The following is a 72,089-nucleotide window of genomic DNA, read 5'->3' on the forward strand; positions in this document are numbered from 1 at the left end:
GTGTTGTCTTTTGGTTTCCTGTAAAAGATCTTTGTAAACAAACTTGAGTGAATCTTGTTTTCGCAAGTTCGTTATTTTATCCTCCTGCTTATCAAAATTATTATGTACTAGGTGTTCTTTTTTTTTAATGGCATCTTTCCATGCTTTAGGAATTCTGGATATTAAGGAGAAGTATTTCAAGAAATCATCGCTTCCAGCTTTTTGTTTTATTATCTCAAAAGGTATTAAATTACCGTGATCATCTACTAGATCGTTCAGAATTTCAAAACCAGCTTCTGTCCAGGATTTGTATTGATAAATCATTTTAGGGGGGACAAAATTTAAACTACTCATGGATAGATACTCGTTAGGACTTTGCGGTTCTTCTTTCCATTTAGATACTGCCAAAATTACATCTTTCCAAAAACCGTTTTTAATGAACTTACTAAATTCTTCTAATTTCCTACTCCCTAAATTCCAAATATCCTTTTCATTTATGAGTATAGTTGTATTGACTAAGTTCTGCCACGTTCCATCCTCCTTTTCCAGCAATCTTTTAACCCATCTTATCTTAATATACCTAATGAATGAAAATATGTGTATCATATTTAGTCCTCCCTCGTTTCTGGGGGGAATTAGTATAACACGTTTTATTCTCTCTAATTTTCCACCCCATAAAAATTTAAATAACGTGCGATTTAGTTCTGCTTCAACTTTTGCTGATGGGTTAGGAAGTGCTGAATTCATTACGATCTTGTATTGGTGTATTTCTCTAGCGTTTCTAAAGTCTTTTCGACGGCTCTGCCAATTTCATCGCCGATGGCGCTGCTGTCTTTGCGGTTCAGGATCACGCAACTATTAATCCAAGGAATTGTAGTTTTGAATCTGTCTTTGTCACGTCTGAGTGGCATAACCAGATGAGCTCAGAGGAATCAGATTCAGCGGCAGTTGTCGAGCATCTTTGCCTGGTATGCAGGTGGGTAGAATAATGGCCACATGCTTTTCCAAATCGCCACTACGTTTCTGAAATTTTACTTCGTGCGCTTGTGGTTGTTGTGTTTTTGCACGAACGTACTCGGCTTCTTCAGTAACGATAGCAGAAGTTAGACGACGTTTTTCTTCTTCCTCAGCACGAAGACGAATTTGTTTATACGAGTCTACAGTCGCAAGGATGTCGGATTTTCTTGTGCTTCTGTGTCTTCGGATATGATGCTCTCGCGCAAATTGTCTTAGTTGTTTTAGCGTAGTTGTGTTGGTTTGTGCTGTTGTTGCTGCTGCCACAGTGACAGTGACAACCGGTGGTGGTCGCGGTTGCGGATTCAGGGCAATGATCAGTCAGAAATTCAAGCATTTCGGATTTTCTCATACGGCTTGGTATGCGTATGCCATGTTGCTGTACGAGCTGTCTTAGCTGAGGCACTGTAGGCATTGGTATATTAGGGGAAGGCGAATTTTGTCAATGATTTGTTTTATTTTGCCAGGATCAGAAACTGCGATCGCTTCAATTCTGGTGATTATTTCATCTATTTCTTTTGTTGTGGTCTGCGTGTGTTTGGCAGCCACATGCGTCTGTGTTGTCTCCGCAATTTATAGTACTCACGAAGAGATACACAAGACTGACAGAGCTGGTTACGTGATTTGACTCTGATGCCGCATTTCAGGAAAGGCCGTGCCCCGAGGACTTCACGTAATATCTGCGTGTGTGTTCTGGCAGTACTCGCAGTGGCATGGTCTGCTCAAGGGTTCGTATTTCCCAAGGCAGGTCCTTTTGCATTTGTTGCGTCACAGTGCCATGGGGCTTCTGCGTTCCAACGCCATGGAGCTTCCTATGTACATACGTTAGTTAATAAAAACAGTGCCACCTTTTTTCAGTTAGGAGCACTCCCACTCGTCCTCTTTGGCGAACACGAAGCTGTAAATCAATCCTTGTCAAATATTTGAACACGCCTATCCCAGAGTAGCTATAGAATAAACCTTCTGCGGTGTTAAGTAAAATATTTTTTTCTTTCTCGAAAGAAGTCCGCCTCAACAAGCGCAAAGGAGTCTTCATCGAGTACAATAGCAACGTAAACTGTGTCGTGTGTTTTACTGTTGCTGAGTGGAATGAAAAACTCAGAATTGTTCTCGCACTTCGTATGGATATAAAAAAAAAATTGGTCGGCTTCTAAACCGGCACGGTAAATACAAGGGCTGAAATATTCGTGCAGATGTTGCATGCATGTATTTAGCACTCAAGAACTACTCACCAGTCACGACTTTGACTATGGCGGCATCAGTGAAATATCATAGTGCATAATCAGGACGGAGCCTGTTAAAACACTGTAAAATGTACTGCAATGTAGAGAAAGATGAAAGTATATCATCTACGCAGATCTGAATGCCTGAATGTGGCTTCAGAAATCGGTTCTGCCGACAAAGACTTGAACGTGCCTGATATCGACCAGACAGTTGAAGTCGCATAGCAAATTCCATGTGGGTTTTGTTATGCTGTGGTTCGATGTGATGAGAAAACAGAGCTGCCAGTCCTTTATCATGCTCATGGTATTCCAGACACAGTGGAGGTACTCCTCCGATCGATCTAAGTCACAGCGAAACCGATTCGACAGCAGCTCGATTCACCATCACACACTATTGTGACGGGGGATAACATTCGTGTGTTCTTCGCAGCCACACGCTGCTGGATTTAGGGAAAAAAGCTTCACTGACAAAGAGCAAAGCCCGTCAGGCGATGAAAGTATAATTCGTAGTTCTAAAGTTCATGATCACTTCCACATCACTGGCGCGTACAGAGCTGCCGCACACAACGCGTGTAACCTGCAACTGAGAATTTTCCCCAACAAAACAAAATTCCATGTGGTGCTAGCAGTAACCACAGTATTAGACTCGCCGAAAAGCATGATCTCCAGCAACATGGAAAAAGTATATGACATTGTGACTGTGACAACTGCAGTTCGTAGATTCGATCCAGTTTATGAACTCGTCCCTGGAGAAGTCAGTGAGCAATCTGACGGCGGAGAACTTTAAAATCTCTCGTCGATACTGCTCCACCACTACGGAACTGATCACAAGGAATGACATGTATCCCGTTGAAGAAATTTTTTTTAATTCAATGTAAAATGATTGAAGTCATTGGCAAATCTCATAACATCTCTACCAGTTCACTGTTCTACCATTGCAGCATTGGTCTTCCAGATTACTGTTCTGTCACTGCAACATTGGTCTTCCACTTCAGTGTTCTGTAACTGCATCAAAGGTCTACCAATTCACTGGTCTGTCATTGCAACATTAAACTTCCAATTTATTATGTCACTGCATCTTTGGTCATCCAGATCACTGTTCTGTCACTGCATCATGGGTCTTCCTGTTCACTTTCTGTCACTGTCATTGCAACATAGATCTACCACTTCACTGGTCTGTCGCTGCAACATTGGTCTTTCAGTTGTATGGGGGAAGCCCTAACACAACCCATGTGAGATTTTGACTCTGTCAATGGAATCTTTGGGTTGGGAAGCAAATCATAATAAAGTCTGCACCAAGAAAAATGTTCACCTTGAACCAAGACATGAGCAGTGTTTACACCCATGTGCTGCAACATTGATGTGATCCCGGAAGCTTAACAGCGTTATTGCATGGTGTCTTTTGAAATCACCAATGCACCTTGACTAGGACTTGAACTCATTAGCGAGAATACGTGACAGCCTCAGCAGTGATAGTAGCTGTGATATTGGGGCAGTTTTCTTTATCAGTGACTGCACATGCAATTGCAGCCCACCTGACCCACGAAAGAATTTTGATACGTAACTGCTCTGCCATTGCATGAAACTGCCCCCCCCCCATCCCCCAGTCAGACTTGTGTCCTAGTAAACCAGCTTTTCTTGTACCTCTGGGTAATCTTATTCTATGGTTTTGTAATTTTTACTTTGCCAATCACTTCATCATTTTACATTGAATTAAAAAAAATTTCCTCAACATTTTTCACATTCACATTGACAAGTCTTTGCTTGTACTCATGTACAGATTCATGTAGTCTGCATAGCTGATTACATGATTTGACCCCAAAGCTGCATCACAGGCATGGTCGAGTGCCAGTGCCAATATGTATGTATTTCACTATATGTGCTGTCTTTCTTGGGTAGACTGTGTGTCTCATAAATGACTGAAATATTTTCTTGTGCAATACATTAACTTTTCACTCTTCCTTGCCAAGTTTTCACTGTGCTTGCTCTAACATAATCCCTAACTCTGTTAATATTTTTAATGTGCTCCGAATAAATGTTAGAAAAATCATGCTGTGCATTTTGAGCGCATGCAGTTTAATTTCTAAGTCAGCCACAGACTTAAATTCTTTCACAATACTGTATACATCAAACGTTAGTGATTTCAGTAACATTATATATACTTGCAGTGAATATTTAGTATTGTATTCTCACACAAAAGGATCTCCCCACCAGATTAGTGTTTCTTTGAGAACCAACCAAATGCTGCGATCTTAAGAGCAAGCACAATGCTGTCAGCTATTTACAGATTGAGCTGATTGATATAACTGCACCCTATTGGAGTTTTAGTCAGCTGGGGTTTCGTCACATGCTAGTTCATCTTGACAATGTTTATACGCACAGAGTCATATTTGTATGCATGGGGCATGCATTCTTGTGTGCAAAAAATGGTAAAAAAAGTAATGACCTAGATCAATAATCACCATCTTAATTTACTTCTACTTGTCTTCCAGCTGAACATAAATATTTTCACTGTATGGACCTATTTTAATGTCAAGTTTGCATCAAGTACCTATGCACAGATCAAAGTCGGCTTCCTTTGTGACATGTTCAGGACTGAAAACAAGTATCCAGTATACAAAAAACTAATCTATAATTGATATACGCTAGATGCTAAGTAATGTTGAACTTAACCACTTGTTAAGGGTATAAATGCATGAGGTGTTAATCTGCATCAAATGTACTTGGGGTCTAGTAAATACAAAAGTTTTTCTCAGCACAGACAATTTTTTTCTGGTCAGAATATGAGGACAGGTGGGCTTCCTGAACCCTGACTTTAATAACTGAAAGGAGTGAAATGACTAGGTAACTCTACTGGTGTTAGACTAGAAGTTTATGAGATAGTCTATTGTTCTTCATCTGTTTGTTAGCACAAGTTTATTATTGCTACTCCTCCTAAACTTCATTGCCATGAAAATCTACACTAACATTCAACCAATGGTCTACTTCTTCCTCAATAGTCTAGTTCTTCCTCAATGGTCTAATTCTTCCTCAATGGTCTAGTTCTTCCTCAGTGGTCTAGTTCTTCCTCAATGGTCTAGTTCTTCCTCAATGGTCTAGTTCTTCCTCAATGGTCTAGTTCTTCCTCAATGGTATAGCTCTTCCTCAATGAAATTAATGCTGCGATCGTGAAAATCTTATTATTGCTCCACAACAAAGGGAAAATTCCATTGGGCAAAAAAATATTTTATAAGGATAATATGAACCTTTTTAGCAAGGAATGATTTCCTGTCTGGTGCATAAGTGGGTTTCAGAAACAGTTTCTCTTCCGAGGACAATGTACTTACATTATACACTTTGTTATACACTGACAATAGATGAACAAGCAAACAAAAAGAAGACAAAAATACATAATGTACTTTGGTTTAACTTATTTTCCTCAGGCTTATCTGGGAAATGATTTAAAGTTATATGTGATCTTTGACAAAAAATATATAATCTTTTTTGTAATATTAAAGATGACCAGGTATGCTGCTTTGTTGTGATATACGAGTAGGAAAAGGAGACAATACTATATATATATATATATATATATATATATATATATATATATATATATATATATATATATATATATATATATATATATATATATATATATATATATATATATATATCCTTTAGTGCTGAATTTCATCACATTCGGCTGGATTCATGCATCAAATTTAAAAAAATAAAACCGGAAAAAAGAATTTTAGAGGGGGAAACAAATTGGGATACACATATTAAAATTTACTTGCATAAGAGTGAACTACTGAAAGCCTTAACATTTATACACAAATAAAGTCTGTTTTTGCATGTATAGTGTTGGAAATTGACTTTCTAGTCAAAAAAATTAATTTGGAAATAATAACTATTCCATCTGCAACATTTTTTGTTAATTAACTGTTAAAAAAATTTGACAGGAACTACACAGCATTAAGATGTCAACCATCTTATAGAAAGCGGGTCACATGTGTGAACGGTTTAATCAACAGAGATGTTGCCATTGTTGAGTCTACTGGACAGTATGTTACATTATGTACTAGGACCATTATATGATCGGTCTTTTCTTTCGGTCTACAATCTATATGATAGTAAGGTTGATGTAATGTTCATTTTTCTTCAATGCAATCACTAAAATCCTGAGACTTTTGATATTAAAAATTACGTCTTTGAGTGTACAGTGCAACCCTGCTATAACGCAAATTCAGATATAACGCGGTCATGGCATGGCTCCAGAACTTTTGTACATTCATTTGTACATGAAAAAATATATTTTGTTCAAAGTACATGAAATAGCGTATAAAAATGTATTAACATTATGGGGAAGAGATCGTGTATGAATTCAAAATTAAATATGATCGTGGCGTGGTTCCTGAAATTTTAAATACATCTATGTGTATTTTTCTCATACCAGGAAAGTAATGAGAAATAGTGTGTAAAACGTTTATTATCATTTTGGGGAAGAGTTCGCGTATGAATTTTAATATAATTTGATCGTGGCGTAGCTTCTGAAATTTAACAATATCACCAGGCTCTTGAAGTGTTACACCAAAATAAACATTATTGGAAATGTTACTTATTACTGGTCCATGAGTAAAGTCAGTAAGTCGTCTTTGTGATTGTCTTCAATTAATTGTATATACAATCGTTGCTCAAACAATAGCTAACATGTGTTTCTTCTTTAACTGCAGACACAACCAAGCAGCAGACAATGCAGTGGTTGATAAAAGATTCTTGCAGTTTAATAAACATTAAAAAAAAAGCCGCCAAGATGTTTGCTGGGCGTGGTGGTGCTATTAGACGCAATCAGTTGACCAGTAAATAATGTCCACTTTATTAGCTGGAAATTGAAAGGGTATGAAATTGTACATTCAACTGTAAATTGTTTAATAAAAATGACTTGTGACCATTGCAGGCCTACTGCACTTAGTTCTCAGGTTTTACATGTGTATGTGGTTTCCTTATGAACTCATTATTAATTTCCTATTTTTTTATAAAAAATATTTTACCATTATGGAAAAGCAAGTTCACAAATACAAGTCGTTCTCTGCAATTTGCGCAGTGATTAGTACAGTAGTTTTCACATGTTTTTTCTCGATATTCACAAAATCTGAAGTAAAAGTTATATGCACGCTGAAAGCATGTGTTGATTGTTAGTTATTCTTGCTGTAGTCGTTCAAATGAATAGGCACTACTCCGGTGGCCTAGTGGTTAGAGCATCCGCCTTGGATGCGGGAAGTCGTGTGTTCGATCCCTGGCCAAGTCATACCAAAGACTAATAAAAATGGTATTAACAGCTGCCCCGCTTGGCACTCAGCATTAAGAGGTTAGTGTTAGGAATGGTGGGCCTGGTGCCAGGATAATATGACTGGGTGGGACATCATGCTACATGTCTGCAGCATGATGCCTCAGTGCAAGATATCACTATAAACTGTCACACTGCAGACATCGTAGCCATATGACTGAAAAATTGTTAAAGCTAAGTTAAAAATCCAAATCACACACACACACTCAAACAAATAGGCATACAAGCGTTAATTATTGGAAATTTGCAATGGATAAATGCACATGGAAACGCATATGAGAAAAGTTTAGCAGTATGAAATTTGTTCATAGACACTGGAATGTAATGAACCGTACACATGCTTTGTCTTTCTCAACCTAATTTTGCTGTTAATTTTTCCCATTGAATTCAGACACATAATGATGTGTGATAAAATTATTGAATAGTTTAAATATGTATGCAATTTTGGCAATGGAATTACATATATTATGGATTATTTGCAAGCCCCGACGGTATGATATCAGACGGCAAGAAAATGGTGTTGACACTCTGTTCATGATGTATATTAGACATTGAATTTAGACACAATGATCTGGAAATTTTTTTTTAAATATTGTAAATATGTGTGCAATTTTTCAATGGAATTACATGCATTATAGATCTGCATGCCACGACGGCATGATAGTAAACGGTGTTGATACCCTATTCATCATACACATTAGACATGAATACACATATATGTGCCAATGAGTTGTTCTCTGAAAAAAGTAAAATACTATAAAACCCCGCATTAATGCGACCCCGATATTAACACAATCCAATTGTTTGGACCCCAATTATCGCGTTATAGCGGGGTTCCACTGTCAATATATTTGAGTGTATTTGATAAAAATACGCACACTGCCTCCTATACAGTATTAAAAAAGGTAATGAAAACGCATCAAAAGATAGTGTTATTATTTATGTTGATTGATTTTTTGTAAGAAACTAAGTATATAGTTCAATTTCGTTTATTACTTGGAATAAAGAAGCAGTTGTTACTGACTTAGTTGGAGGAAAATATTATCTTGTATACATGAAGACAATATTTTTTGATGCAAACTACATTCAAAATAGTTTGAACTTAACTTCATTGAAAACATTTACTAAAATGAAGACTAATAACATACTAAATACAACTATTTAAATCCTCTTACCTTGATAAAGCCGCTCCTGCATCATACTCATCACCTTCAAATGCACGGGATTTGCAGAGGAATTAGAGTTATTTTAATTTAAAACTTTCCCTAATCTAAAAAGATAGTTTTAAGGTACACACAGTGTCTATGTTTAAATTAATTTTTTTATTTATCTTTAGAATTGTTACATTTATTTTAATCTTAAAACACATCTAGAGATTCCTGTTGCCTCACGGCCCAGAGAGCCTCAGATGATTAGTAGTGATTTTAAAGACCAAGATTTTAGATCTTGCAGAGACATATCAATACATCTCCTATGGTACCATTGAAAACAATCTGAGTACTGAATGGTATTATGGTCATATTCCAGTTTACACTTGCCACAGGGATATTCAGCCATCTATCTTGATTCACTAATGAACATAGCCAACTGACCAAAGATTTGCAGAGTTTAAACAATTATACGAAGAAACATGCCATTGTCATCAATTCATATTCTGAAATAGCACATACATATGCCCCATTGGCAAAGTAAACATGCCAATACGACCATATTATCTGCCGCAATTGCATCTGGAGATGCCTTCATATCTGTACACTAAAAATGTGTATGGGAGAGGTGATTAGGGTAAAAATCGACCGGTACCAAAAAGGAAATAAGTTACTGAATGTGAGAAAGTTAAAAGAAGGCAAATACTAACTGTGAAAGAGAACATTTGAAGTAAAGTGAATCAATATCTCTGTTATAAATTTACAAAGACTATGGTTGAGCAGGCCAGCAGCAGAGGAGGGGAACAGACCACTTAAGGGAAGGGTCACCCTTGTTATACAAAAAAAATAGTGACCCTTCATAGAGGTCAAATACCATGTCTACGATTATTGTTTGTCCCCGACATAATTGTAGACGAGCCTCCTCTGCCGCTCAATCTTCATCTGAATCCTGGGAATCTTCATCTGAATCCTGGGATTTTGTTTTATGTTTCAAGTAATATTCAAGTTCTGATGGTGGTTTTTCTATTTTTGGATTTATGTTTTTTCTTTCTCTGTAATATATCATTAAACTTCTGTATCGATCTCCACCTCAATTTTTGCAAATCTGATATAATCCTCTAACGCCGTTGTTACATCCAACACATCTTCGTTGACCAGCATGAGGGTTTTTCTTTATAAGATAATTATGTTTTTTGCAATATTCTCCACGACATTTTTTATCACATTTGTTAGTGGTTCCTTGACGCAGCCACGCACAATTGTTCATTATATTAATGATATCAGTTTAATTTTATCATCACCCCTTCTGCTGTTATAATAATTAAATCATTATGTTATAATAAAATGGTACATCCGGAATCTCATACTGCAAGGATAGCTCGAGAACGATTAGAAGCAATTAAAAAATTTCTTCCTGTTAGAGATTCATTTAGAAAAAATCTACAAGCGCAGCAAGAAGCACAAGTTGAGTACGAAGAGGACACTAAAAAACTGTTTAAGCCCGTCACTGCAGCTACTGAACAAGTTGTAACAGTCATCAAAGAAGATCTTCTTCCGGTATCAAAACAAACTGCGGCGCAGACTGAAAAAATAGCAAGAAGAACTAAACAGACAAAAAAGATTTTACGAGATCTTCCAACTGATATAGCTGCAGCTCAACCTCCACCTGTTGGTGAAGAAATACTTGAAGGTATTGGAAAACTTCGTACTGAATTCGCCGACGTGAGAAAAAAACATGCATCTGAATCCAAACCAGTAGGAGAAAATTTAGAATTGATTGCAAGATTTAACGAAGGGGTTGTTGAAGATATTAGAAATACTGAAAAAGAAAAATTACCTGAAATGATATTATTTGGTATATTTAATAAATCTGGTATTTTAAAAACCAGTCATGAAAAAGTAAATGATGATAATGTTATTAAATGGATATATCGCATATATTACAACAAAAAACAAGCTAGAGGTCCAGAATACGAAAGTCTTCATGAAGAAGTAAAAAGACTTTATAAAGAGAGAATGAAACAACTAGAACAAGAACAACTCTCTCAGTATCAACTTCCTCCACCTCTGCAACAGATAGAACAACAACAGTCTTCTTCACCGCAGGAAGAGATGATGTTGAAATCACCTATCGAGAGAATAAAAAAGATGGCGAGAGAAGTAAAGCAAAGAATGAAGAAAGGATTGAGAAAAAAAACTAAACAGAGGGAGGAATTACGTTCACTGGGTGAAGAAAGAGATCCTGACGATGATCCTCCTGGCGCTGTAGGAAGTGGTTTTTTGACTGCATCAGGAGAAAATAATTTTGTTTGTCCTAATAATATCCTCAATGACGTGTCACGGTTAGAAGTTCTCATAGGGGGAAAACGTGCAGGAAATAACTCAACAGAAATAACCAATGAAATATCTGATATTTGTCGAAGATTATTTCAAGGTGGTATTATGGATCGCAGCATTTATCGTTCACTTATTGATGAAATTGCTGATGATTATCACAGTGACTAAACAATTAATCAATCAGTATATAAAAATGATTATACATACTGCTCAACGTGGACCGATCATGGTCAGGGTAGTAAACTCACGACTGCCAAATTACAAAGTAATTTACGGAGATGGACTTGGTGATGTTATTCAGGGTTTATTTAGAAGGATGGCTCCAAAAGCAATACCGATTGTAAAACAATTAGGTATGAAGGCTATTGAGGCTATTCGTGAAAAAGCTCCTGGTGCAATTGTCAATGTTGCTGGTAAGGCGTTCTCGGCGATCAAAGATAGACTAGCACGATTAATAAGACGAAAACAACCACCAGTGAAACTGACAAGTACTGAGGTTATGCCAGCAAATGTCAGTAAAATAATAAATCAGGCTGCAAATCAAAAACTAGCGGAATTATCTGAGGAAGCAGAAAAAAATATAACAGCGAATTTAATAGCGGGAGGCGGTCTTAGTCGACGATGATTATCATTTGGAAAAATGGTAATTACAATAAAATGTTTAAACGCATGTCCGACCCAGCATTTGACATGGATGCACCGGTCCTCAAAGATGAATCAGTGCGTGATTATCAATTTTATTCCTATGACGCAAGACAACCAAATCAGTGGGGGAGAATCGAATTACAGGTTCATGATACAAGTAGATATTTCTTGCCCGCTGAGGCGTTTATTGAAATAGAGGGTAGAATTGTAACAAATGTTGCAGCTAATACGCCATATGCTGCTAATTTGCGTGTTGGTTTTGTCAACAACGGGATTATGGCACTGTTTGATAGCGCCACATACATGATTGATGGAAAAAATATTGAATCAATTCAGAAGGATGTCGATGTTGCTACAACAATAATTGGTCTAGCCAGATATTCTGATGATTACACAAGATCAGCCGGTCCAACAATAATGTTTGCTAAGGATATCACTGACAGCGCTGATCATGTTCAGTATACTAAAATACGAACACCTCGAGATACTGCATCTGATCCACAACCAGTTGATTTTGAACACGCAGACAGACCAGGTGCTGCTTTTGATATTGTAGGAAGCGTTAATGCGACTTACAACCTGGGATTTGCAACACGCCGAGCAGCATTGTCAGGAAATGATAGAAATTTTTCATGTGCAATTCCATTATCTCACATCTTTGGATTTTGCAGAAATGTTAGAAAGGTCATCTTTGGAGCTAAACACACAATTGTGCTCGTAAGAAAAAATAATGATAATGATGCAATCTGGCGAGGTGCTGATGTCGCTGAGGGTAAAGTAAATATATCAAAGCTTTCATTGTGGATGCCAGTAATGATTCCATCTATTATTGAAGAACAAAAATTACTATCTTTTATGGATCAAGGCGGTAAATCATTGATATCGTGGTTAACAGCAACCACAGATGCTATTCAAAGTTCTGTTAATGGTTTATTTACATGGAATATAGCATCACAACAGGGTGTTTCTGCACCGAGACATATTTTTATTGCGCTGCAAGATAATGCTCGGACGAGTAATCAAGAACGTTCACATATGATATTTGACAACCTTGGAGTTAATGAAGTTTCCTTGCGGATAAATGGACATCAAGAACCGGCTGAGGATATATTGTTAAATTTTGATCAAAATCACGTAGCGCGTGCATATCATCGTTTGATGTCATTCATGGGACGTGATCAAAACGTAGATACTGGGCTGCAAATATCACAGTTAGATTTTACAAAACTATATCAGATTTATTACTTTTCGTTGGAACATCTTGATTTATCCAAACAATCTGTCGTTGATATACACTTTCGAGCTCGTGTTACTAACCCTCCTCCTGATATAGCTGGTCCACCACTTGTTCGCGGCGCATACAAAGCAATCGCGGTTATTCTTAGCGATAAAGCCATGTTACTTGAAGGTGGTAGTGGTCGAATGAGAGTCGTTGATGCACCAGTGGAAAATCTTTAATCGTGTTATTTAAAAACACGAGTATTGTCATAAAATGCCATATCAACACGTTAGTGTCAGTCTGACTCACGGTCAGATTAAAAACCTTCAATCAAATTCAGCAAAAAACTGCGGAATGAAAATATCACTAAAGCGTGATCAGATCACGGGTGGTCAAAATAAGCTATCATTATCAGAACGCCAGCTTAAACATTTCAACGACGCTAAACAATCAAAAACAGGCGTCAAACTCAATCTCTCTGCGGGTGCGGTTAAAGACTCAATTAAAACAGGCGGTATACTTCCACTTCTTGCGGCTATTCCAGCGTTAATAGCTGCTGCCGCGCCAGCCGTAGCAAAGGCAGCCGCGTTAGGTGCTGTTGGAACGGCTGCTGGAATGGCTCTAAAGAAAGCAACAGGGCAAGGATACAAAAAAAAGGGACGCGGCTTAAGATTGCCAGGATCTCGTTGGGGAAGAGGCCTAAGGCTTCCACGTTAGACGTTCCAGCATCAAATTTTGATTTACTTGATGCCGCTAAACGATTAAAAATATCTGCCTTTAGAGGTGTTTTCATGCGAGATCAATTACCAAAACAACCAAACAAACTCGAAACAGGTATTATTAATCTCGACGAACGTTCCGGACCTGGTACTCATTGGGTATCATACGCGGTTGATCCACGTGGAATCGTTTATTTTGATTCATACGGGTTAGCTCCGCCTGTTGAATTTATCAAGTATGTTGCACCACTTCACGCAACAACCAAAGTTTGGTATTCAACACTACCCACACAAACAATGACAGATCCGCCAATATGCGGCCGTGAAGTAATTAATGTACTCGATGCTATATCAAAATCATCCAGGCCGCCACATAAAGTCGTGCATGATTATACAAGCAACCGATTCGTTTTAAACAACAGGTCTTATTATAATGGTTGATATTTACGGAAGATCTTCCTCACGCGTTAAGAAAAAGCCCGGTGACGTTGATCTATCGAAGTACGCGACTAAGGATGACCTCGCTGATATTATGAACCTGGCTGGAGTTGACCCAGATGAGGTTGTTATTTTTCAGGATCGACATGGTAAACTAAAAAGCAGCAATATCAAATGGAATGATATAATTCGACGAGTATTTGGTGCAGTTACGGATAATATACCCGTGTTTACTGACAGCGGCAAAATCAGGGATTCAAGTATATCGTTTACAACCATTAGAGATGAAATTGGAAGAAGCGTTGCTAATCGCGTAAAAAATACCGGTGACACAATGACGGGTGAACTTAGCATGAACGGAAACAAAATAGTAGTTTTAAGAGATCCAACATCCGACGAAGATGCTGCAACGAAAAGGTATGTTGACACCGTAGATGGTAAATTATCCACGTTACGGGCTGAGTATGATGTTCACGTAGGCGCTTTTGGAAGATTTCGAAGAAATTTTCAAAAAACCGACGAATCCATAGATAAATTCTTCGGTACTCCGCGCGCCGTTGACATAAATCTCGTTGATATCAAAACTAACCTAGACACGATCAAACGAACACAGCAAGACATCGTAGCGGGAATTCCTGAAATCGTTAATAAAACCAGTCTGATTAAAATCCCAGCCGGAATAACTTCCGGGCATATTACCAACATCGTATGCACGGTATCATCGGGATTTGCAACATGGTCGCAGCAAAATAATACTATCAAATATACTGCAACAGTCACTGGCGTGTACAGGCTGTCTGTGTTTAGTGCTGCAAAATTTGAAATATTTACAACGTTTCCATGGCGTCATTCCACCGACAGGTTTTCCGGGGTTGTATCTGTTATATTAAATAGCGGAACCGAAGAAATATTTATTCTGGAAGCAGCTGATAAGAAATTAACCGCAACATCCTTCTGGTGGTGTTTGGAATTTGTAGCTGGAACACCTCAATTGGTTACGGCATAAAATATAATGAGTGCTATCGACGTTCAAGGATTTAGGTACAATCAAGCGCGTGAATGGCAGGCAGCGTTGAAAGATCGAGTCGAACAATATACAGTAAAAATAAAAAAGTATCAACGACGATTAGTTATCATCGACGTTGTTGTTTATTCGGTATCCGCTGTTGTTGCCGGAAGCGGAATAATATTATCCGCGGTAACAATGATGGCACCAGTAGCTGTGACTATTTGTGTTTGTGCAACTACGACAATTGCAGGTGTGCTTAATATCGTTGCAAAAAAAATATGTACTTGCACGAACGAAAAATTATCCGATTACAAGATAAAATTACACATAGCAACTGTCGCATACACGAGGTTATCCTCGTTGTTATCAGCGAGTCTTAATGATGGAATTATATCCGATTTTGAGTTTTCAATGATGATCAGCGTATACAATTGCGCTGGTATTAAAGGTACGAGTATCAATAATGACGGAATTACTACAGCAGATCGTGACAAACACAACCCCGCACAAGACCACGATGATCTCGCTAAGTTCGATTAATCCTGAATTTAACATCAATTTTCCAACAGCAATTCGCGCGAATGAAATTGCACTAGCACAATTACGAGTATATTACAGCTGGCCAAACATCAGATCGAGATCATTTAATGGTACACCAGCAAATAATTCGCTTGTATTTACTGATAAAAACAAACCCGATGGAACACCTGACTGGGTTGTTGTTGGAATACCAACTGGTAGTTATGAAGTCGAACAAATCAATGATGAATTTGCTCGTAGAATAAAATCAATAACAGGAAAAGAAGCAAAAATATCAATTAATGTTCATGAGCCGACGCTGTCCTCGACGATTGAAATAGACTCTCCTGATTACGTCGTTGATATTTATCAGTCCACGATAAGATCCGTACTAGGATGGCCTGATATTGTGCCAGTGCATGAAGGACCACCAGAACCAAAATTAATTGATTTTATCTCCTGGCAGTGCCGGGTTTATAACAACTCCAGAATACCGAAATTTGTATCCATGGACTGGTAGGGATTTTCGTATTATTAATGATGGAAAATATTATCCTATGACACCGTTTTCTATCATTGATTTTGATGCAAAAACATCAACTAATATTGTTTATGAAAGAAATTTCAGATCAAGGGCTAGCGAAATTAGAACTGAATACACAACTACATTAACGACACTAGCACAGTTGTTTAAAAACTATATCCTGGAATATCCTAATGACGATCTAAGACATCAGATCATTGCAACGATGCAACATTTAAATCAAATTGTATTAGATCTTAAATATTTTAATCAGACCATTATTGAGGTAATAAATGCTAATAATTATACAGATTCAGGAAGAAAAAGTATCAAACAAGCATACATTGATCATTATAAAATAACTGAAGCAGATTTATTAAATTTTACACTACCAGGATTTGAAACTGGCGAATTGATAAGATCACTCAATGATCTTGTCGCGAGAAACTTTTCTGAAATACTAGCTGTGTGGACAAAAATAACCCCACCAGCAACTGTTCTCAGACATAATAATGATCCACTCGGCGGCGGTAGGCACATATCTCCGGGAATCGTTAATATAACATCGACGATCGCGGTTAACCTAGTTTGTGACGTAATCGAAGGCAGTTATCAAATAGATCTTGGAAAATCAAATCAGGCTCAACAAGGATACATCCTATACACGTTCACACCACAAGTTCCCCCTGGCGATTTGATCGTGCAAGTACCAACCAATCCTGTCTATCTGCGCACACATAATCAGTATTTGTCACGAATAAATTTCAAACTCACGGACCACCTTAATCGCTTAATTGACCTACGTGGAGAAGAGCTTGTAATAAATCTGTATGTATAGTCGTAGAAAGACCCAGCACGTGAGGGTTTTTATACACTTGAAAACGCGCGTTTTCACAAAACATAGAACAATTTAGCCACGGAAACGAGGATTTCTTATTAACACAATGAACTCCGTCGAGAGAGCACATTCCTGCATTAAAGTCGATCAACTATTCCAGAATGAATAAAATAAGGAGTGGATTAAGAAATATTTTATTTTATTTCATCAGAAATATTTTATTTTCTGAATTTCAGTGAAAAATCAACAAATTTCGTGTTTTTGATGGGTATTTTAGTCGATTTGTCAGGGAAAATTTGTCAAATTACAGTTTTTCGTCAGGTCAAACCTCAAGCGGTTCTCTAATTGATTTATCGATAAATCGTCAAAAACCCTCATTTTTTTCGAAAACTACCAGAAAAATTAACAAAAATCGCATGAAAAATCTCATTTTTTGAGCTAATTTTACTGATTTTTGACGATTTATCGATAAATCAATTAGAGAACCGCTTGAGGTTTGACCCGAATGATAATGGAAAATTCATCAATTTTCACTGACAAATGTTGAAATATTTTTTTTTTTTTCTGAAAATTTGATCATTTTACATAAATCTGAGGACCAACCAACCCATCAATTTCAGAAATAAATAATAATTCAGAATAAATAAAATAATTCAGAAATAAATAAAATAATTCAGAAATAAATAAAATAATTCAGAAAAAAATAAATAATAAATCTGACTACCAACTAACCCATCAAAATTACAAAATTGATTGGTTTGCATGATTCAGAGTATTAACTAACCCATCAATTTCAGAAATAAATAAAATAATTCAGAAATAAATAATAATAATTCAGAATAAATAAAATAATAATTCAGAAATAAAATAATAATTCAGAATAAATAAAATAATAATTCAGAAATAAAATAATAATTCAGAAATAAAATAATAAATCTAAGTCCCAACTAACCCATCAAAGATCTCAGTCATCTTCAAAATTACTACTTTGGACGGGGTTACTCGCTAACATAATTTTTCTTAATAGTCTTATGCGAGTACTAATTGTTTTCTTTTCCTCGTACTCGTGGGATAACAGCGATCTAATTTTTTCAACTGCGGCGGAGAGAGGAACGAATTCCTTCACCTGATTATCTTCTACGGTAGCTAGCGACTGAAACATAGCTGCCTGAATCCGCTTTATGAACTTATATTGAGATGATAGAACGTACTTATTTTCATTCTTAAGCTCTTCTAACGTTTCAAAATCAGATATTATTTTTTCAGGATTTAGTTCATCAGATATATTAATTCTGTTTTCTTCTAGTTTTTTGATGGCAGAAATAATGTCTTCGATATTTTCATGGTTCATTATATAATATATAAATCTTTAAAATAAAAAAAAATATCCCTAGAACCCCTATCGAGTCTTTAGCGAGTTCGTCGGGATGTTTCAAGGACAGTACAAACATATAATGAAAGACAGTACAGCCAAGAACTCATAGCTTGCCATCGCATTCTATCAAGTTCACCAGGCACATGAAATATTCCTTCTACGAGAGCTTCTAACCCGTCAAACAACGGTCTAGAGGCCCAAGAAGGGGGACGGCACAAACATATATTATGAATGAACCTCTATTCGAGTCTTTTAGCAGGTTCAGTAAATATGTAATGAGATGTAATGAATGAATGAATGTAATGAGATGTAATGAATGAATGAATGTAATGAGATGTAATGAATGAATGGCCATTTTCTCCGCTCAACAGAACCACCTACCCCAATAATCAACCCGTGGGTGGTACAAAACATGTATCAACCACCGGTGATATGTGGTTTGGATGGTTTTGAGAGCGGAGAGAGGCTGGCGGTGCCCCAATTAATTATAAAAATCGCTAATATGCGTAACCACCGACCAATTGTCAGTCATGGGATTCGATCCTGGACCGCGAGCGTCACAGTCCAATTCGATACGGATTGAGCTATCAAATCTTATTACAAACATATGTTTCGGAAGTTAATATATAGCTACAGCATTTCTAAATTCAAGAAATACGTTTTCACCAAACAAGTTAGATTTATAAAGCTGGACCACGCCATATAACTGTTAGATGTTTTCATTCTTCCTATAATATAACTGTTAGATGTTTTCATTCTTCCTATAATATAACTGTTAGATGTTTTCATCCTTCCTATGACTATACGAGATTTTCAATCCTCTCTATGTCTGTTCTATGGAGAAATATATATTACGAGATTTCCCACTCGTAAATCTGTATCGTGGTCAAGGGAGTATTTAGTTGTTAATATTACTCGATAAAAAAAAAGTAACCACACAAATACATACGCACACACATACGTATTCAAATATATTTTGCTCTGAACAAGGAAAATGCAATTGATTTTTAATTCCAAACACTATATACATGTATTTCTGTAATTGAGTAAATACATGCAGGATCCCTGTACTGTTAACCCGCCACGATCGATACATACTAGACGCTGGATTCTACATTCAGTAAGCTGGCATATAAATGTCGGTTTTCTGTAGTTTGGATGTAATGTATATGCTGTGTTGTTCTAAATGTTTCACGAATAGAACAGAAAAATACACGAACTGCATATTTTTGTAAGTTAGAAACCGAAATAATTATGACCATAAAATTACCTCCCTTTCATGAGTCAAAAATAAGTAGTGTATGGGGGAAAATCTGTGACATAAATTAATTCAATGTGGTAATGATAATTATTGATATCGGAAGATAATTTTTTGCTTATATTTTTTCGAGAAAGCGGTTTTATATATATTTTCTGCTACTTTTTGTACTGAATGCGGGGTAATATCAAAATATTTCGCAGCTGAATGCATCGAACGAAATATAATTTCTTCGCCAGTTTCTCTGTCTGTAGCCTTGATCACCCTTCTAGAAACTGTCTTACATCTTCCTGTATTACCACGCGCAGAGTTCACGCTCTGCGTGACAACACAAAGGTTGGATAAATTATTGTTTTGAGGAACCCCGTCAAGATGATCAATAACAAGACCGTCATTGATCAATCCGTTATGACACTCATAGGTAAATCTATGACACAGATAATGTTTCTTTCCTCCCTCGTATGTGAACGCTAGATAACCAGAATTAATGACATGACCAACTGGTTTTTTTAACCTGCAGTGTCTGATGATACCATTAATATTTGATTCGTAGTTTGTCACGACAGGATGTGGGATAAATATATTTTGCTCCATATATGATAATATTATTTGTTTAAATTATTGTTTGTCCGAAAACTTAGTTAGATAATCCTCCACGGATTTTATAGCATTTTCACTATTATTATTTTTTTTGTCATAATATCTTTTAAGTTCTCTGAACCGTTTCCCCCCGCACTTTCCACATAATTTTGTTTTTCCTCGCACTCCAGTACCACATCGCAGACATGGTATTGGTCCTAAGCTTCCACGGTTAACGCACTGCATGTGTTGTCCGCAGAACTCCCTTTTACAGGATTTATTACAACGAGTCAATGAACCCACCATGAGCCATCTGCATTGAGACATTGTATACATAATATTTTAATTTAAATACTTGTCTGAAATATAGTATGAACGAATTCGATAGATTATCCCGAATAAAGCCCTGGAGCGTGGATAAATTCAACCTCGACAGAATATCTCCAGACTTACCAGTACGAGATCTGGTTGATCCGAAAAATAAAAGTTTGATCTCGAAAATTCACGACGCCAAGAAAGAATTTCACACAGATGGTGCATCTCATGTCTGGTCAACGTTCAAGATTATACGCAACGGCGCCATTAACGCTATGATGAACGACAAACGAGCAGCAATTATCATTAACTACCTCTTTGATATTCATCAAAGTAATCGCAAGTATCTTTTCAAAATAAAATTCGTCGTGTTGACAGAAACAAATGATTGGATTATCCGTGACAAATATGATCCTGTCCATGGTAATAAAAAAACTGTCGTACTAAGTAAAGATTCCAAACCAGGTCTATTGACAGGTATTGACAAACCGTATTATGAACGAGCATATCCTGTGACCGCGGTTATTTATGGAATCTATGTGATAAATGAAAAACCTAGCGTTGATAAACTAGCGCCGATGAAATTTTCAAAAATAAATTGTGTAGCTGAACGAGTAACAGAACATTTTACCGTTTTGACTCGTGGAAACGGTCTAACGGATAAGAGACGTAAAATAATAAACACGTGGGGAGAAATGGTTAAAGATACTGGTGCGTCTATGAAAGATGTCGCTGAGTTAGGAAAAAGATTAAAATTTCCAATAACCGTAGCGACGATAACTGGAGAAATTTTGTATGAATCAAAATATAGATCAAAAGGAGCTTCGATCGAAATTATTGATCATAACTCACACGCGTGGACTAACGCAGTAACAATATTTCCACGAGATCGAACTGTTAAATGTTATCCCGGAGACATGTTTGATTTTATTAACGAAATAAGTGAAAACGATCCTGTGTCAGTATGGTTATTTCATTCTTGCGTGGAAGAAAATAATCAATTTGATCAGTTTGTGAGGCCAAATGGTGTTATTTATCGAACAAATCATCTTCACGAGAAAATGAAAAATCTTGCACTGCAATACACTGATGACACTGACGAATTATTGACCAACTGCTTTACTGTTCCGTCCGTTGCGGCTCATTTTGCTAGAAAGAAAAATTCGTGGAAACCAACTCGGTTTGATTTTCTCAATGACATAGTATCCAGTTGTGTCGAATATGGACACGGCGGACTATGGAATACTAAATACGATCATAGAGATGTTATTTCAGTTGATATGGTTGCGTGTTATCCGGGAAGTTTTCTTGGATACGGAGATTGTTCTGTGTATTTTGAGCGATTCGGTCATCCCACGCACGAAATGACGCGAGTATCGATAAATGGACCATTACCGGATTTTGATCTGACTGGATTTGCTCGTATCGAGTCATTCGAAATGTCTAAAGGACTCCATGCAATTTATTATGTTTGGTTTGGAAAACATTTTTCAGAAAAAATGTGGACACCAATAGTACTATTATGGTATATGCTTGATTGCACGATGTTAATATCGCTGACGATCAGCGAAGCAATTATATCATATCGAAAACAAACCGAAGTTTGGTTACCACATTCGGATGAAACCAATTCGAAGGATCTTGGTAGAAAAATAATTGGCAAATTTACCCAAGGAGCAGCATATGATCACAGACAACATTGTACAAGATTGATCATGGACGACGCTGAGTTAGATTTTATAATCGCTGATACAACGAACAAGAACACGTTTGTAAGTCGAGAAACAGCTTTCTTGTCAAATGGAAATAAACTAGGTACCATTGTGAACTACATGGACGGTGAGTCACCTCAGTATACTCATTTAAGATCATCGATGCTCGCGTATGTTTCAATAAATCTATTATCGATGATAAATAAGGTTTCTACGCATGCCGTCAGAGTTGCTACCGATTCGTTTTATATAAGCAAAAAACATTCAATGCTGTTAGAAGGATTAAACATAGGCACTTATGCATCGTGGGGTTCGTGGAGAATAAAAAATGAATATATGCTCGATTATTCCGAATCCGCTGATGTTGCGGTTAAAGATATTTACTGTAAAAAATATCAAACGTTGACAACTTCGTTGTTACCATCGGTATACGATCCAATAACTAGACACAAAACGGTTTATCTAAACGGACCTGGCGGCAGTGGTAAAACCACTCGAGCTATCGAACTATTTCAGAACTCGGATATGATCGTGCTAACACCCACACATAGACTCGCGCGAGAGATGAAACAACGCGGTGTTAATTCCTGTACTTATCACAGCTTTTTTCGATGGAAGGGTGACACATGGACATCTTTAAGGATGGGAGAGAAATACATTCCAAGGATTATAATATGGGATGAAATATGCACTGTACCGCAAGAAACATTAAAAACATTTCTTGATTGGTTGTTAACAAGAAATACTGCTGTGATAATGTGCGGCGATCACGGTCAACCACCACCTGTAGCTGGACCATCTCCACATGATTGGCTGAAAAGTTTCGTTGATCACTACGAAGTAGTGGCTGATGATCATAGAGCACTTGATGCAGCATTAAAGGAATGTAAAAAATTAATCAGACTACAACCGAATAAAATACAGTGTGAAATAATGCGCGAGATAATTTCAGAAACACCCATGAAAGACTTTATGCAAAAGTGGCGACCAAACGATTTGATAGTTGCAAGTAGAAAGATAGTTCGTGATACACTTCAGCGGGAGTTGTTTCAGTTACAACGAGAAAAGTTTCCAACGTTGTCAGTTCCACTATGTTATCGACCAGCAGATACGCGACGGCAAAATATCGATGTTGATATACCAGGAGAGTCAAAGAGGAAACAGAATCTTGTATTGAATGATATTGTTGCCGTCGACGTTGATGTTGTTGAAGATGCTCTACGTGCTGATAAATCCCCGTGGACGCTCGGATACGCGATGACGATTCATTCATCTCAGGGATTAACTATTACTGATACAGTTGTTTGGATCGTTGATGATCACATCGAATGGTCGAACTTGGTTTATCTCGCAGTGTCTCGAGTTAGAAAAATATCTCAATTGAGACGAATCGTCATGGACTCGTCAGTGATCAATGATGATGTTGACGGTGATGTAATAAGAAAAAAATTATCCGGTTATAAACAGTGTGATAAAAAAAATAAACGCAATTTTGATCTTGATGTTGATTTTATTAATGCGCTAAAACAACAACAGAATAATCATTGTGCAAGTTGTAATTGTATAATGTTATGGCGGTATCTGAAAAATGATCCAAGACAATTTACCGTAGATAGAAAAAATAACAATCTTGGTCATACACGAGAAAATATCATGTTGACCTGTCTTGAATGTAATCGACGCAGAGGCGCCAGCGCCTTGGGTGCTAGCTAAGTGATTTTGGTGGTAATTGTGTATCCGTAGGGATTACTTGTAATTGTTCACGCACAAATCCGCGTTGAGGAGCAGCCGAATCTAGTCCGTAGATTGCGGGTCTACCTGGCGATCTTGTCACGGTGGATATCTTATGCGTGGTAACACTCCAAATAGGATCAGTCGCTCTCGCTTTACCGCCTTCAAGTTCGCCGGGCTCATATAAATATCTAACTGTAACATCACCCAATATTTTTTGTTTTTCAATATCTTTTCGTTGTGTTGGTATATTTTTTTGGTAATTGCATTAATGGGTTTCATGTTGGTTGTTCGTGTAATTTCATTATTTAATGCAGCTATCACGCTTGGTAATCTTGCCACCCATTCACGAGATCTTTTATCCTGAATCAATTCCTTCGCGTATTGATATCCAAATAACCGCTCAGCGAGTGTTCGATTAAATCGCTCAACAATCGCCTGATCACGATGAATTGCAGTATGCCCTCGTCGTATTTTGGTATTATGTTGTTTCATCAACGATGATGCTGGACCAAGAAATTCCTTGCCAGGATCAACCTGTAGCAGCTGTGGCCATCGCAGACCACCTCGTTGATAAATTCGTTTAAATGCGTCGGCTACTTCAGCAGATGTTTTAGTCGTTAACGGTTCTGCTTCTTTATATCTACTTGCAACGTCAATGACAGTTAACGCGTATTTGTACGTTTTTCTACGTACAGTATCATATGGTAAAAATAAAATATCAGCTTGATGAACTTCATTAGGAACACTGACACTGAAATACGCGTACTGAATTTGTTTAGGACGTGGTAGATAAATTTGCCATATTGCCTGCCTGGACAACCACGCGCTAGCGGCAGAATGTTTAACCGCTGCTGCATCAGCGAGTTTACTAATTGCTGATTTACCCTTCCAGTATCCAATTGGTGAATAATAAATCGATTCCATTATATATTACCAGCCCCTAGCGCTAATTTACTTTTCATCGCGGATCTTACTAACCAATTAGCTAATGATTCTCTGATATTTTTATTTTTTATGGAATTTAATGAATGAACTAATTTCACATCTGCAATATGCCTATCTTGTAGATTTTTACTCTTATAAGCTACATCATGAACATGACAAGCTCGATCAATGGCGTTTACTGGTTCCTCGCCTGGTTTTGGTTGATCCTGATTATCAAGCCTGATATCGAGTCGAGTACCAGGACCGCAATAATTATATCCTGGTAGATGTTTTTCTCCGCTGTATTTAGCCCATGGAGAACCTGGAAACTTTGACATCAAATTAGCAATATCACCACCGCGCCTATTAGGTAAAAACGAAAATTTCTTTCTACCGCATACAGAAAATTTTCCACCATACGCTATTTTTTATTTTTTGTTATAACCGTAGCTAAATCAGTGGTTGGAGTTTTAACTTTACAGCGTAAACAATATAAATTCATGTTATGATATATATAGATATAATTGATTTCTCAGCAACTCGGCAGCGAGAGCCAGTTAAGCACCATCCTGCACTACCGAATTCCATCAGAATGATTATCATAGGACCATCTGGATCGGGTAAGACGCAATTATTACTTAATCTGATAATGAGATGGTTGAAATGGGATAAGTTGTATTTGGTAGCACCATCCGCTGATGATCAACGATGTTATGAAGTACTTAAAGATTTTAACGAAAACGCGCGATTACTGGACGAAAATAATGATGTTATAGAGTTTATAACAGATATTGATGAAGCACCGTCCGTTGATGTTTTAAACGGATTTATTAATAATTTAGTTGTATACGACGATGTGATGCTAGATAAACAATCAAATCCAGCCAGAATATTTTCCCGTGGTAGACATAAAAATACCGATGTTATTTATGTTACTCAACGATACACACAAATACCAAAAGTGATCAGAGATAACTGTAATATTTTAGTTGTATTTAATGGCGTAGACGCACACACGTTGCGAAATATTCATCAAACCTGGTGCAGCGGTGACATGGATATAATTAAATTCAGAAACTTCTTTTCACGAGCGCAAACTACTCCGCACGGGTTTATAACAATAAATTTGCACTATCCTAGAACAAGATATCGTATTGGACTTGATAAAATATTTGGATAACGGGGGGTGATGATAAAATTAAACTGATATCATTAATATAATGAACAATTGTGCGTGGCTGCGTCAAGGAACCACTAACAAATGTGATAAAAAATGTCGTGGAGAATATTGCAAAAAACATAATTATCTTATAAAGAAAAACCCTCATGCTGGTCCACGAAGATGTGTTGGATGTAACAACGGCGTTAGAGGATTATATCAGATTTGCAAAAATTGCGGTGGAGATCGATACAGAAGTTTAATGATATATTACAGAAAAAGAAAAAACATAAATCCAAAAATAGAAAAACCACCATCAGAACTTGAATATTACTTGAAACATAAAACAAAATCCCAGGATTCAGATGACGATTCCCAGGATTCAGATGAAGATTGAGCAGCAGAGGAGGCTCGTCTACAATTATGTTGGGGACAAACAATAATCGTAGACATGGTATTTGACCTCTATGAAGGGTCACTATTTTTTTTGTATAACAAGGGTGACCCTTCCCTTAAGTGGTCTGTTCCCCTCCTCTGCTGCTAGGCCTTAATCATTTTGGTCTTTTGTGATTACGAATACCAAATGGTCATTAAATGCATTTATTAGGAGAATGTGTTGATTGATATGGTAACTATGAATTTCATAATCAAAACTTAATGAATAATGTAAATAATTCAATGATGTTCATTTTTACTGCATTATATACACAAACATTGATACTAATCTGCACACCTTTATTCATAATTTTCCAAGCCCGTGTTTCTCTAGTGTAGATCAAAAGATATACAAAAAAGCTGGGTAGTCAAGAAAACAGTGTTACAACTTGAGATTAAATATGTGGCTGTGAGAAAGTCTCATACAATCAGAAAATTTTATTGGATATTCAAAAAATAAAACAATCACATACAAATCTTAAATTACATGAATATAGACAAGTCCAATTATGGAATCGAAATTTGTTACAGAAATATAACAATGTCTCTAAGACAATGACATGAAAGCAATCAAACTTCTTTCTACTGTTGGTCCAAAAACCATTATGTGAGATCTGAATAAAGCGCATTCATTAAACAGCATACATTTTCTCTGTGCAAAACAAAAATCATTTTAATACAGGTGTAATGGCTTAAACACCAATTATTTATGCTGAAACAATATGGCAAAGTGTTCATTATATAAGTACATAATTAAAGGTATTTATTGTCAATATCTCCATCTTTAGATGACATGTGAAAATGTTTCAGTATGAACAGTAATTTGAAAGATAAATAAATTATCCATATAGAAGTTACTCAAAATATCAGAAAACAGAAAATAAGAATAGTTCATTAAAAGATATATGCATTTGAAATAAAAGTATAAATGATGATGGATAAAACGTTATGAGTGAAGGGAAGAAAGCAGCACAAGTATCATATATCTAAAGTTTACCAATAATCGCTTTGGGTAGTTAAGTCAGGAGTGTCTCAGTAATTGTTGAGACTGGATGCATAGGAAAGTGATGTGATTGCAGAGACTTGTATTCGCGTCTTAATTGGGATTATCAAAGTGTTGTGACGTATTAAATACTAATTATACAGAAAACATGTAAAGAAAGTTTGAAATGCACAATGTGATCGCTGAGTCTTTCCTGATACCGGCACTGCAATCTGTATAATCTGCAAAGGTCTGACATTTGCTGTCAGTGGTTCACTGGAATCTTGGTGTTAATCTTCAATGACCAGTGCTTAATTTTTTTGCAGCTTAATGTTTTAGCAATATAGGCAAATAATGCCATTTACAAAGAAGTGAATACATATGGGTATTGAAGAAAAGCTGTCATAAAAGGAAAACTGCGTGTACTTTTTTTTTTCTTATTATTAATATTATTATCATTGAACAATCGATATGGAAATTTTAACTACTCTGAATCACGGGCCCAAAATTTTGTTGGGATATATATCCAAAATAAATACAGAAATTATTTGACGTGCCATTTTTGCATGTATCTTTGTATTTAAATCATTAAAATAATTGTCCACGCATAATTCTTGATAGTTACAGTTACACTGTACGGTTATTTAAATTGCTGATTTTCACGAAGTTTATTCATCCTGGCATTATTAATAGATCAATACTAATATGAATTTATTAGTAACAGCTTAAGCATTAAACTCATATAAAAATTGTATTATACACTATTAATAGTAAATTTTCTTTTTTAAAAAATGTCGCAAATTTCACTATTTCCAGCTACGGTATATACTCCATACGATATTGCGTTTCGGTGTTTGTGTTGCGTTCCGGCGTTTCGTTGCGTTCCGTTGATTCTATGCACCGGCCTAAACAACAACAACAAAAAAATTAACAGCCGGAATGGGGTCACAATACATAGTTCCCACTACGTTCGCCTGTGACCGGAAGCAGTTTCCGGTCGCCATCATGTGGGTCAAGCTCATTGTGTTGAATACTTGCTGCCAAGCGTGACGATGAAACCTGATTTAATTTTCAAGGAATCAATTCAGAAGTACAAATGGCTTCAAAGTCAGTCAAGATGAAGTACAAAGATGGACTGGAAAAACTAGTGCTGGAAAGATACGAGTTAAAGTTAAGCTTAATCGGTGGAATTGATCCGTATGAAATGGACAAAAGAAAAATGACGACTAACGTCCAGTGCCTACCGGAGATAACTTATATTGACATTTTAAATTATTTGGTAAACACGAAAAGTACTTACACGTTAGATGATTTGAAAGCTTACAAATCACTTGAAGCTTACAACCAGTTTGTCAATGGTTGGGTCAAAGACGTCCTTGCCGTTGAAGTGAGCAACAAGGTGTTGGTTACTGCCAGGGTGAGTTCATTACATTTGTTACTTCATACCATTTCGTATAGAGCATTACAAAAGTAGTTAAGAGTTATACCGGTATATATTTTATGGGGTTAGTTTGTGAAGTATTAAATTACATTATACCACTGACACAATATTGTTGTCATCCTTGTATATCTGATAAATTTAATGGTATTTTTATAAACCATGGTAGAGTGGTGGTGCTAGGGTTGGCAAGGAAAAACAGGGATGGAGGGGAGATCGTAAACAAACGTATATTCGCTTTCGTATGCATATGTTGCAAAAGTTTACATATGCACATATTCCATTTAAAAATGCTCAAAATAAGTGAAGAACTAACTGGAAGTCTCTTTGCATTTTTAGGTATGACACTCACAGCGCATGAATTACACAGCATTAAAGCCATGGATAATTGCAGTAAAAACAGGAATTGTTGAGGCAGCCCATTGTAATTGTATGGCTGGCCTTGGGGAGGCATGCAGTCATATTGGTGCACTTCTTTTTTACATTGAGACAGCTGTGCGCATAGAAAATGCAAAGACAGTTACTCAAGAAAAGGCCTACTGGTTACAACCATCAAGCATTGACGAGGTCGACTATGCGGAAATTTCCCAAATTGATTTCACGTCAGCTGAAATTAAGAAAAGGAACCTGGAAAATGCCATCTGTGGAACCACCCAAAACAAGGAAAAGAAACCGAAGCCAACTCTCCCACATGTTCCTGCACCAACAGATGCTGAATTCGATGACTTCACATCAAAGTTATTTTTAACAAAAACCAAACCTGTGGTGCTTTCAATCATGCCTAAGTATGCGAAACACTTTATTCCAAGAATAATATCAAATGATCTTCCCAAGCCTCTCTGTGAACTCAGAGATGACAAATGTACTCTAATGTCTAAACATGAGCTTGTAAACTATTGTGAAAATCTGTTCAGTGCCATTAATGTTACTGCAGAACAGGCAAAACATGCAGAGAGGCTGACTCGTGGACAAGCTGAGTGTAAAGATTGGCACCGGTTAAGAACGGGAAGAATAACAGCATCAAGAATGAAAGCCGTGTGCACATCTTCCATTGATAAGCCATCGATTTCCACCATACGAGACATATGCTACCCAGTGAAGTTTTCTAATAAGGCAACAAGGTGGGGATGCCAGCATGAAAAAGATGCAGTGAATGCATACAGGAGAAAAATAGGGCCTCTCCATGACAATCTCATAGTTGATGAATGTGGTCTCATAATCAACCCTGAATTTCCCCATATTGGAGCATCTCCCGATGCTCTTGTTTCATGTAACTGTTGTGGAGAGGGAACAGTGGAAGTGAAGTGTCCATATTGTGTGAGAGATACACAGATTAAAAATGAAAGTATTTCATACCTGGACAAAGACAAACTATTAAAAACATGCCATCAGTATTATTATCAGGTGCAAACACAAATCTTTCTAAGCAAAAAGAAGTTTTGTGACTTTGTTATCTGGACAGAGAAGGACATATCTGTGGAAAGGATTCTGCCAAACCCCAAGCTATGGCAAGATATAGAAGCAAAGTCAGCATCATTCTTCGTTCATGTTATTCTGCCTGAACTGACAGGGAAATTATTCACCAGACCACAGTCCGCAAACACTGAACCTGTTGCACAAATGGAAAGGAAGCTGCATGCATCTGTGTTGCAACCCTCTCTCACCAACAATGATAGACAGACTGTGCCAGGAAATAACACTGACCTCATTTGTTTATGTCAAGTACCCCATGATGAAACATTTGATAATGTTGTTGGTTGTGACAATGAAAACTGTAGACTGATATGGCTTCACTTTAAGTGCATTAATATGACTAAAGCACCAAAAGGGTCATACTATTGTCCAGAATGTTGTCCAGTATATGGCAGTAAAGCAAAAAGGCCTAAAAGGTGTTAGAAGGCTATTCTCAGGACATTTGCATGTAAAAAAAAACAGGATACAAGCGTATTGTGGTTGTTGTACTTTTTATCTTCATGCATACTTATCTATTAATTAAAAGTGAATAAATCATTCCCCTGTACAAATGTGTTTTTTTTTGTTCTGTCTGTATTCTATATATCTTGCTTATTCTATAGCACACCTTGTTATGACCAACTATGCAGAGTAGTAATAACAAGATTTTCATGACGGCTACTGTGGCAACCATATTGACTATCCCCCAGCTTGATTAGAATGAGTGGCGTTCACCGACTAATGGTAACAGATGGACAGACTATTCATAGCATCTTCTCATCAATAACCAGTAGAACTAAAGTAAGGAACACAAGTAAAAAAGTTTAGAATTAAGAACACAAGATAATTCTATGTAATTGACAAATATTTAATGGTGACACAATTATGTAAGAATATCGTGTATGCAAAGTTATGAGATGTACAAAAATAAAGAGTAAATCTCATATATATGTAATAAATCTATGATTATTTCACAAATCCTTACTAGTCAAATGGAACAACAGACTCGCACATATTTATAAGACAACATGCAACACTAACAATTTTGTCAACAACTGGAATTTCTCCTTTCTCATTCATGAGGAAATCAATTGGGAGCTTTCCATGAAGCATGGTATACTTATTTCGCACTAGACCGATTACACGTTCCACATGAATTCGCAAGTGTGCAATTTTTCTACTATTTTCTACATCAATAGGAGACAATTGTGATTTCCCCTTAGTAAAACTAGGGGTAATTACTTTAGCACAGTACATTCCAATACTGTCTGAAATATTAAATCCCCTGTCTGCTAACACAATATCTCCAGGCAATAAATTTGATAAAAATCCACAGTTTTCAGTTATGTATTTGTCACTTGCCCTACCTCCCCATGCTCTGGAAAGAAAAGAAATAGATCCCTGAGGTGTAATGCCAATAAGAAATTTTATGGTGTTGTTGTGCTTGTATGATGACCAAGTCTGAGCTCGTGCCATTAGGCTTTTAGGTCTCTGTATAAATATTTCAAAACAGTCTATAATGACGGCCACTTTTCCACCAAAATCTTGCCTAAATTCCATGGGCATGGTAAGCTGAAGCTCCTCCCTCTCGGGCCAAAACAAAAGAGGCTTTAATCTAATATACAAAACATGAATAACATTTAAAAATGTCCTTGACATGGTTGATGTTGATATCTGAAATCTGTATGCAATATCTTGCAAGGGGAGGTTGATCTTAAGTCTCATTAGTGTCATTATGATTTTTTCAAACTTCCAAACTTCTAGTCCTCTACTGGTTTGAATGTATGGAGCAACAAATTCAATCAGGGTCATTAGGGTCATGTAGCTCGGCATTCCAGTGTAATACTTAACTTTCTCGTCATTATCACAAAATGATTCCTGATTCATTTTGTAGCTGCTTAATTTATCTTTAAGCAGTGTATTTTCAGTAATCAGGTGTTGAATTTCACTGTCAACTACACTCTGGCTAATGGAGTTAGTCTCTGGTGTTAGTTCTTGATCGGGTTCCATCTTTCCATTGATTGTAAAAGAACAAACAGAGCTGCCCCTGTGACCAGCAGATTCATCACCTTCCTTGGCAAAAGATGTTTCAGGAAAATGCTGCAAATCTAGCAACACTTTAGCTATATCATGGTCTTCTCTGGTCTTCTGTCTGTGTTGCATTCGGATGTACCTATAATTCAAAAATATTTTAGCAGGAAGCTCTATCAAATAGAATATATGAGAGTAAAACCAGGTGTGTAGTGCTGGGGGAATGGCGTTCCCTTCTCTATCTAGCACCACACCACTGATTATACAACATTATCAACTTTTTTTAACACATTTCGTAGGAAAAGCACATGTTAGTTTGTTTTATAAATGGAATAATATGGTATCTTTAATATTAACAACGTAATTACTATTAGAAAAGTAAAACCTTATTAAATAAATATGAAATTACAGGATAGACTCTATCATGATAATTTTCTTATTTGGTTTTGAATATAATTATCTGTATTAAACTGAGTAACATTTGTCAAACTGAGGAAATGATACAATATATAAGGGAAACTACTTTGACATGCTAATGACTGATCAATTTGTACCTTTCCACTGTTTTCTTTTTCTTCCTGGATTTCAAAGGTCCAGATAAGTCATCAAGTTTAAGGGTGGGAGCCCAATCTGGATGTGCTCGACTATACAAGTCTGCAGGTTTTCCTGAAAAAGAAAATAAAACAAAACAAAGTAAATAATTCAAAGTGACTAGATACATAATATATGGCATTGATAAGATCTAGTTAGAATCGTGAATGCATATTTGAAATATCAACATAAATTTTCTTAGAAAAACAATGGTAAGAACTGTAGTTCACATGCACTTTAAGATTTAAAACAAAGCGAAACCAGCCACAAATTTCTACGTTTCTGTGTTATTCACTGTAAGAAATATACGGTATACTACTAATAATAATAATGATAGTAATCTATGCAACATTCAATGAAAGTACCTTGAATAAAGTGGTCTGAGCAGATTTTTGAATGCTTCGACGGCAGGTCCTTTCTGTTGATGTTGGCCAACCATGTCCGTCGTCGCTCTTCGCTTAATGTTTTCGTTTGCTCTCCTTCAAATTTCCTGACAACAGGTATTGTGTAAAAGCCACGTTTCACGGAATCGTCTGCACGGTTTGAACAACCTTTAACCCAGCATGTATTAACCATTGTGCGATTGCAAATTTTATTCAGGTGATAAACAGTCACGCGCATGAAACTCATTGACCCACAAAATGGCGGATGACCTTACGGTGCCCGTATGTTATGACGTCATATGATAACTATGTATTAGTACTTCCAGTTCAGTACCCGTAGTTCTAGTCTATTTTTAGAACATATTTTCCTCTCATTTTGATGGTGATAGAAGAGTTTTATTTATGCATGTTTGGTGGGGATTTAAAGGTAATTGTTTATTCTTGAGAATATGAGCTCAGGGTGTGGTTGTCCGTGTGTATTTCGGCGACAGTGCACAGTGAGTAATAAGGCCTTGGTGATGATCAGGAAATGAAATCTGTGTTCTGTTTAAATGTTGCTATGACAGCCTAGCATATAAAAAAAGAGCAGGTCAGCCTTTGACAAGAACTTCACCGTAAAGTCATCTTTGAAGGTATTTTAGATTAGCATATGATTTTTATTGTGGAAAGGTCAGTACTGAGAAACAAATGTAGAGAACATATAGTAAAATTAATTGTGTTCTTCTGGCCAGCCAGAGGCGGCAACCGGATACTTTTGCCGATAGGTGGTTCCGAATCATTTGTTCCATCATCCCAGTCCCTGAAACGGTGCCTAACAGTTTGAAAGACTCGACTACTTGATTCTACTTGGATATACCTCAGTAACAAATTGGGCACGACAGTAAGGACAGAACGATTAAAGCAATTTTACTTTAGTATGTGCGAGAGTTTCAAAATCCAATTTTGACGCAGTGCCATAACTCCCTGTTCTCGATATAAAGCAATGTAAGACAAAGCACATGTTGTTTTTGTTTTAGTGCTATATTATCCCTCAGAACAAAAATATCGAGTGATGTGTCTTACGTTGTAGGACTAGGTATAAAGGTGATATTGGTCAAAATGGTTGACGCAATACACGAACCTTCTGACACTGGGTCAGAGAAGTAGGAGGGAACCACAGGCACTTGATTTAGGGGGAAACTAGTGTGTACACTCACCAATTTATTATTGAGTGTTAATTGGTGATTGTACACACTAGTTTCTCCCTGAATGAAATGTGTGTGGAGGGAATATATCATCATTTATTATCGTCATTTGCTATCCATAGTTTGCTGTAACAACTGATGTTTCTTAAGTAATGAGAAGTATCAGTATGAAAGGAGTATATTTCTGAAAATTAAAGCTTAAGTGCACCTACATAAATATAGAGAGACAGACAGTCAATCATGTCATGCAGGTTTTCAACACTATGTCAGTAATACCAATAGGTGTCATTTTTTAGAATTTGATTCAACATTTTTCTCTTTATTTGGTTCCTTACACATTTGGAGGCTCATTAATTTAATGACCCATAAGTCATCAATGTTAAAGTAGCCGGACATTTTTGGACAAGATCAACCTAAAGGTGTGATCCATTATAATCCATATCATGTTGTGTTGTCACATGAAAGCTACACATAATAAACAAATTCATTCTGCCCAATATTGTGATGATTAGACACAACATGCTCTTTTCTTGACCCAGTTTAGTATATGGCCACTATTGTAAAAATCCATGATGATTGATAATTTCCATCTGAAAGTTTCTTGGTGACAGTTAAGGTGCAGAGTATTTATTTGGATGGGTTAGACTTTGGTTAAACAAATTAAGTATCAAATCTTAAAATAACTTCTACTTAATTTAAGATGAGTAAATGCCCATACATGACCCATTTATGACTTACTATAGCTGTTCTCAAGGTATTTTGCATTTTGAAGGTAATATTAACATCTTTTTATTTACATTTATGTTTTTTCCCACCTTATATGCTCTGTCACTGATGACAGTGGTAACTGAAGCTTGCTGTTGAAGCTTGATATTAATGTAGAACAATAAATGCTTCTTGTTTTTAATGAAACAATTTATAGTTATTGAATTAATACACAGATTTATTAGAATAGCTATAATTAAGTTGGCAAGATGATGAATGATCTCAATATTGAATTTGCAATCCTCAAGATTTTAGACTTTTCCAGACATTTTATAAAAGAATCACCTGCTAAAATTGCTGAAATACCAATAGTTTATTATTTCAATAGTGGTGGGAACGTATTTAAGAGTAACAACAATAATAAGTTCATTACCTTTGTAATTTTTGTACCATTCATTTCGTTTTATTTTTTATATAATAATTACAGATAAAAATCAAAGAATTTTTAGTCTCATTCTTGAGTGCACAATTTTTATTAAGGAAGTAGTTGCATAATAATAATAAGAAGAAGAAAAGAAGACAGTAAATCATGTTTGCATTTATTGAAACACCAGAATTTTCTTTGCTATGATGATGTAGTATTTCTATAGATGAGGCTATATCAAGTTTGCACATTAGCAAAAGGGTCACAAACTCACCTGAACATCAGAAAGGTGCGCAGAAACAGGAAAATGTAAACTGTCACAGTGACCTGGGTTTTATATTATTATAATGCACAAGCAATGTAAAAAGTCTACATGAGATAAAATATGTAACAGTGACCTACTTGTGGTATGGTAGTGTAATACTCTTCAGGGTGCTTGCATATATCTCTTTTCATGATTATGAGTAACAGTTATAGAAATTTTACAAAAACAACAATACTTAATCATATAATATATATGTTAATAACAGGTCACAATGACCAATTTTTTTTTAGGACTGCAGGACTTAAAAGTGGCAGATTTGATGCAGCTTTGAATGCTCATAATGATGATCATTTACAAACTCTCATGTCAGAGGACTGACCTAACAGAATCACTCAGATTTCCTTGGCATTTACGACATTCAAATACAAAATATTTGAACCTTTTCTGTTGGTAATAAATGCAAAATATTGCTTATAGATTAAGTATGCACAGTAGAAGGTGCACATCAATTAGAAAAACTGTATAAATGATTGTAGCTGCACACCAGTCAGCAGAACACAGGATTTCCAGTTGCATACCTGTCACTCTCTGGGAGAGAAAAAAAACTCCTGATTTTTGGGGTCATTCCATGCCTACCTTCCGATTTCATAATATCTCCAGATTTTTGCATAGAACTAATGCTTGTTACATTATGTCTCTCAATTTTAATTTCTCCTAAAAGAATTCTGCATAAATAGATATATCTTATGTAGTCGATAGATGCCATGTTCTCTTTTATCTTCTTTGAATATTGTTGTGATGAAATAATTATTATCACACTTCAAAGAACTTTTACGAGAGGTCTAAAGCGCTCACCGTTCCGGATCACTGCCATCTTACCTCTGTCTGCGTGGGTTCGAGTCCAAAGCTCGCCTAGCGTGGGTACGTGGGAAATCCTGCCAGTAGCTTCTCGTGGGTCGGTGGTTCTTACCTGGGTTTTCCAGGGTTCTTCCTCCACCATTAATACTGGCCACCATGTATAGCCTATCTTGTGCTGAAAAATGGCGTTAAACCCTAGAACAACAACAACAACAACAACAACAACAAAGAACTTTTATCTTCAGTAAATAAAATGTTAAGTTTAAGCATTATTTCTGTCATTTTGTGCATTTTTAAAAACACTTCAACAATACTAACAGCAGATAATAAACCATAAAAACAATTTATCAGCAATTAGTTTCAATCCGAAGAATGATCACTGTGAATGAAGTAGCATCTCAATTCCCACTTAAGAAACTTACATGAGTGAACACCTGGCACTACCATATATATATATGCATGTTAATTAACATCATTAAATTAAAAGAAGGAATGCAAAAATGTACCACGCAGCTTATGTGTGCTCAAAAACACTTAATTCAGAATAAATGTTATTTAGTAATAATTTTAAATACCTTTCGAGTTGAGAATAAGGAAATATGGGATATAAAACATGGGGAAAATAGTTGCCACATGTATGGCAGCTTGAGACTACATATTAATATTTACCACAAAATAGCGCATTGGGCATAGTTTATTTGCCAATCAGTTACTGATACTTACATAATATACACTGTAGAACAAGATTTCTTTGAATTATATTGGAGGGCCAGTCCATTTTACAAAATATTTGCAATGATATGGATTAACTGTTAATTAGTTATGCTGTCTTTCTTGCTTGTTTACTTAAGACTAACCTTAAGCTATTGTGCAGATATTGTATAACTCAGATGACTAGAATATGAAAAGAGGTCACATCCTGGAAGAAAATAAGACATTTCACATAAAGAAAGTGTGCATCCTTGGAGAATTGCACACATATTGGAACTGGAAGATCAACCAATATTTGGTAAAAATGAGGCTTAAAAAATGCCCTGAACAACCTCCCAATTTTAGGTCCCAATATCCTTTTCTTTTTAATTCATTCTCCATAATTGGCTTTTGAAATGTTGACAGGTATGCAGTTGGTATATTTCATCATCATGGCTAGCCAGCATGGCCATGTGTCAGTTAAACCTAGGAAAAAGGGGTGGCATTATTCAGTGGTAGAAAAGTGTGCCTGCCAGGTGTTTTAATACATTCCGCGTTACTAAGTCCGATGTTCAAGCTATTGATTATATATGATCATTCATGATACCTTCCTTGTATTAAGATGGAAGGTTCTAGAACTGAGAAAAGAACCTGGTCCCAGTCTGATGCCTGCATCATAGACTTACATCCAGCTTAGTTCATCTTTTTTATTCTTGGACATATCATCAATCAGATCCTCATACATGTAGCAAAGAGCATGACTGGGGAACATGGTTTGCATATCAAACTGGAAATGGTGATATTGGACAGCTCCAATGAAGTTTCCAGTCCCTATGTTATATAGTATTGGTGGTGGCTTGAGGAACCTCAGAACTGGTCATTTTGTCAGTTTATTTAAAGAATATTTGTAAATGCATCTTTTGTTAGTGGTGGTCAAGATTCTTCAGTGTGGCCAGTCAAAATTGGTTGGGCATTTTGTTATGCATACAGTAGATGACTTGATTACATTTTCAGGCTGTAACAACAATTTTTTATTTTCAATTGCACATATCTCTTACCTTTTGGGGGGCCCCGAGTGGCCGAGTGGTCTAAAGCGCTCTTCGTTACAGATCACTGCCATCTCACCTCTGTCTGCGGCGGTTCGAGTCTAGGATTCAGCCAATGTGGGTATGTGAGAAAGCTTGCCAGTAGCTTCTCGTGGGTCGGTGGTTCTTTCCGGTGTTTTCCCGGGTTCTTCCTCCACCATTAATACTGGCCGCCATGTATAGCCTATTGTGTGCTGAAAAATGGCGTTAAACCCCACAACAACAACAACAACAACTCTTACCTTTTGGTCATGTACTTTTTTCTGACACAAGCATTGCTATCACAATTAAGCAAAAAGAAATTGAGGTAGATCTGTAAAATAAAAGATGCAAGTAATTAAAACAAAGTAAAGAAAAGGCACATGTAAAAGTGAGAAAAAAATAAATCCTGTTGTATGGATGCAAATAATTATAAATTTTATCTTTCATCATTTCAGAGTTTTGAAGGTATTGGCATCATGGCCAGACCAGGGAAATTTTTGTACTTTGCATATGGAAGTAATCTGCTGAAGGAAAGGCTAAAAATGGATAATCCGAGTGCTGAATTTGTTACAACTGCTAAACTTAAGGTACTATAGGTTTACCTTCTTCGTAATTTTTCTGTCCATAGTCATTTAAATTTTATACTTAAGGGACAACTTTTTTCCATCAAATTTTTAAAAGTAACAACAATTTTAAATGCTATGAAGAAAATATAGATTAAACCAGAATATACCTTGTGTGCCAAGACATTTCTCCATTAAGTTTTCTTGGTGACTGCCAAGTAATGGCCTTTGTGCACTACCCACTGCCATTCTTTGGTGATAGCAATTAAAACCAAGTAACAGTTGTATCCACTCCCAAAATCTAATAGAAATGGCTGAAGGAAGTTGCTGAAATATTTACCTGTTACACAGTTGGCAAAATGCTTACTGGCTGATAATTTGTTTTGTCCAAAACATGCCTGCCAGCCACTATGATTTTGGTGTAATCAATACAGTTTAATAGATATAATTACATTTTTATGATGGCCTGTGTATGGATTATGCTTTTGTGTATGGATTACATTTTCAGGTACATACACCTTAAAACACACAAACATACAGCAATCACAATTTACAGTGTCATTTTTAATCGATATTTGTGAGAAAATTCAGGAAAACAAGCTTTTAGCCACATGGCTAATGTATACAGTCATCTATTTTCCCAAAATGTTTACATAGTGTTCTGTTAATAACCATGCTCTTAGCATAAGAGATTTGTAGAGAACAGACTGGTTTCATGAAGTTGAATTCCTAGTGCTTGAATTTATTATACAAAGAAGCATTTTTGAGCCAGTCAAGAAGTTGACATATTGACATAATTATCAGAGAAATTGGGCTCTGTTGTTGTTGCTCAGGAATGTTCAGTGGCTGTGGAAAGTGTTAGAAGAGTATTTTTAACTGGAAACATGCTAAATGGGGCAAATAAAAAATTAATAGTGCTGCTAAAATTGAAAGAGGATTATCTATTGTGTGCAATTCAGCTTTATAGAATTTTACCAAGCTTGTTTTGAGCTTTGTTAAATTGACTTTGTGATCAACCATATTGACATAAAAACTTTGACATCGAAAAGAAATGTAAATATCCTGAATACATTTTTGTTGTAATTAAGACAGAAAACTAGTAGATTACACTTGTTACATTCAGATTGTTTTTCACCGCTGAGATTTCACTGGTGCCTTGAGATTGGCAGGTATGCTGAAGTAAAGAATCTTTTTTTATATACTTGCTCGTTTAATTTGTTTTGGTACTGAGTTTAAGAATTTTGGGCTATATATTATTAACAATTGCGTTCTTTGTACCAGTGCACTGGATCTTGAGCATGATGAAATCTTTTCATCTGAAACTTTCTCTGATTTAAACTTTTCTTCACCGATAATTGTCATGAATTGTCTCAGTACATCTGTTGATCAAGGAAACTCATCTCCTTCCACTATCTATTGCAACAGTGGCAAAAATATTCATCAGAGCAATTTCAGACTTCTTTCTGATTTAATATCATTTTATTTTTCTGTTAGCGGGACAGTATTATCATCATTAGTACTGGTATAGGTTAGAGCATCTGCCTCGAATGCAGGAGGTTGTGGGTTCGCACCCCTGCCAAGTCATGCCAAAAAAATTGTACTAACAGCTGCCTAACTTGGCAGTCAGCATAAAGAGGTTAGTGTTAGGACTGGTCTGCGTGGTGCCAGGATAATGTGACGGGTGGGACATGATGCTACATGTTTGTGGCATGATGCCCCAATGCTAGATATTACTATAAACTTTCACACTGCAGACATTATAGAGATATGACTGATATATTATTAAAGCTATGTTAAAAATCCTAATTAAACACACAGACACACCACACACACACATAGTTTTATAGACTGCCTTTTAATTTTGTGACATTGTCTCTCTACTTATTCCAGTTTTTATTTGTTTTACACCTTGGAATCTTTCTTAATAACACCCTTGTATGATTTTGTTGGTTTTCTTTTGTTTTATTCCTGGACTGATCTTTGCAAATTTTATTACAGTCAGTTTGCACAAAAGGCAAGTTTACTAGAAAATTGTACTTTCCCTGGGAAATTTGAACTTTACCCAAAATATGACAACATAGTTTAATGATATTATGATTGTTTTGGAGGACTATTCATTACAATTCCGCTCATATGGCAAGGATCCAATGGAATGCAGATGGAAAGGGGCGCCTGCCAGTATCTACCAAAGTTATGGGACCTGTGTCTGGGGCTGTGTCTGGGAGCTGGGGAATGAACACAAGGAGACATTGGATCGGTATTTTTAAAATTTTCTAAAAGTTGTAAAATTTGTATGATGATACAATTGTTAAATGATAGCATTAAAACTAATTTTGCATAAATATTTATGAACATTTCATATAGTCTTATTGTATGTGATTTTGGGGTTAAAATGTCGAATGTTTAGATGACTGAAAGAAGATATAGATATATATATATATATATATATATATATATATATATATATATATATATATATATATATATATATATATATATATATATATGTGTGTGTGTGTGTGTGTGTGTGTGTGTGTGTGTGTGTGTTTTATATATTTGTTTTGATTTTGATTTTGGGTACAAATGGTTTTCACACATTAAAATTTCTTCTGCATCTCAGACCTGTACCAAATTTGTGGATAGAGTGTGCTTGGTGTGAGGAAGAACCCAATCATGTTGGGGGTCACTATGATAATTTTGCACAATACTTTCATTTTTCAACCATGTATCTTCATGAAAGTTTTTGGATGACGTGAGATTGGGTATGAAATAAATCTACTGATTTTGGGGTGAGAAGGTCAGAAGTCAAGGTCACTTTGACTGAAAGAAGAAAACTGTTTTTCTGCATAGTAAGTTTAGTTCTAGACCATATACCATTACTGTGGAGCCACAGTGTGCTGGACTCATGACTGAAAGTGTGTGGGTTAGAATCTTATCAACAAATTTTCCTGGATCATCTCCATCTCCATGGTGTGTCCATGGATAAGACACTTTACTACAGTTGGGTGGTATTTCTAATTATGCACAGTGATAGTAATCAACCCTTATGTAATGTAATACTGACAGATGATAAGAACGAATGTTGAGTTACAAAAAATGTTAACCATGTTCATACATTATAGATGTAGATAACTGGATTGTAATAGTTTGTCTAATGTCTTTCTTAATTCCCAGTGTCTAACATACTGATATGCATGGTATCTAGTTAGACAACCCTTTGTTTTCATTGATCTCTGGTGTAAAGAAGATATTTTGGATGCCTAAAACATTCTTAATTAGTTTTTTTTTAATCACCCATTAAAAAGTGATTATGGCAGCCAAAAGGTTCAGTTTGCATTGCATCACTTTTCACATGAGAAATTTATGAACTTCGGGATTTGCAGCCACAGGCCAAAATTTTGCTATGATCAGACTGTCAGCTGATACTAACTCCCCTTGATGCAAAGAAATAATATAAATGGTGCAGACTATAATTCTAAGAGTACAAATTGGACACTGCAGTCACTCTTTGAAAACCATAGGCAATTTTCAAAAGAGATATGTTATTTCAAAACAGAATAATTGTCATAACTAGTTTGTAACAAGTGAGAAAACAGTAGAGGAGGCTTCACAAAAACACTATAAAAGACTTCTGGAGGAAAAGTACAATCTTGTTGGAGAAAAAAACAAAACATGTTCAGATCCTGCTACTGCCGTGGAGTTTTGGTGCTATACAAGTTCCTAAAGCTGACTCACACCCAAAGATTTATAAGTTGATCTGCATACCTGGGATTCCCAACAAAGGATGTGAATAAACATTTATCATTATTCAATCTTACAAGAAAGCACCAGCATTCATGAAGTAATGTAAATCATAATTGAAGAAAAAAAGATAACAAAAAACTGAATAATAAGCAAAAATTCATCAAGATATTGCACAAAAGATAATTTATTCCAATGGAAAGGGCTTACCACGCAGTTCCTAATTGTAATTTAAAAGTTGCAAAATGCATGTACCATTTCTGAGTTCTGACAGATGTGTAGGGGAAGTTACCAATGCCCTCTAATTAATACCTTGGCACAGAGTGTATTGAATGTGATATATCCAATAGCACAATGAATTTAGGTGTTGGGAAAACAATATTCAACCCTACAACTCAGTGCTGTTACATTAATGTAGACTGTGTGACTCAGAATAACAAAGCAGTTAATGCGGTGACCAAAAACCAAACTCTGCCCTTATGGCCTATTTCATGCATCTTAGGAAGTTGTTAACTGTGCTGTAGTGCAAATATAACTATGGATATCAGTGGATATTAATGATGAAAAATTATGGCCAATATATTGTCTATAAGACCTTAAATTTCAGTCTCACATAGATGTAAAAAAAAAGGTGACATTTGATTCAGATAGTACCGTATTTGCCGGCCTACAAGATGATGCTTATTGACCAGAAAATCTTAGCTTCGTCTTATACTCCGAATCGATGTATATATGGATTATGTCTTCCAAATTGCTTTATCATATTTTTCGTATAGAAAATAATTCTCCAAGAGTACGAAAAATGTGTAAAAATATTTCATTTTGGGGAAGAGATAGTGTATGAACAAATATAGGAGTTTTTTAAACAATTATGTGATATTCAGTATTAAAAATTAACATAGATCAGGTGTAATTGTGCTAAAGGAACATGCACTTGTAATGTACATTGTTTGTAATATACATTGTTTAAATTTAATTACATATATGTGCATTAGAATTTACTTGTTAGAAGATGAATAATTATGACACAAAGACATATTCCATTACAATTTTCTTCTTTCACCTGATGATCAAATAATCTGTATGCCCCATTGAGAGAGACAGACAGACAGAGATGTCTTCACGATTGTAAATCTGTATTATTCACTTACATGATGACTGATTTTACTTGTGTACAAGTACAGTACCATATTCCATTATCAATTAATACCACTAGTTAAGCAATTCCTTCTAATTTTTGTTTCCACTTCCATTATTAAAAGAATCACAGGGCTTTGTACATGTAGTGGTATTTACATGTTAATATGCTACAGCTGTATTAAGTCATTCCAAGCGTACACCTATTTGAGGTCAAGATTCTGCAGACCAGATCAGATTAGCAAGGCTGCCAGTAATGAAATGAAGCTACCCACGGGTATTATGAATACTGTACCATATAGTTAAAGGAAATGCCAGGTGGCTACTATTGTAAATTTCACAGCCAGTGACATTTTGGAACTTGCGGACAGAACGACACCAGTTTAAACTACATCTAGCATGAGCAAAGATAAAAAACAACTGCTGTCTAAGTACAGGAAGAGTACATGTACTTTAAACAAAATCTTAATTGTTGGAAATGGAGAGGTCATTATACTTGCAAAGAAAATTAGACATCATGCAAACAGGTCATTCTTGGAATTTAACCCAATGGAGACTGTATGGAAATAACTATTGTGAATATTTAAACACTGAAGGAGTATGGTTACGTAGTTATTTTCATAGTTTACATTTATTTTTCATTTATTAATGCTTTCTCTCTTTGACAAAAGCTTCAGCAACACGGGGGCAATAAGTTTAAAAAAACAACAAAAAAATCCACAAAGAGCTGAACTCAAGGTGCAAAAAAAGAAAAATGTGATGGAATACATATGCATCCTTCTCTCTGTATCTCTCTTCCCCCCACCCCCATCCACCTCCACCCTCGGAAAATGCATTTTAGTATTATTGATACAATTTCCCTATTGTAGGTAATCTGAAATAACATACAGTGATACTTTTAATATTTAGGAAACCCAAAGTTATTATAATTAAATTCCACACAGCATCACAAGTTTTATCCTACCTGTAACTCAGTAAATTTTTGGGCCAGCATCATTATATGTAGGTAAAAGTACATAATACACAGGTAGGATAAAAATCACGATGCTGTGTGGAACAAAGTGAAAAACACAATCAGAGGTGTTGATCTGGCCTTGTCTTATACTCAGCATCAACTTGTATAAGGATGAAAGATGGAAAGTTTGCCAAATTTGCAGATTCGACTTATACTTTCAGTTTCCATAATTATATGCATGTTTACTTGTGTCTGCTCTAGAAATGATCCACTGTATTATAATTTCTAAACATCAGCAATGACATTGTAAAAAATGCAGAGATGCAGATTATAGATAGTTGTCATGGATATTGACCTTATTAATATTGTAAAAAATAAAATTAAGTTCTTCATTAGGTTGGCATACAAAACCATTCATGCTTCCATTCATAAGAGGTTGAGAAACTATTTTCAGCCTCAATATACAGTTATTTCGCAGCATTTTCTTGAGTCTCGTGCCCCTAAATGGGGGGACTCGGACACTCCCCATTCTGCACTGAATAACATACCCTCACACTAAGTTTTCATTAGGGCCTTACATCCAGGATATCAAATAAAAGTAAATATTTTGTTGTAAACAGTTTTATATTGATTGTAGTTTAAGAAATGTAAATGAAAGAAAATTAAATCAATTTACTAGCCAATCTGCGCATCTCCAAATATTTAGTACTCTTTTTTTTTGTTTTTATCCCCCCCCCACCACCACCAACTGGTTCTCTGCCAGAAAAAAAAGTGGTCTGATGCTTAAGCCCTTTCAGTATTTGACACATTATACCAAATATGGATGAAGATGCAGAATATATAGAAACCTTTAACAGTTGTTTTCATAATAAGTGCAGTCAACAACATATAAAGATAATTTTTAAAGAAAGCATCCTACTGACCCAGATTGCTCAGCCAACTGCTCTTGCATCTGTTAGGCAAATGTCTGCCAGGTGAGTGATCTCAGGCCCACTAGGGTCTCACAGGGATCACACTACCAGGCAAAGTGGGAGATTAAGTCACACCAAAAAATTTAAACTTCACCTTCTTCTGTTAAAAGAGCAAAAATCATTTCACTCTGTGATTTTTTTAGAGGTACATTGACTGACTGTACTTTTTGAGACGCCCCCTCACCACAGGTTAATTCTGGTATTGTATTGTAGCAAAATGTATTCATCAAGCCATCAGTAGCTATGCCTAGTTTTGATATCCATTACGCTGACAAACAAATTCTTGCACATTCAAAGGCATATGTTTTGATAGCTGATTGACCGTTAAACCTTTCCAGAGTAAGCTATATAGCAACTATCACTGCCCGATTTCCGCATGTTATCTTTTGATGGTAAACACATACAAACTTGTGTTTAGGAACTTTAACAATAGTATGTAAATATAAATTTGTGTTTTAAGAACTGAATCGGTGATCTGGATATTTTAACTGCCTCTTGTACACTATTTCATCATAAAATTAGCTTGAAACTGCTGTAAGTGAACCAGGCCTAACCAGGAAATAATTGCAGACAATGCTTATTAGATTGTCTGTTTTTGTAAATAATCTGGCAAATATATTAAGAAAAATGTACAATTCATAGAAAGCAAAGTCTAGGTATTATGATATTTAAGATTTAATTTTAAAATGCAATTATGTAGGTCAGAAACATATGGGACAATGTTATGTTATGGAATGCATGAAAAGTGTTGCAAGGTCAGACTTGTTTTCTGACTTGACTCGTATTTGTGAAAATATGGAAAAAAGCAGCAAAGCATATACTATTTAACCATTGCCAAAAAGTATGTAGACAAATTAATAAACCACAAGTGTGCAATCCTATCAGTGGACTGTTGTAATGAAGCTATATAAAGTGAATGATTACATTATGAAAACCACTCCTTCTAAAAATAGATGGACCCATTTATGTATTGATTTGGTTGGAAAGAAGGATTTAGTTTTACTATAAAGGAGCCATGTTTGTAATTTTATGCAGTTTAGTGTGTTATGTATGAATAGTTACGGTAATGTTTTATCCGCAACATCAAAATTATTACAAACAGTACAATCTTAAGACACGTGTGCATTTTCCCTCATGTACATGGTAAAGGGGTTGTTTCAAATGTGTTTAGAAATCTTTGAAAGTGCCATTATTGTGAAGTTTTTAGAAAGTATAGCAAAATAACACAAAAAAACAAAAACAAAAATTGATTAAGAGTAGTTGATTAAGCATTTTTATTTACTTGCAATTACAATAATGTAATCTGGTTACTCAGTTAAAATTTGTTACAAGATGTAGTTTCTATTATTCTCGTTTAGAGTCATATAGTGAAAATAACTTTAATTTTTTTTACTTGAAAATAAAGTATTGCTTAAATCATATATTAAATGCAAATAAGAACACTGAGAAATAAAGGGTATAATTAAAATAAGAGAACACACACGCACACATATATTGCGTTTCTTGCTTCGCATTCACTTCTCCCTGATGAGCTCTCACTTCTCCCTGTTTTGTCCAATAGGAGAAGTCACTTCTCCCTAAATTTCAAGTTTTAGCTTGACCCCTGGTCTCATGTTTTATATCAACAGTCTTTTGTCTGGTTTGCTTAAATTTGTATTTTTCTCCTCATTCTTTGTATATTCAGGTAATAAGAGAGAGTCATTATTTATATTTTAGGCAGGAAGGAGTTCATGCAGACATCTATAAACCATTAGAAGTGGATGTCTTTTCCCAACAGGGCCAAACCCTACATTGCAGAACATACATGCTCAGTCGGTCAAGTGATGAATTTGATGCACGCCCTTCTCCACAGTATTTGGACATAATCATACGTGGAGCTGAGCAAAATGGACTTCCAGCAGACTACATTGCAAAACTGAAAGCTATAGAACATAACAACTACCAAGGAAATGTTGATATCTATAATAAGATTTTACATCGTCTATGAAGCTGATTTTGTAGCATACGTCTCCTTCTTGGATATTTTAGCATCTACAGAATAAATTGTATTTTTATCCTGACAGATCTGCGGAATATTGTAGGATTGTAACAAAAGAAAATAATTTTAAAACATATTGCTAAGGGCCCATCCATTTAGTACATATGCATAAAATCAGCCATTTTCAACCCCCTTCCCCCTCCACATCATTGCATGGTGTGCTTTTTCTACCTTCCTCCCCCATCACACATTTTTGCTTAGTAACCTTCCACATACACACACACACACACACACAATTTCTCTAGACATATTAAAATCAGACATTGCAAATATTGGATGCAGATGACAGTCTTGACTGCAGTAGATTGTTCTTGGAACCAGAAAAGAATGGTGTGCAGTCTGTATGCTTGCTTACATCAAGAGCTTCTGTCTGCTAACAAGCTAACAGTGTTAGGGACCTCCTGGCAACAATCAGGCTAAAAATTACAAATTGATGAATGAAATGAAGTTCTTTGCATTTTTTAATTGATCAGCATCCTTGATGCTTTTCAGTATTAAAATCGGTTGGAGCTACAAACAAACAGGAAAGTGTGCGAAGACTAAAGGTTGTTTGTTGCTGGCTAAGAAACATAGGTTTTTCTCATAGTAGCTATAATATAGTTTTTGTTATTATACGCATACATACTACTTGGTCTTACTCCCCCTTCCCATCCCCCATCCCATGTACACATATGCAAACTTCAAATCTTCCTCTATGCATAAATACTCAATGGATGACTCATAATGTGAACATTGTTCAATGGCATTTTATGTTTTGTCATTCAAATTATTATATTGGACCAACTTTTAGCAAATATTTAGAGGAGCTGTTGGGGTCAGTGATTAGCATGTGGGATTAAAAACTGGAAGGGTGCAGGTTTGAATCCTACCATCGGACCAGCCTGATTCAGCTACCTTGGTGTGCTCTTGGGCCAAGCACTTTACTCCAATTGCCTCAAATAACTGACTTATTTTGATGTGCCATAAAGCACAACACCAAAATCAAAGTAAATATTTAGTGTTGATTTGGGAACTGCATTGGCAGTGAGAAAGACTGGTAGTACAGACTGCTTTATTTTCACTTTTGCTGAGGAAAGTTCAGAAGGCTGTAAGCTATTCATTAACCTTTTTATTATTCTGCATTTTTAAACTGCTGAAACAAAAAACTTATGTGAAAAAAATTAAACTCTGATAGCAAAGATAATTTGAATATTCAGATACCCACTGTTATAAAGGGAAATGGATTTCTCAAAGGTTGCTCATATTTATTTCTTATATTTATTTCTTATCTTTTCTACTTTTGGTAATCTTACACTAGGCTAAGTAAACATACTAAGGTACATTATGATACTTATAAACACAATAAGTAACAACTGTACAGTTAAACCTATATTTAGCACAAACTGATGGAACTAATATATGTTGCAAATATGTGTCTGGTAATAAGAGTAGTAAATTATACTTTGTTGTCAGTGACAATCAGTTGATCCTTAAGAAAGGATTTTCTATGTTTTTATATGCCCACTGTAAGACCATAAAAAACTACCATGATATGAGATCTGAAAAATGGCATTAAACCCTACAACGACAACAACAACCACCACCATTTACCATCATAAAACATTGTATGTAGCTTGTATTTGGGACAGTGAGAAAATCTACCAATTTCAGGCTCAAAAGGTCAAATGTCTAGGTGACAGCGACTGAAAAATAGAATACCTGTTCCCACAATAATTTTACTTAAATACCAGATACCTTGACCAAATTTTGTTAATTGCATTTGAGGTAAGAAAGAAATGTTGATTTTGTGGTCAGAAGGACACTTTTTATAAAAAATGTAAGCAGTATACCAAATATTAATTCCAAAATAAATAACGTATTCAGCTAGGAGAGGAACAACCTGCCTGTCCAGCTGTTTTCTAAAAATAGTGTATTGTGTATTAGACTGACAATAATTCCAGGCAGTGCTGTTGCTAATTTCTTGGCTATAAAACTCCTACAAATAATTGCAGATGTTATTTATAATGATTGAGACATCAGCATTATCCACTATAACCCTAGGAGTGTACATAGCCCATGAATTAGTTTAAATAGGATAATGTGCGTGCATGTTCTCTGTATGATTTTTTGTTGTTTGGGGTTTCAATACATAGGCTGTACATGGTGGCCAGTATATCTGGTTGAGGACGAACACAAAAAAAATCACAAGAAGAACCACCAACCCATAGTATTTATAAATGTGTTTATGATATTTGGAAGTTAATTTTATCAAATATTATTTGTTTATTAAATTTTACAGATGTTTTATTCTTGCTGGTACAAAGAAATTTCTTTTAATAATTTAGCTATTTTTAGCTCAATGTAATATAAATTTTGTTAAGCATATGATTCAGTGTTAATGCAGTATTGTACATTCCTGTTATACAATTACTCAGGATGTTACAGTTCTTTGGATTCACACACAAGTTCTAATTTTCAGATGGAAGCTGAAGTTTTTAAATGAAATATAATGAACCCATCATATTTTCTCATTTTTTGTCTCATTATTTAATGCATCTCTCTCTCTCTCTCTCAATGTCTAAATGATTCTACTTTATTATTAATTACCTGGATAATGATAGAGTTGGTGATATTTGCTTTACATCAGTGAAACTGGTTTATAGCTTATCTTTGGGAGAATTACTGCTTTAGTTTTTATCTTGACTATTTCATTCCATCTGTCTGTCTTTAGTGACACTGACCTTACTGAGGTAAAAGTACACTTGTATTGTATCAAATAACTGGCAGATGAGGTGGAGCTTCACTGTACTGTACACACATTTTGAAAGAGTGTGGATTTTGGACTCCAAATCAAGAGTCATCTTATCATCAAAGCAATTTCAATGGCCCATGATACAGATATTAAGGGTGCAGTTGTATGAACCCCTTGGTCAGTATATATTTAATTTTTTGCTCGCCAGGAAATAAGGCAAAGTGAGTTTATGGTATAGTCTTTTGTCCATCATGTGTTGTCCATTCGCTATTGATTTTGACAACTTCTCAACAAAAAAACAAACAAACCACGAAACAGAATCTGACCAAATTTGAAAGAGAGCATCCTACATACATATCTTCTAACTTGTTCAGCTGACTCTCATCTGTCTCATTTAGGTTGTTATTACTAAATATATAAAATCCTTTAAATGGCTTCTCAAAATTCATTTAAAAGAATTGAACCAAATTGCCAGAAAGCATTCTGACATAGATGACCTTGAACTTTATAGAAGTGATGCTGATTAACCTCAAAATATAGCTGCTGTTGTAAAGAAAAGAAAGAAAGAATCTGTGAAACACCTTAACTGCATCTGACCAAATTTAAAGAAAACACCTTGCATGAAGGTCTTTCAAATCTGTTAGTGGTGATGTGGTGTGTTTAACACCATTGTGGCCAGTATAACTGGTGGAGGAAGAACCTGGAAAACTCCAGGAAGAACCACCTTCTTTTTTATCTAAAGAGTTATTGACCAAAGATTTAGACATGCTAGTCTGCAGTATCCTTACATAGGATTCTGTGTTGTTTTGGGGACTTCCACACTTCGGCCAGTTACAGCGATCAAAGTCTTGAGATATATTCCCAGTGTAGGAAATAGTTTCTTGAAAACCAGTCAATTACAGCCTCAGTTATTGTGCCTCAATTCTACAAGTTTTTATTTGTTTCCTCCCCCACCATCTACAACCTGTCATATTCCTACTTCCTTATCATATCTGATGTTAGGATTGAAGATTTAAGCTAGTCCATATATCTGGGTATACTTACCTAGTTTCGTTGTTACTACCCATGCAGTTGTAGATCTAAGAATTATGAACACCATTAATTCTCATCTTGACTGAACAACACTACATGATGCTTTGTGGGGGTAGGTGGCAGGACTTGATAGCACTCATCTGATACATATAATGCCTATAGATTTTTAAGGAGGTAGATTGCACATGGACCTCTTTTCAACAGTACTAAGTTTGTTAGGATGCGGCATCGTTTTTGGGGAGTAACTGATTGCAGTCTTGTGATGAACTTGTTGTATTGTGTCCTTTAGATTTATTCCCATTGCCCATTTTGGGAGTGAATTTTTCTGATGTTGTTGACATAAACATAGAAACATAAAGCATAAACCCTGGCAAAGAGGATATACAGTTATTCCTTGGTTCATACCACAGAGTAACCACTTAACATGTACAATGAATGAAAATCAACATTACTTGTTTGGACCAATTTATTACAACCCATAAGGAAATGTAAGCATTTAAATATATAATATATTTAAATATATAATATATATAATTTCAAACATGAAGCAAGAGAATCTGCCATGTTTGAATCTCCTTTGTATTTGGTTTAAAACAATAAGATGAGGAACATTATCACTAATATACAGTGCTGTAAATAAGTACCCCAAAGTTACCTTTCCATTCCAGTTTAAATACACATAAATTTGCATTTAAAAACTAACATGTCAGTTAATCAAGTGAGTAATATCAGGCCAACTTGTGATATATTGTAATTCGTCAAAGAAAAGAGATGACAGAACATTTTATACACAGTACTTTACCCATGGCAGAATTTGTAGCCATCGTTTAATTCTGACACGTTGAATTAAATTGATATCATTGGTGGCAAAATGTGATCTTTTTATGTGATCTGTTAATACCATAATGATGGTCAGTGTGGTCCACTGTGTAGCACTGTATAGTTCCAATTGACCGATTAGAGTTAGGCTGAAAGGCATATGCAGTAAAAGAAAAATTATATATTTAGCATGCAACATTTTGATCAAGGATTCTTTAAATAAATTGAGGTAAATGTGTGTCTGTGATTTGGATTTTTAAAGTAGCTTTAACAATTTTTCAGTCATATCACTATGATGTCTGCAGTGAGGCAGTTGATAGTGATGTCTAGCACTGGGGCATCATGCCGCTGATATGTAACATAATGTCCCACCCAGTCATATGATCCTGACACCAGGCTGACTGTTAAAAGATAACCGGGTGGGATTTCAGATTCATAACAGAACACTTTTGATGGTGATACAAACACAATGTTTAATAACAAACAACTTGAATGAGCAATTAATTATGATTAATATGTGTGTTTATATGATCCAAATATCGGATCAATTAACATAAAATGCATGAATTAATGAAAATACAAATAAATGACCTGACACAGTACAAGAAGAAGGGGTGAATGATTCACAGTGATTTCACAACGAAAAGATTGATGTGTTTTACTCAAATAGTAAAAACAAATGTAGTATTTTACTCATATAGTAAAATGTTTTCACTCAAATAGTGAAATTATGTAAACAAAAGGGACAGATATGCAAATATCTTTACAGTCCCAAAAAACACACGGATTTACAAATCCCAAAAATTAGCCCACAGCTAAAAGATTACATGTATGGAGTTAGACACTCAGCTATCAGTCACACTGGCCAATCAAGCCGTCAGTGTTCCAGGTTGGTCAATCAAGCAATCAGCACCCACCAATCTCGGTCAGCATCGCCCGATCACTTGCTACTTGACCAGCAACACTTTTTACTCAGCTCTATGGCTGCTATGGTTTAGCTTCACAGCTGCTATGGTTGACTTCAATGGTTAGCACTGCAGCTGCAGCTGGTACCACGTCGACTCCAATAACTCGGGTTAGCTGAAACTACATCTAACACGATGTACTAAGCATGACACGGGCATATACAATAAAACTTAATGACATTATATATGCTAATTTATACAGATTACATTATTGACACAATAATTACAAAACAACAAACAGGTTCAGAAGTAAATCTAACCATGCCTGACAAGAATCCTTTGGTACTAAACATTTCTTAAAAATTCAGCTAAGTCACAAACCAGAATAGAAAATATTTGCATTACACTGCGTAAACCGAAGCTACAAAACAAACATATAAAAATAAACGTGGTAGTACAATAGTTGTAACTTAAACACAAGAAATTAATAATTCACATACCTTTACAGCTGAAGATGTGAAAGCCCTTAAAGTAGACTGCTCAGTTACAAGACGTTCTGTAATGTGAAGATTTAATCTTACGTTGAGGCATTTATACACTGACGAAGTCGTAATACATTGTCCATGCGCTGGAAGCTTTCGGTTTTTCCCATTGAAAGCACTTCGCACGTGTGGCATGGGTTGAACTGAACTCACTATTTCAAAATATTGTACAATATACATAAATCACCCTTGGGTATCGTTGTACACGAAAACGAAACCCGAGTACATGTATTTAATAAATAAAAGGATTTATACAATTCCATGACCGACCAGTCCTAACACTAACCTCTTAATGCTGAACACCTAGCAAGGCAGCTGTTAGTACCATTTTTAAAAGTCTTTGCCTGGGGTTTGAACCCACAACCTCCTGAATCCGAGGTAAATGCTCTAACCACTAGGCCACTGGAGTGGTCACAACTGATGTGAGTTATGTTTTACCTCAAGGGAAAATTATAAATAACATTTGAAAATTTGAAAAAATCTTCCACCATTCATCAGATAAACTATTTTGTTCCTTTGAGGGAGGGGTAGGCAAGTGGTCTCTTGAATGGAAACTGGTGGGTGTCACTAGAATCTCCTGCATATTAAGTGTTTCTAGGCAAAACTTACTCTTGGAAGTGTTCCATTTGTTTCACACTCATTTTGGGTTGGGTGCCAGCTTGACGCCATCTCCACCCCCACCCCATCTGCCCTGGTAAAATGTTTTTCTTTAGGCATACTTTTTTCCCTTTTTCTTCACTTTTATTTGTATTTAATTTATTGTTTTCATTAACATTTGTTCCGACTAATTGTGTTTTGATTTTATGTACCCAGTTACATGTGCAATTAATTTCTTATTTTGCTGATAATTAAAACTTCTCAATCACTTTTTATTACATATTGACTTCATACTTCATAAATGAAATTTTTAAATTGACAACCTCAGCAACATTTACATAATCTCATAAGCTTGTTTCCTCTTGTGTTGTTAGTAATATTTTCACTGTAGGTGCATGTTCTCTATCATGAATCTTTCATTGCAATCATAAATTTTCTGCTTCGCTCAACTGTTAATTAAGCATTGCACTTGATCTGTTGTTCCCATCCGTACTTCTTGGTACTTCTGTTGGTTGTCTTTGTTTACAGTAAGTTCTAACAGATATTTTAGGTTTTTGTTTTCTTATTAAAAGGTAATATCCATTTATTGCCTTGTGTGTTTCCATTTGAATCTGACTAATAACTACTTTTCAGTCTGGCCTGCCATAGTGCTTGGACCTAAAATTGATCTGATGTTGCCATTCACAACGTTTTAAACTGTTTAAAAATCAGGATTTCATAATAGACTATTTTACACTTATTTCTTTCCAGTTCATATTTTAATTCATCCATTCCAAGCCTTAATTTACATCTTGTACAAGTTGAGAACCTGATGTGAAATACTAGGACCTTCACTTGGAGCAACTATATTGTCAACTTGTATTTGAACTTGTGCATGTATTACATAATCATCTGAATACAATGAATTTTCAATTATCAAAATCATCACCTCCTTCTTCAGCTTTTATGATTTATTTAAATAGCTTAAAATTTACAAAAGTCTAATAGGAATAGAAAAGGATTTTATGAAAGACAAAAATAGAAACAACTCCACCTACTGAAACTAAACAAGAAATGTTACCAATTACAAATGAAACACACACAGATAAATGGTAAATGAAGTTTGAAAAGATGACAAGGAAATTGAGAAGACATGAAATATTTTTGATGATGAAACTGGTACATTTTTTAAAATATTGCCAGATGTTTTACTTGAAAATCTTTGATTAGCAGATTTCTTCCAACTGACATCTTTTCAGCATTTGCAGAATGAGCTTAAAGATATAAGCATGAAATCAAATGTTAAATACTTTATTGGATTTTGGCACTCAAACTGGGATTAAATGTATTTGCACCGCATTCAAACATATTAATTTTAAAAAGGTAGAAAATAATGAATAAATAATGTGTACTGTCTGCTTTGTTGTTCATGTGTGTGTGCCTGCCCCTAACCATAGTTATCACAAGAGTTGTCATTAGAGGAGTTGCTGATGATGTTTACAGGACAGATTACAGGGGCAAAGCATGCCAAGGGCTCATGCAGTATTCTAGCAATAAAGTTATTAATCTTGGACACAGAGAAGGCTAAAATGAGGAAGAACCTAGAGTTAACAAGAAACCTGAAATGGTTTCTTCACAAAAGGAAAAGGATCCATGCAGAGTTGAACATTACTGGTAAAAAGGAAAATGTTCACAATAATAAAGAGAGGGAATGAGAGAGAGAGAGAGAGAGAAAAAACAAGACAAAGCATAAGAGAAAATAAATGATACAAGATGACAAAGCTCACAAAAAAATTATTTTATCTGATAAATAATGGCATAGCTGTTTTAGCCATATTGTTCGTTTGACCAATTAAATTGCTTTAGTTTTAAAGTTGGTGAGATAACGAAGTCTGTACACAACAAGTCATTAGAGATCAAAACAGTTATAGAATAACAGGGGAAACATTGTCTGTTCAAAGCATGTCGTTAGAGAAAAATAAAATCAACACAATTATATTTTGAATACCAGGAGAATACTTGTATAATCCTATGAATGCTTTGATAATTTTGACTAATGAACATCCATAGATTTTACCTGTTGATTTTTAATGATTGAAGAAAACAACATCATCAACACAATTTATCATACAATAATAATCTCTGCTCTTACCATGGCCTAGTTAATGCATCTGAAAAACATTGATGTTTGTAGCTTAAGGTATTAGAAAAACTGATGTTTGTAGCTTAAGGTATCTGAAAATTGCTGATGTTTGTAGTTTGCCCATCATCATCATGGATATTGAAGCAACTGTAACCATATCACTTTTTTTTCTGGCCAGTGTTCCAGTTGACTACATAATAGCCAATACACTTTTACCTGACAGAATAGTTACTTGATAAATAGTGCATCATCTCTGAAGGAAAGTGAGTTCTTGCAGACCAAAAGAGTCAAATTTATCTTTTAAAATCAAACCAAAGAAAAATTACATGTCATCTGTAAAGCAGATTACCTGCAGCAGAATCCGAAAACTATAACAGTATGACCTAAACCATATACAGATCTAATCAATCCAGTTAACCACTCTGAAGGATGAGGTTGATTTACATGATGTTAATGACCATTTAAAGTGATTATGGAAGAGTACAATCAACATATTGAACATGAACACAAAAGATGAAGATGGGGAGTTTGAACACTCTAAAACAGATAATAGACAAGTTGCTAATAGCATCTGTATGGTACAAAGCATATTGATGAATTAGATAAAAGGATACCAATTGGAATTTCAATGTTTTGGAACGAAAATTTAGAGAAAAAAGATGCATCTGAAACAACTAGATTAAATGATGCTTATATCAAGTTCATTTAATGCAATTAAAACAAAACTAAATGGAAATATAAACATTCAAATATCAACTGAACATGGAGATGGCTGTAAATAATATTGGGTTGTTTGATAGAATTAGAACACTGAAAGATAAAATCAATAAAAATACCAAAAGGAGACATTACCTGGATGTATAATGATTTATGACTTTCGCATTGCATCAGTTGGGTCTGCATCTGGAATGGTACTATAATAAGTATGGTGTATGAGATGAGATTTCAGTTGTTAAAAAGATAAACTTGCTAGAAATAAACAAATGGAGAAGGAGTTGCTAAATATGATCCAAAGTTTGAAGTTAATGCCCAGAAAGTTAGTTGTACTCCATCAAGTTTTGCTGAATACAAGTTGCACACGATAAATGCTTTGCAGAAAAATGTCACTGGTTTAAAAAAAAAGATATTTGTACTCCTTGTTTACCAAAAACACTTTATTCATCAGTTTAAAAAAACAAAACTACAAGAATATGTTCACTGCATTTATTGGCAGCTTGTTGTCTGAAGTCATTCAGTTCAATGTAAGATTTCAGCCAATATTGATTTTCATAAAGATAAATGTGTATCCTAGTTCAACATAAAACTTTAATTTCTGTAGAGAATGACATTTACCTTAACATTTATCTTATTTTTCAATGTACATAACAGTTATGCTACAGTTGGTTCTTTACCCCTGTAATTATCTACGAACTTCTTCTGTAACTTTGATCCATAATTTTCATCTGGACATATTTTCTTTGGAGTCCTTGAATGGATCACTTCATTGATTGCATCAGTGAGCTGTTTTTGCATTCTACTTTAGTGTCTAAGAAAATCGTTAATATTTTTTGATGAATGTTACATGCTTTCAGTATTAAGCAGCATTAAAGCCTAAACAAAAAATAAAATGTTTGCTGATATCAGTCTCTGACATTTGCATAGGAAGACAATGCTATCAGATATAACTGGGCAGGTTCTGGAAAGATCACTTGCACTAAAAAGTCCACATGTTTCTTTAAAATCAAACCATTTCCAGAAAAATCTATATGACATCCCTATTTTTAGATATTTTTGACAAGATGAGTGCCTAATGTGAATAAAATTGTCTTGGTGCATCGGAATTTATCATTACTGCACTGGATTTCATCATCACAAATTTGAAAAATTAAGAAAACATATAAGAAACTTAATTAGTTTAGTAAAACCTTGGAGAGCATTAAAGGGAAAACTTGTTTTCATTAATATAGATATAAGGAAATATTTCACGAGTGTAATTTAAACACTGTATTGTCTACTATACAAATGTAGATTTTCTTTTTGCATGGCTTTTCTTTCCTACATGTGCCAATGCAATTAACGCATGCATTACTACATCGATAAAAATAAGTTCCAAAAGTTTGCAATATCTTTTGAACAGCAACTATTTTCAAAGTTAGATTGTACACAGCTTCAGAAATGTACACCAACCATAATAATATACACCAACCAGCTATAATATAAAAAAACTCTACATCAGTTGAATTGCTGCGACAAAGTATGTGGACAAACAGCTAGTTCTCCAGGTGGCCAAGGCCAGCTGCATAAACATGGCAGCAAATAGAGTCATGGGTCTGACGGCCTGACTGGTGACCAATATGCGTTGAGAAAAAAATAACCTCGACACCACTGCCACAACCTTAAACCACTATGCCCCACCTGCTAGTGGCGCCGATGCAGTTAAAGAAAAAAACAATCATTGATGCCGCCATAGCAACCTTAGAAATATATATAAATTGCCTGGACACGAGAAGGCTCTTCAAGGACAGCGATGGCATGGCCATTCCCCTAGACGTGATCCCATATAGATTCGTGTCACATTTGCTCAGCCTCAGTTCGTAAGTCGTGTATTAACTAAGGTATTATTACAAGCCATGGTTTGATGTCTAAACATTGCTGCAGGCTAGAGTTAATCTCTTATACAAGGTTACTGTGACTAGAGAGAAGACCCAACATCTTGAATCAGCACAGGCGTTGGATCACGCGACTTCCCACCTATGTGTTACAGCTAAGATCAGAGGAACCTGCAAGGGACCGGGGCATGTTCTAAATCTGTCCCCATGTGGACAGACAGTGAGAGGACATTGTCCGCTAAGTTTGATTCGATTGGCTCAAAAAGACAACCAATCAGATTTGAGATCAAGGGTGTGATAACAGTTTTGATCCAAATTATAACTTCTAACTAGCAAGTGAAAATTTAGTCTTCCCTAGGAAGATTGCTGAGCAAATAGGGTTACTCCAAGGAAGCCACTCGTAATTTGGTGGTAAAACTTAGGAGATTCTAAGGAAAGACAAAGCTTTGTAAAGGAAGCTTTTGGGGGACAGAACTTCCGGTTCAGTTGAGTCCTGAGTCTCTAAGAGGGGAGACGGAAGTGAGACTAGCAGAGCAGTCGGAGTTGACAAGTCTAGTCAGTGGAGAGAGTCAAGGAGGAGGAGGAAAGAAGTCGAAGTGGAGAAGGAGGAGGAATATAGAGAAGTCGAGGAGGAGAAGGAATTTGGAGAAAGTTGGGAGGAAGAGGAGAAAGAATTGGAGGAATAGGAGAGAAGAATACACAGATGAGTAGAATACAAGGACAATACACAGATGAGTAGAATACAAGGACAAGTGGAAAGCTATCTCACACTACTAATCAAATGATGCAATAGGCTATCACAGGGTCGAGCAGAAGGAGAGTACTTGGGAAATTTTAATCATTTGACTATTGAATTGTCATTAAATTTTTATTCGTTGAATTTAACTTTTTTGTATCTTTAATCATTTAACCGTCAGTATTGCTGACTGGGGGTTCGGAGCTTTACATCTGTCTTTCACTAATTTAACTTCCAACCAAAATCAAGCCTGTGTGGGACTTGTATAATAATTTAAATAGAATATTGGGAGCACCCCACCCCAACCATAACACACCTACCACAGTGGCAGCATAACAACCCATCACACCACAGATCATGTGCGTGGTGGATTATGTTAACCCCTAGATGTGGCAACCCAATCATATGTTGACCATGTGGATGCTTCCTGCCTAAATGTTAATGGAACCAACACTATGGAAGTCTCCCTAAATATGAACGCAAACAAGATGTGATCACTAACACTGGGGCTCGTATCGTTGCTTACAATTGACCAGTCATACATGTACTATATAATAACTAAATAGTACATGTATGACAGGTCAACTGTAAGGAATGATACAAGCCCCTGTGATCACAAAGGCATGTGTGGAGGTGCCCGTGTGACCAATAAACCTCACAGTCTTATTTTTTAACATCATCTTCATTCGTGCTGACTAGAACAAAGGTGTTTGTCCTGCTAATTTAGATTGCAAAAATCCTTCGCTTGGTGACGGAGTGTGGGAGCTATATTTATGTGCTTTAGTGGGCACCTGCTGATGCAGAGAGTTTGCTGTAGCATTTGTCAGTTGGCAGACACGTCGAATATCAGGAAAATGGGGAGTCGTTCTCGATGCATTGAGGATCGAGGGTTGTCCAGCAGACTGCTGGCATATGTAATATTTGGGGTTGAGGCACCTGGTCTCTTTCTTGTGTGAATATTAACTGCTACAGGAAATAAATACAAAATGGTCTCCTGAAAGGAATTACTAGTGACTTCGTTGACTGAATTAATGGATGGGCACCTCTTAATTATAAACTGAATATTTGAATATCATTTAAGAATAACATCTTGATTATTTCTAAGAATTGTTTATGTCCAATAGATTTTTAACAATCATTTCCTTGCATCCAAACTTTAGTTAGATTGGAAGAATGGTGAAAGTTATAATAAACGGCGGTATTTGGGGCTTTAATTCAATTTTGCATTTTAGGAAATGGCCCATGGATATCAAAACTTCTCATATTTCATTATGACCGTTACCACCACCATCTTTTATATAAACACCCACAATTGACTTTCTTTATGTGTGCCACAGCTGCCAAATAAGAGGTCTCGCATTCGAAACTCGTGGCAGCAATCCAATTTCTTTTTAGTTGTTTATTTTTTTTTCAAACTTTTTTAAACTCACTCCTCCCTATATATTGTTGGCTTGACTTCACTTGTGAAGATTTAGGAAGGGGGATGCTCACGTCTATTGCACGCGCGCTGATGGCTAATGGGGAAATGTCTGGGTTGTGGTGGGTTCTCTCGGTTATTTCTCTTTCGAGGTGCCCCTCTATCATGGAGGCCACATATCCGTGCCAAACTTTGTGGCTGGCTTACAGTTGTGAAAGAATAAGCTTACAAATTTTCAGGTGAAAGATCAAAAGGTCAAGGTCATCCTGACTGAAAGAAGAAAAATAGCTTTTGCTGAATAACATGACTTAAGCTTGACAGATGAGGACCAAACTTTGTGGATGGCTTGCACTTGGGTAAAGAATAAACCTATCAATTTAGAAGTCAGAGGTCAAGGTTAATGAGAAGAAAAATGGTTTCATCATAAATATTGAGTTTTCAAGCATGGTACCATCACCAAAATATGTGGATAATTTGCATGTTAGGTAAGAAAGACCATTGATTTTGTGGTCAAACTGTCAAAGGTTTGAATCACTGACAGAAAGAAGATAAATGATCTTTAAATAATAACTTAGCTCAAGACCATGTACCTCCATCAAAATTTGTGGACTAGATATGTGAAAGAGGCCTTTTGATTGTGGCTTCAAAAGATCAAAGGTCAATGTGACTTGGAGAAGAACCAGTTTTGCCAAATAGTTGTTGTTTTATACTAAGTTCCCTGACCAGCCTTGGTGGATAGCTTGCACTAGGGTAATACCAGAACCAGTATAACGGTCATAGTTATAAAAATTATAATAAAATGATGATTTCAGCATACAAGTTTAGTTTTGGACCACTCACCTTGACCTCAAAGTCATGTTTCTAAGACCCATTGGACAATAATCTATTAAGTCTTTAATGCCCTACTAGTGCCTACATGGAGGACCGTTAAACGTGGTGCAGGTGTATAATGTGTCTTGCTTATTTAATGGTTTTGTATTATATTATTGCCATTTTGTTAATCCATACTTGAGTTTTGGCATTTTACTATATATGTTGTAATGCACTTGTAATATTTTTAGAGATTTATGATTAGAACACACCTGTGATTTGAGCACTGTATGTAAATACTGGTCAAGACAGCTCCTTTTTTGTTAGGTTTGGAGCATGGTAATTTGATGGTGCATAGCAGTAGGATCATGCCTAAGAAAGCTGTATGTCAGATTCATTTCTGAGACTGATTTAAGCTAATACAGTAACTTGTAACAAGCCATACACAGTAGTTGAGTTCCAAGAAAATGTGATATTCAAAATGGTTATGCAGCTGCTTCCCTCTCTCAAGATGTGCCAGGATTACAAAAATTGCACAGTTGCAAAATTTACAGAGTTTGTGGATAACTTGTGGAGAAAGAACCAGAATCAGTTTTGATGTCAAAATATCTAAGGTCACTGTGACTGAAAGAAGGCAAATGGTTTCTGCACAGTAACTCAAGTTTTCTGCCTTCTACAGCTACCAAACTTTGCAGACGGCTCATGGAATAATGTATAGTACTACTGATTTTGGGGTCAAACACAGTTCAAAGATCAAAGTCAATGCCTGAAAGAAACAAAAATGGTTAAAAGGTTAAAAATCAAGGACACCTTGAATGAAAGGAGACAAATGGTTTGTGTATGGACATTGGTTCTGCATCACATATTTGGACCAAGCTTTGCTTCTGGCATTCACTTGGGATAAGGAAGAGCTTATAGATTTTAAGGTCAGTGCTCAAGGTCACTGTGACTGAAAGAAAAATAATAGCTTCAACACAATACCATTAGTTCTTCATCACAGACTTGGTCCAATCTTTATGAATGGCTTGCACTAGAGGTAAAGAGAAGCCCATTGATTTTAGGATTTTAGGGTCAAAGAGCATTGTCAGTGTAACTGAAAGATTAAAAATGGTTTCTGCAGAATATTTGGTTATTCACAATGTACCTTACCAAAGTTTGTGGATGAATACTTTGGGTAGGGAAGAAGTTTATTGACTTTGGGGTCAGAGTTCAGAAGTCACTGTGACTGGAAGAAGAAAAATCTGTTTGCGTAATAATTAGTTCTGGACACATGTATTGTCCAAGCATGGAGAGCTTGCACTTAAGGAAAAGGACTGTTGATTTTCAGGTCAAAAGGTCAAGGTAAGGGTCATTATTGTTCAGAGTAATGTTCTAGAGTAAGTTTCATGACCAAATTTTGTGGATGGCTTGACTGATAAAAAAGCCTATTGATTCTGGCATCTAAAGGTCAGAGGTCATGACCAGTCTGAAAATCATTTCTGTTCTATAAGTGTAGTTAAAGACTGCAAGGTCAAGGTCATTAAGACATGGGTAAGTTATTCCCAGAGTCAACTAGGTACTACTAGTGCCAACACAGAGAACTATTAAATATTGTGGGGGAGTTTAATCTGCCATTTATGGTACAATTGTCCTACTTTTATTTCTTTTATCCTCATTTTCATATGCCCTCCATAAGCCAGGGCACATTAAGTTATGGTGTCCATCCATCTCTTGCCACTCTGGTTTTTGCACATTAAGTTGTATTGTCCCTCACTGCAGTTTCAAGACTTGGATGGCTTGTACTTGTGGTATGGATGAACCCTTTTTAATTTTTGCTCACATGTTCAATGGTCTTGGTCACTATGCCTGAAATAACAAAAATGTTTTTTTGCACAATAATTTGAGTTGTGCACCATTTACAGTTTCCAAACTTTGTGGATCACTTAACCATGAGCTCAGGAAAAACCCTGTAAAAAAGTGAAATTTGATGGTCACTTTGAATAAGAGAAGAAATATGGTTTCCAAGCAGTGATATCAGTTGTCCATATTTTACAGTAACCAAACATTTTGGACAGTCTGCACATGGGGTATGGAATAGTTTCTTTTGTTTTGGGGTCAAAAGCTCAAAGTAACTTTGACTTATTAAAAAGGATTGCTTCTGCACAATGGCATTAGTTCTACATCAGATTCTATGATCTAATTTTGTGGTTGGCTTTTATTTGAGGTGTCTAACGGTCAAAGGTGAAAGCATGCTATCATGAAAAAGAATGTGTATGTGTGTGTGTGTGATTTGGATTTTTAATGTAGCTTTAATGATTTTTCAGTCATGTCACTACAATGTGTGCACTGTGGCAGTTTATAGTGATGTCTAGCACTGGGGCATCATGCTGCAGACATGTAGCATGATGTCCCACCCAGTCACATTATCCTGACACCAGGCTGACTAGTCCTAACACTAACCTCTTAATGCTGAGCACCAAGCGAAGCAGCTGTTAGTACCATTTTTGTAAGTCTTTGGTATGACTCAGCCAGGGATTGAACCCACAACCTCCCGCAACCGAGGCAGATGCTCTAACTACTAGGCCACCGGAGCGGTCAAAAAAGAATGAGAAATGGTTTCCTCACAATAACTTGAGTTCTCACTCATCTATGGATATGGTCACTTTAAAAAAAGAAAAAGTGTTTTTAGATAAGAATTTATTTGAGACCATATACCTTGATGACCTTTTGTAGAGGGCATATTCTTAAAGTATTTAAGAGGCCTATTGCTTTGGGGGTGAAAGGTCAAGGTTATTATGAGAAAAAATTGGATTCTGCAGAACAAACAATTGTCTATAGCAATTATCTAAATCAATTGATTGTTGATGGCTTGTATTTAGGATAATAAAAGGTTAAAGCTCACAGCGATGGTAAGTCTAATACAGTAACTGATTCTGCACATTAAATTTAATGTGCTAAGTGCTGGCATGGTGGTGGAGGGGCTATTAAAATCAGGGCAATCATATAATGTGCCATTTATGTTCCTCTTGTTCATTCTTCTTTCATCCGAGTGAACCATTTGAACAGGACTAATAACTGATGTAATTTGGATTTTGTGGGACGGTTTGTTGCAGATTTTCAGAGCTGTCTTTATCTCCAAGTTGTTGGTGTTATTTGATGTTTCCAGAAGTTGTCTTTCATTATGTACTGTATGTAAGGGTCAGAAGGATAGTTCATGTTTCTTCAGAATTTAGTTGGGTCAAGAAACAAAACTTAACTTCTAAATTTCACACGAATTTAAAGTTGTCTGCTTTACAGGATTTGTACTCTTGTATTTGGATGCTCGGCAGGCTTCGACCCTGTGTACAAAATCAGGCCCACTTAAAACTCTTAAATGCCAATTTGTTACATGTTATGTCCATGATCGCCTAACAGTGGATCATGGCATTGATGTCCAAGATAAATAATGTTGTCTGTCCATATGATCCCATCTTGATTCGTGTTTTTATGCATGTACATCCTGATTTACTCATTTCTGTCCATCCTTGGGTGCATATGGTACATCCTTCTGTCGTCCTGATCTAGCCCACATGTGTAGTTATCAACATGACAAATGACACTTGGCTTCTTTTTATGGATGCATGTAGATGACCAGATTGAAATTTCATGAAAGTTGAGCATTTTTATTTTAAAAAATTTGAACTTAAAACATTTGTGTGAAAACTCTTACAAATTGTGTGAAAATTGTTAACACAGTTACACACATTATTTTTTTTGTCAGCAAAACAATTTCTTAAGCATATGCAAATGTCCTGATTTTTTTTGTTGCCCTTTCAGTAAATTTGACATCTTTGTCAGTTTTCTCCTCCTTACTCTTTGAACTAAGATTTTTATGAGGGAAAAATGCAACCATATTTATACAGAAATCATTTGTATGCAAATTACGTAAGTATTTTTTTTATGTGCTGGTTATGTCACAACACTTTTTTTATCTTTTTTTTAATTGTTCACTGTTCGTGCTTTCTGTTGAAAATCTTATTAGCACAAAAAAGGCATAGACTAATTTCTTAACACAAATATCTGTATAATTTTAATAAGAATGCAGAGTTCACCATATTAAAAGTTTAAGTATCAGATATAATTGTATGGATAATAATAATAATATTAATAATAATAATAAAAATAATAATAATTATAATAATGACTTTATTTAAAGAGGATAACACTATTTGCTAAGAACTGATCTACCTTGAGGCCCTCATATGAAAGAATTTATTTATTTTAGCTGCATTCCTGGTGCACCAAAATTGTATGGCACAAAATTTGGCTATTTGCACATTTTATCATTTTTCTTTCTTTCTTTAATTAGCCTCCTTATTTTGCATGGTTGTACCACCTTATCATCAACTCGTTCTCATTATCATAACTTAGCTGCAAATACTTTTACTCGTTTAATTCTATTTTTGCATCGACTTATTTTCCTTTAGATATTTGTATGTCATTGTTTCAATTTGACATGTTTATAAAACATGTCTAGTTTATCTTCAGTGCAGCATCCATGGAAGAAGATTAATTTTGTCAGATGCTTAAATACATTTATTCCCAGCCAAGTATTAAAAGAAAGACTTTTCATTTTACAGGCTTGGACAGGCTTTACTTTAAAAAGATTTGTTTCATTTATTAATTCCACTATTTTTCAGTTAGTTCTAATTGTGAAATTAAAAAGTAATGAAAAATTCTGAGTGGTCAGTTCTAAATCATGACCCACCCACCCCATATCGGAATCAGTGGGATTTTTTAAGGGCTGATTGAGTTACAGGAAACATGGTTTTTTCACATAGCCAAATGAAAGAATAGAAAAAATAGTGGAATAAGTCAAGAGATGCATATCAATGTTTACCTTTTTGAGAAAAAAGTTGAAGTGGAAAATAATTAAATACAGCTCTATACAGGCTATTAATAATATAAGCTCTATGAATATACACTGTAGTTTAATAAATGCATCCAGTGTATATGAATATACACTGTAGTTTAATAAATGCATCCAGTGCATATGAATATACACTGTAGTTTAATAAATGCATCCAGTGTATAAGAATATACACTATAGTTTAATAAATGCATCCAGACTTGTCATTCATTTGTAAAAAAAATTGAGTTTTCCTTGGCCATGTAGTTTGCAAGCTTTTAAGTTATTAGCCTCAAACTGCAGCACAAAAGTCGACAAATACTGAGTTCGTTATCATTAGTCAGGATAAATTGAGAAACACTGAGCTGTCAGGATATTCCATTGTTGACTACTTTGTTTGCATCAAATGTTTTGTTAAAATGGATTGAATGGAAGAATCTTCTCTGTTTTGGGGTTTGAGGCAATGTCAATTTTCATGTTTCAGAAGTTTTTAAAATACAGTGGCCACTAAGTTACCTCCATAAAACATTGACCATGATGTAAAATGAATATTCTTGATAGATCCCAATATATGCTGTGGTCTCATACAGTTGCATGGCATAAAAAACACATCATTTTATTGTATTATAATACTGATAACTACCATATATACTCATTTATAAGACTAGTCCATCTGCAAACTCCACAGACTACGATCTGCCATCGCATTATGCATCAGCAGATCTGGGTCTTTGCAGTTTGTTAGGAGTATTCAGAAGAACAAACATCATATCTGCAGGCACTTTATGATATAGCAGGTCAAGATCGTTGTTATTTGCATTTTTACGTGACTTATAACTGACTATAAATGGCATATTATATTAATGGACTGCTATTTTTTTAATTGCTGCTTACCAGTAATTTATTTAACCTAGTGATTGTTCTCAACTTAGCCTACCCCATAATAATAAGAGTTCATGTAAAATACACCCAGCTATAATTTGCTTTTGCTTATGCCTATTATTAAATAACAATTTTTGAAATTTATATCATAGGTCATTCTCATCTCTAATACATCACACTTTTAAACAATGCTGTAGTGAGGGATTACTGAGGTATGACTAAATGAGCACCACATTCATTACCAGCTGTACTTGCTTATAAGACGAGTACAACTGCAAACTCCACAGATCTGGATCTGCCATTGCATAAATGTGCCAGCCAATCTGGGCCAGTGTGGATTGTTAGGAGTAATCATTAGAACATACAACATAGACCCTGATCTATAGGTGCATTATGCTACAGTGGATCACAGTCTATGTTATTTGCAATTTAACTCAACTTATGAGTGAGTATAAACGGTACATTTGATGAATCTTAAAAATGGATGTAAGGTGTCTATAATAATGAAAATTCATTATAAGTTACTTATACAAAGCTTTGGTGTGGTTTTGCTTAAAAGTTTCTGCAGAGCTATATATGTGTGCTAAAAATTTAAATACAGCTTTCACTTGCCACTCTTTACAAGCAGTGTAGCTGAACTGCAATAATATTTTTTCATTTCTTTTGTGTCTTGCCATACTTTAGTTATGACGGGAGTATATGGCATTACATGTCTGTTGTGTCACATCATGTCATGTCCATGACAATTTTGTTTTGTCTGAATAATGTTTGAAAGACTTCTCAGATTGAATTAAAATGCTTAAGTTGAAGAAAATGTAATTCATGTTTAATTTTCATCATTTGCTAACACAAATTTACAGAGTAATGGCCCCTTTTTTTCATAGAACTTTGCCCTATGGTTAAGTCATATTGGCTGGGACATTTTTTCAGATGTGAACTTGATGATGAACCTTTCTGATGATATACCAACAGAAAAAAATCTTAAACTGCTTTAAAAAGTGTTGTTTAAATGGAAAGCTTGGCACTATATTTAAATGATTTTACATTTTTGCTCTTTTATTTTGTGTATATTTTAAATAATTTTAACATCTTTACCTTTTATATTTTGTATTTTAGGGCTACATGTTAACCATTATTTTGTTTGATTTTCCTCCCTCATGGCTTTTGGCAATTTTTGTTACCTTTATCTTTTTGAAACTTTTAATTGGCACTGTATACTCAGCATTGTGCTGACATGCTCTGAAGTCCTGTAAATGCATACATACGTTAATTTCACTCATAAATGTAAATAAGAATAACTGACAGTTGCACCAACAGTCACTGTTAAAATGTTAAATTTTTGGGTTTCTTACGTGTACTCAGTTTTTACTTTTGCTTGATTAACATATTCCAATTATAGTCATGTGATTAATGTTTTTTTTTAATTATTTCATTTTAATTTTGCCTCACATAACACATGCTTATAATTATTTGCATCTATTATAGATCTTAGAAAGGAAATGACAGAAAGTAAGCAAGGTACATACATAAATATCTTCTATGGTTTAGTTTTAGTGGTAATGTTTTTTTTTTGCATGCTTACTACATTTTAATTAGAAGTGTAATTACATGTTTGTCATAGTGAAAGATCACAATGTGTAACCAAGGTAAACTTTAGGTTCCCTTCCAAAACCTATGGCATAATATCTTATTTTCAGTTACTAAAATTAATTTGTGTTTCTAATAAAAAGTATCTACTATGTTGAACGCTCACATTACATAAAAAAATCGCATTTTATTCAAAATTGCATTCTATTTGCTTTTTTGGGCCTTGAAGGGCCAGTCAAGCTATGTGAAGGGACAAAACTCTTTCTGAGAGAAATGGTAGGGCTTGGCTATAGTTTGAAGGCTTCTATTTTGTACTCAAAACAACAAAGAATCATCACAAACTAAAAGTTCTCATCAAAAGTAATTGCTCAAATATTTTCTCCCAAAAAAATGGGAGTGGTCTTTTGTTCAGTTTGTATATAACTCACTCGAAGAATTCTTCATTTCAATTGATACATTTATATTTAAGCTATTGTTTCATATTGACAGTGACTGAAAATCAAAATTACTAGAAATAATTGATAGCCATCATCCTTGTTATCTTGATAGCCACCATCCTTGTGATCTTTGTCCCGTTCTTTTATTCTAATACATTCTATGTATAGCAGTATACCAGCAAGTAAATTATTACTTATGACCACACATCAAATATATACAGCAATTTTCTTTTGTTGAAACATGTAAATTCCTCCAGGTACTGGACATAATTCTTATGAAATTCCTAGATTTTGCCTCATATAGAGAGTCAAACAGTTTGAAATGCCCAATTTTTTGCCTACCATTAGTTTTTAGTTATAATGGGTGGTTTTATTTAGAGTTGTTTTTATGGAATTTAAAATTAAAATGGAAAAAAACATGTATGACATCTTTGGATGGTGAATACATTTTTGTTTGTTTATCAGACTCAAAATGTGGCCTTTATAATTTGAGATAAATGCGACAGTTGGGTAAATGGACAGTAGGTAGATCATTCCCATCTATTTCTTTGTATTAAATCAGTAGTTGTGATAAATGAAACTAGACAGTACAGACATTCTCCTTCCTAGTCCATCTAATCTGTAGGAGGTAGTTTAAATGAACATGCAAGATGGAGCAGTCTAATCTACTGGAAAAACAGCTTGGATTACACATTGTGACCACAGTAGAATATTTGATTAGTGGAAATTCGACTTAATCTGCTTGACGTGTGTATGATCTTGTGTAAAGCTTGAATGTATGTATCTGATTTTGATCTAGAAATCTGATTCAATCTTTTTATTTCTGAGCTATAAATGTTCAGAAATGCATGTGATTATGAGCTACAGTTATGTGGGTATTGCTAAAAACACTCGGTATCTCATGACAGTTCTGTGGGTATTCTTGACAATACAGTAGGTATCTCATGGCAGTTCTCTGGGTATTAGTGACAATACAATAGGTATCTCATTGCAGTTCTGTGGGTATTAGTGACAGTGCATTAGGTATCTCATCGCAGTTCTGTGTGTATTAGTGACAATACAATAGGTATCTCATGACAGTTCTGTGGGTATTAGTGACAATACAATAGGCATCTCATCACAGTTTTGTGGATATTAGTGACAATACAGTAGGTATCTCATCAGAGTTCTGTGAGTATAAATGACAATACAATAGGCATATCTCATCACAGTTCTGTGAGTATTAATGACAGTACAGTAGTTATCTCTTTACAGTTCTGTATTAGGGACAATACAGTAGGTATCTCATCACAGTTCTGTGAGTATTAATGACAATACAGTAGGCATCACATCACAGTTCTATGAGTATTAATGACAGTACAGTAGGTATCCCTTTACAGTTCTGTAAGTATTAGTGACAAGACAGTAGGTATCTTGTGACAGTTCTTTGAGTATTAATGACAATACAATTGGTATTTCATCACAGTTCTGTGGTTATTAGTGACTACAATTGGTATCTCATGACGTTTATGTAGTTATTAATGGCAATGCAATAGGTATCTCATCACAGTTATGTGGTATTAGTGACAGTACAGTAGGTATCTCTTCACAGTTCTGTGGGTATTAGTGACAATACAGTAAGTATGTGGATATTTGTGAAAATATGATAGGTGTCTCATGACAGTTCTTTGAGTATTAGTGTCAGTTCTTTGAGTATTAGTGACAGTACAGTAGGTATATCATGACAGTACCATTGGTATCACACGACAGTTCTGTGGGTATTAGTGAAAATACAGTAGGTTTCTCATCACAGTTCTGTGGGTATTAGTGATAATACTATATATGTCTCCTGACATTTCTGTGGGTATTAGTGACAGTACAGTAGGTATCTCATAATAGATCTGTGAGTATTAGTGACAGTACATTAGGTATCTCATGACAGTTCTAAGGGTATTAGTGACCATACAATGAGTATCTCATCATGAGTTTTTGGCAGAAGTCAAAATACATTACAGGCAAATACTATTACCAGTCATTAAATGATGACAGTACAAATTTGCATGACATAAGTGTAAAAGGCATTCAGTATTTGTATAAATTCTATTACCAAAAAATATCACTCTTTGTATAAC

At 35.5% G+C, this 72,089-nt stretch overlaps 3 protein-coding genes across 6 annotated transcripts; 2 read left to right on the forward strand and 1 right to left on the reverse strand.

The window, feature by feature from the left end:
* Nucleotides 1-28,352: 28,352 nt before the first annotated feature.
* LOC149770026 (uncharacterized) lies at nt 28,353-30,875 on the forward strand. The gene is made up of 2 exons (XM_089949501.1): nt 28,353-28,830; nt 29,191-30,875. The coding sequence occupies exon 2, from the start codon at nt 29,209-29,211 to the stop codon at nt 30,745-30,747; it is 1,539 nt and encodes a 512-aa protein (XP_089805627.1). The 5' UTR covers nt 28,353-28,830; nt 29,191-29,208; the 3' UTR covers nt 30,748-30,875.
* Nucleotides 30,876-31,150: 275 nt separating this feature from the next.
* Nucleotides 31,151-33,620, reverse strand: LOC149770027 (uncharacterized). The gene is made up of 3 exons (XM_089949509.1): nt 33,291-33,620; nt 32,889-33,000; nt 31,151-32,476 (listed from the first exon to the last, which is right to left on the reverse strand). The coding sequence occupies exons 1-3, from the start codon at nt 33,553-33,555 to the stop codon at nt 31,288-31,290; spliced, it is 1,566 nt and encodes a 521-aa protein (XP_089805635.1). The 5' UTR covers nt 33,556-33,620; the 3' UTR covers nt 31,151-31,287.
* LOC149770028 (gamma-glutamylcyclotransferase-like) lies at nt 33,621-50,408 on the forward strand. Of its 4 annotated transcripts, none has more exons than XM_089949512.1 (4): nt 33,621-33,735; nt 38,957-39,088; nt 41,173-41,321; nt 47,585-50,408. In XM_089949512.1, exons 1-4 carry the CDS (start codon nt 33,688-33,690, stop codon nt 47,853-47,855), a joined length of 600 nt encoding a protein of 199 aa, XP_089805638.1. In that variant the 5' UTR covers nt 33,621-33,687; the 3' UTR covers nt 47,856-50,408. The 4 variants fall into 4 exon arrangements, with proteins under 4 accessions (XP_089805638.1, XP_089805639.1, XP_089805640.1 ...); XM_089949513.1 differs by having other exon boundaries at nt 41,206-41,321; XM_089949514.1 differs by lacking the exon at nt 33,621-33,735 and adding an exon at nt 33,839-33,940.
* Nucleotides 50,409-72,089: the final 21,681 nt, after the last annotated feature.

The sequence above is a fragment of the Sinohyriopsis cumingii genome, unplaced genomic scaffold (genome assembly GCF_028554795.1).
Source record: "Sinohyriopsis cumingii isolate HCF-2022 unplaced genomic scaffold, ASM2855479v2 utg002842l, whole genome shotgun sequence".
NCBI classification, from domain to species: domain Eukaryota; kingdom Metazoa; phylum Mollusca; class Bivalvia; order Unionida; family Unionidae; genus Sinohyriopsis; species Sinohyriopsis cumingii.

Bases quoted from the DNA above. Each gene is read 5' to 3' on its own strand.
- LOC149770026 (XM_089949501.1), top strand. From the start codon at position 29,209: ATGAATTACACAGCATTAAAGCCATGGATAATTGCAGTAAAAACAGGA.
- LOC149770027 (XM_089949509.1), bottom strand. From the start codon at position 33,555: ATGAGTTTCATGCGCGTGACTGTTTATCACCTGAATAAAATTTGCAAT. The intron at 33,001-33,290 runs GTACTTTCATTG...TTTCTTTTTCAG, and splicing joins CTCAGACCACTTTATTCAAG to GAAAACCTGCAGACTTGTAT. The intron at 32,477-32,888 runs GTACAAATTGAT...TTTGAATTATAG, and splicing joins AAAAAGAAAACAGTGGAAAG to GTACATCCGAATGCAACACA.
- LOC149770028 (XM_089949512.1), top strand. From the start codon at position 33,688: ATGGTGATAGAAGAGTTTTATTTATGCATGTTTGGTGGGGATTTAAAG. The intron at 33,736-38,956 runs GTAATTGTTTAT...TCATCATTTCAG, and splicing joins TGTTTGGTGGGGATTTAAAG to AGTTTTGAAGGTATTGGCAT. The intron at 39,089-41,172 runs GTACTATAGGTT...ATTGTTTTGGAG, and splicing joins TTACAACTGCTAAACTTAAG to GACTATTCATTACAATTCCG.